Raw genomic sequence first — 72089 nt, forward strand, 5'->3', positions numbered from 1 at the left:
GATATTCACTATTCTGGATTAAATCTCACTTTGGCAGAGGAAGGGGTAAATTATGCTGCCACAAAAATCTTAGGTCATTTGCCAAATAGTATTAAAAAACTGACAGATAGTCAACCAACATTTAAAACCCAATTAAAATAATTTCTGAATGACAACTCCTTCTACTCAATAGATGAATTCTTAGACATGAAGTAGTAAATGTAAAAAATTAATTAGTTAATTAACTATTTTGTTTCAAGAAAGCTTATGTTTAAGTGACACGTTCCACATCATTACCAAATGTCGTATTGATGATCTATGGAACAAGGATTAATTTATGTATGTATGTATGTATGTAACTGGACATAATCTGGTACAGTATCCCTCAGGAGAATATCCAATAGTTCTGTCAATCACTGCCAAGCTGAATAGCTGGCTACATAAGCTTCACAGATGGACCAACGCGTTATTGACGTGGTCGGTTTGTGAAGCTCTGTCTCTCGTATAGCTTATCAATGGTTCTGAAATTCTAGTTATTTGCTTGTCTGTATATATTCATCACACCTACCCATGACTGATCCATTCGGATACTTCCTTCGGTTGAGTTGTTCTCTTTCCTTGGGCAGAGTCTACTGGAAAAGGAATAATTTTACAGATTCTTCACGATGATACAAAGGCAGTTTCATGCACCGCATCGATAACCGTTTCTTTTATTTTCTCAAACTAAGAACCCAGTCATTACAACTGAGATTCTAACACCGTTTCCCACAGATGATCTTGATGGTAGTAGATGTTTCTCAACTCGAGGATTGCATTTGTCTATTGTCTAGTGGGTAACCGTTGAAGATGCATATGTAAATGGGTAAACTCGTTGTGGCTGTTCGCAGATGATGTTGTACAGGAAGGGTTCGATGTTAGAAAACAATAGCTGAATGCGGAAAGACGTGTGGGGGAATCTATGATGGGAGAAGGGACTAGCACTTGACGATAAATGTCAATTAGTGTCACGTATTACGCATCAGTAGGCGAGCAGATTGGTTACTGTTGGATTACGGCATTGGTGAAAAATCACTAAACACATGTAAAACATCTTCTGGTAACTGCCCGGAGCGATCGGAAGAGGTATAAACGAAGAAAAAATTAGCTTCAGTGGGAAACAATTCGTCTTTTCTGTTGCATGACTAGTTCCGAAAGCATAAATCTCCAGAATCAAGTACCATTAACGTCGAACAACAGGATCAGCAGCTAGCTCGTAAGAACTATGAGACTGACATTTGAAAAATTTAAGGTAATCCGTGAAAAAAAGATATTACTCACATAAGTAACAAATCAGGAATGTGTGGCGGTCGAGCCACTCAGTCAGGAGGGATCAGACGCCGCACCAAATAACGCTAGAACTGAAACAAAGACGCTAACATAGAGGGAGGTGGTTCCTACTTTAGTCGGTCCCGCTTTTACATTCGGTTAGCATGCTGGCAGGCTAAACTATTCATTTCCTTGTCGACCGTTCCTACGCATGCGTGTTGGTACTAATTCATTATAATTTTTTATTTATTTTGGTCTCTCCCTGTATATAATCGTCTTAGTCCCATTTTCTACTTTGGAATATCAAAACCACAGTTCTTTTCAGCTAGCTGCTTTTCCACCTGTCCACAGTTGGTGGCACCAGATGATCGAGTTTTAAGCCTTAACCTATCGTGCAGTAAAAAAGACAAGTCACTTACAACTGAGACGGATTCTTATTCTACCAATATATCTTCTATAAATATGTTCCTCAGTTGCGGGTGTTCTTCTGATCAAGTATTTTGATCTAAAGAGGATGGTCACAAGAAAATTTTTGTAGGGGAAGCTGTTACGCAGCTGACAATCGTACGAAGAATATTAAGGAAACGCAATTCATCTTCGAAAGAAGGGGCTTACTAAATCGTGTGACCGATTCTTGAGAATAGCAGGGACCATTGTAATGTGGGATTAACAGAAAGATATAGAAAAACCAATAAAGAGTTGCACGCTTTACAAGGGGACATCAGGCTATCGAATCTGAAAGTATGCTAATTGTCCCTGTTATCTGAGACCCTCCAGAACAATCAATTAGGAGTTCAATGGCCCTCATTTAATTCTCTTTATTAGGTTAATGTGACTAATAAATCGTTCTGTAAACGATACCAATTTTAAAATAAAATTTTGCCAGGTACGCAGCTCGTGGTCGTGCGGTAGCGTTCTCGCTTCCTGCACCCGGCTTCCCGCGTTCGATTCCCGTGCGCGGTCAGGGATTTTCTCTGCCTCGTGATGACTTGGTGTTGTGTGATGTCCTTAGGTTAGTTAGGTTTAAGTAGTTCTAAGTTCAAGGGGACTCATGGCCATAGATGTTAAGTCCCATAGTGCTCAGAGCCATTTGAACCATAAAATCTTGCCACGTCTGACTGAACGAAGTGGAACCTCGGCAGCACATTCGCGTTTGCCTCTCTGACATGCAGTTTATTTACATTAACCAGTCCTGCCAGTTTTTATGTTGCATAAACATTTAGTTTTCGTGGACGCCGGCCCACGCTTACAAAGAGGTCCCAGGCTGCGGACGTATACAACATTTCTGTATGTTATCTATGGCATCTTGCGTATCCCTAAGAGACAAGGTTTCTATACTTTGTTCTGAGTATTGCGTTTCCTGGACCTTGCTAAAAATAGCATTTCGTCACTTTCCACCATCGAGTTGTAAATACAGTCGCTGCTGGAGGCCTGACGTCATCGGATATCTCATTTATGTTCCCTTTGGTATGCCCGGCACCCAGTCGAGTTGCGGCGACTCAAAAGGAAAACCTGGTGTGTCACTGACCGGCGGTCTGTGTGGTGGCGTGCTCTTCCGAGAACTGTACCGGAAGGGGGAGGGAGGGGTGGCGGAGGACGGCTTCTGTGCTGCATCTTGCCCGAGGGCTGGAGGCTCGTCCAAGTGTGCTTCCAGATGGCTTCATACATCTACACACAATGAAAATTCGAATGAAAAAGTAAATTAGGATAATTAACTGCTAACAATCACTAGTGATAGTATGCATTTCACTTCTCAGGGCTGATTAATTACTCATCCCTCACCGGTCTTTACATTCTGATTTTATATTAGGTACGTTAAAGTTTTGGGGGAAAATGGTAGCGTAACAGTTTTGGCAGGAGTTCGTTTAGAATGCGCTAGAATGTTACACAGACCCACCAAAAAATACGTGGTGGATCGTAGATGTTTGCTACTGAAAAACTGAGAGCATTCCAAGAGGTGTCACGCACCATTTTCATTCTTGTCGCTAACCTCTCACGATATTACCACAGTGAGAGGATCAGAGATATTTGAGCTCACTTTGACGTTTACCAACATTTATTCTTCCTTGTAAGAGCGAGGACAGTATTTAGTGCGTAGCAATATCAGTTGTAATAGTTCCACTGGAGCTGATGACACGTTGTCATATAACTCTTATGCTTACGAAACTGAAACAAGGAACCGAAACTAAGCAGGTAAGTAGGATATAGTACATGTAAAAACTGACTGAAGCAAAGAGATAGTATTAACATGAGTCTAGGAGCGCTATCTCTCGTACGACGGGAAAGCCTAATATCATCTTGAGCTCAGTAAAAAGCTGCTTATGAATAAATAAAGGGAGGACGAGTTTCAGCATGTGTTCACGTCAGGAGATGGTGTGTTAGCATGTGAGTGAATTCTAACGGACTATTATTGCTTTTCCCTAGAAAACTGGTTCGTCAGTGACATGACTGTCCATCTTGTCTGAATGTATAATGTAGTTCAGCTACAATTTTTGCTTAAGACTTTTGCTAACGACGGAACACTGCACCATGCCTGGCCGTTCAGACGTCGATTGTTTGCTACCATCTTGATTTCTGCCTGTCGCGAAACTTTCTGATTGTTCCCCTGAGTTGATCAAACGATAACAGACGCATATCCTACTACTTTTAAAAATCTGTATACAGGAACACTAGCGAAATACAGAGATTGAAATATTCATAAATGATAATAGAAAACCTTGGGTGTAGGTGCTATTCTGATCAGAAAGTTCACACAGGAGAGGAAGCTGTGGCGGGCAGCACACTGCCGAAAAAAGAGGAAATAAATGGTGCTGGTAACCCAGACAGTACAGTATAGCATGTCTGCCTTGTGAAGTGATGGTTCCATAATATTGGATACAATTTGAATAGCTCTCAGCTATTGGGTAAGGTGCCAGACCAGAAATGAGGTGTTTCACATCACAGAGTGCATGCAGGAAACGTTAGAAAAGTTTCGACGTGATACTGTGTCGAAATTTATGAAGTGAATTGCAAGTGTGTCTTGTAACTTGGGGCCACTTGACAATAAATATCTGTCGTCGCATCCTTCATGTTGTTGTAAGTTTCATATTCACTGTAGAGCTTACTTGGTGGAAAAGATTAAATTTGTATTTTGATGTTAATATTTAATAGTTAACACTGTCATATATTGGCTGGTGATTACGCAATGAACCAGATCCAGTGTTTTTCGCTTTGTTATATACGCGGCATTGTATTATTTGTGTACGATCAGCTGTTAATCTCTGCATCAAACTTTAATCTATGAATACTCTCTTCATCTTTACTACTCCATAACGACGCGAGTTCTCTGTACAGAAATGGGAAATGTGTCAACACTTTGAGAGCTATTGACGTTGTCTATGAGTTCATTTGCGGATACAGTGAACAGTTATGACCTATTAAACTTCCTTGAGGTACTCTCTGCGCTATTCTCCTCCCCACAATGCCACTCCATTGTCTTTCCAGCAAATACTAGAGAACACCCAGGACCGAAGTTTCTGTTGAAGTCCCTATGGTAGTAACGTCCTTGTGTCAATGTAACCTCGTGTACTCTGTCTAAACACGCCATTTCTCTCAGTACATCTCTCCTGCTAAGAACTTTATCTCTCCCATATTCTCAACAATATCAAGTGCATCCAAGGAAGAAAAAATTTAAAAAAGGTTTGAAATTATATTTAACGTCTCTTAAACATAATCACTCTATCGAACACTGGATGAGTATAGTATGTGTAATTTCTGCTCCGTTTTACGATAAAGCTGTTTTGTCACGCTCCTTTATGAAGTCGTATCTCCTGAAGAAAGTGAGAATATAGATTTGCACGTGAATTCAGTGGCATATGTAAACACTGTCTGCAAAATACAGCCGGCCTGTGTGGACGAGCGGTTCTAGGCGCTTCAGTCTGGAACCGCGCGACCGTTACGGTCGCAGGTTTGAATCCTGCCTCGGGCATGGATGTGTGTGATGTCGTTAGGTTAGTTAGGATTAAGTAGTTCTAAGTTCTAGGGGACTGATTGACCGTACATGTTAAGTCCCATAGTGCTCAGAGCCATTTTTTTTTTTTTTGTAAAATACATTTCGAATATAGTTAGTAGGAGAGAAGTAACAAATTAAAATGTCATGCCAGAAGTGGCAGTTTTACTGCATGAAGAACCTAAATTTAGTAAGCGGTAAACTTTTTCTTTCCTTCCAGCATTTTTCGGGAAGGTGTCTGCGAGAAAAAGTGTCGTAATAGTTTAAAAGTATGTGTTAAGTCAGTTTCAAGCCGCTGACACTGGATGAATAAAATCTGGATATTGGCGCTCGGTCAGTTACGCGATCTCAAGACTAGTATTCACTGATCAGCCAGAACTACCTACCCAAGAGTCGGTATGTCTACCTTTGGCACGGATAACAGTGGGGACGCGTCGTGGCATGGGAACAATGAGGTCTTGATAGGGCGCAGAAAAGAGTTGGCATCACATCTGCACACAAAAGTCAACTAATTACCGTAAATGTCGGGGACTGGGGCGACGACCTCTGACACCACGTTTAGTCATATCACAGACGTGTTCCGTCGGATATGGATCTGGCGAGTTGGGATCCAGCACGTCAATAGCAACCAGCCACTTCATTCTTCGAACCACTGCTTTACACTCCTGACCTTGTGAAAAATGCCACTGCCATCGGGGAAACATTATCGTCACGAAGGGGCGCGCGTGCTCTGCAGCCAGTGTACGATGCTCCTTGGCTGTAATGGTGCCTTGCAAGAGCTCCACTGCGCCCATGGGTGCCCACCTGAATGCCTCCCAGAGCATAATGAGGCCACCGTCAGCCTATCCCCGTTCCGCTGTACAGGTGTCAAGAAGCTCTTACCCTGGAAGATTACTGATAAGCGTCCTCCCATCGGCAAGATGAAGGTGGTATCGGGATTCATCAGACCATGAAACGCTCTGCTACAGCGCCAACATCCACTGCCGATAGTGACTTGCACATTTCAGAAACAGTTGCCGACGTCATAGTGTCAATATTGGCACATCGGTGGGTCGTTGACTGGACGGCTGCGGAGGTCCATCGCTTGGAGTGTTCGGTTCACTGTGTGTTCAGACACACTTGTACTCTGCCAACTATTAAAGTTTGATGTTAGTTCCGTCATAGTTCTCCGCATGTCCCATTTTACCAGACTACCCAGCCTAAGACGTCCGGCATCTGTGATGAGAGGTGAACGTCCAACGCCACGACATCTGGACGTGGTGTCACCTCGGTTTCGCTACGTATTAAAGGCGCTCACCACCGCACTCCTTGTAAACCACACAATTCTTGCAGTTTATGAAATACTCGTACGAGCCTCCGGGCCATCACAATCTGCCCTCGGCGATACTCAGACAGATCGACCAATTCCCCACTTCTACATACGTACAGCACGCTTACGGACACTATATGCGCGGTGTGTGTGTCTGACTAGCAGCCATTCCTAGGCAGCTGACTGCTTTCGCCTGGATGGTTTTATATGGAGTATAGGTCATAATTTTTTGGGTGATATAGACCACGAAGAATTATATGAAAGATTCAAAATTAAATTTTTGTATGCTTCTGCACCTTTGAGCTCTCCCTGACTGCGAATCAATATATGCGATCTCATGATGCTTGTCCTTCCTGAACAATCCGTTACATTATTACGATTTCCTCCGCGTATTGCTAAGACGGATGTATTTCTGGCTATTGCATTCCTTGTTTGCTCCAAATGTTTATTTTCAGGAGATTGTAGTCTTAACTGTGTTCCTATACGGAAAGTTTCAAGGCGTCTTTTATCTTTTGTAAGTGCGGCGTTGGGTGTTGTGTACATATTGCCGATATCATCAATATTTTATTTGTTGCTTGACCATAAACTTTTCAGAAAATACAAAATCAAACGACAGATGACGTATTTGCAATTCTTGTATAAATTCTAAGTGCTTCCTGTGAATAATAATGAAATATCTGTAACATTGTTTTGGTTGTTTCCTTCGTTAATTTAGGCTCTTTTCGTGACGCACAAATATCGCATCATCTGTTTCTTGTTTCTTTTAGATACGACAAAAGGGTCTCATTGTAAGTTAGTTGAAATTTAAGTGCCACCGCAATAACTCTCAATATTGGGTAATAATTGTAAGACGAGCTTGGAACAGCTTTACACAAGTACATTTTCAGAAACTATGCGAATACCATTGACCAAAACCTCACAGACCTCACAGTGTCTACTATAAATATACGATTATATTTTCTGCGGTGAAGAGAAGGTCTCCACTTTCGTTAACAAAATAAAATATTTTTAAATTTCAAATGTTATGAAACTCGTTGCTACGAATTTCATTATGATTATATCAAATATATGAGCAAATTATAAAAATTCAGATAAACCATTATATTCAGATTAAGTTCATAACATATTGTGTACGGGATAAAAAATCTTAAATTTGTGAAACTTGCTTTACCTGTAGTAGACTAACCACTGTCATCTCCCTTCAGTGTTAATTTCTGTGGTAATATATTTGTGACAGAAAGTGTGCAAATTGTGAGCAAAGGAAAAGTAATCTGGAACAGGAAAGAGTGATCTAGGTCCTTTTTAATTTTCTGTTTTCAATAGTAATACAAATGAAGATGCAGTAGAAGATGGTATCCAGTAGCTATCAATTACTCAATTACGTATCATGAAACACATTTTACCAGCATCAGCTAGTGTTTAAAAAAAAGTGAGAATGAGAGAGAGGGAGAGAGAGAGAGAGAGAGAGAGAGAGAGAGAGAGAGAGAGAGAGAGAGAAATACCGGCTGACTGCCTATTAATTTTCTGCATTGCAGTGTCATTGGGTGTAGTGTAGGGGATTCTTGAGGCCAACTCATCGCTCTTCCGGACCTTGGAGACGCAGCCTCGAAGTTATTGGCTGTCAAATGGCCTCATAATGCTCAGTCCACCCAACTTACGTGGCCAAAACAGGGAAGCGATAATTCTCTGCATGAGAGTAAGGTACGCTGTCCATACAGCTGCTTTCTTCGAATTAAAACTCTTCCTCAAAAAACTAAATCTCTTCGTACAAAGAATTAAAATCTTCCTTCGGGAAAGGTAATGCTTTTTTGGAAGAATAAAAGACTTTAACTTTTTACAGAACTTAAATCTCTCCTTTGTAGAGATCTAATAGCTTTTCCTTTACAAACAAAATAAAAAAATTATAATTTATTTCTTTGGCTACACTAAGACTCTAGTCGTCCACAATACATGAAGATCTTTCCTATAGTTGAGCTTGTCCTGTTGCACACTATCCAGTGTGCATGTATGAGCTATTTTTTCCATACACTAAGGATAGCAGGTCTGGCTTGTAAAGTGTCGTCCTAACCGCCGTCTGCTTCACGTCTGCTGTGCTGCGAGCTACCTTAATTTAAGTATTTACTGTATTTTTCTAACTTGTCACTTCTTCTTCCTTGTGTTTTTGCTTTTAGGAAGCTTTAATTGTCGAGTGCTATTAATAGTGTCCCATAGATTTCGTGTATGTTTTTAATACAGTCAGAGAGAATCCCTTTAGTCAGCATAGTGCCAGTACTGCTACTGTTTGTTTTCAATAGAGTTCAGAGACAGGTAAGCCTATTATCATAGTTTTCTACAAGAAGTGGCTAGCAACCACAGTTTAGTCAATAAACAGCCGCCTTTAGTGAATTAGCAGTCTACTTAAAAGTTGATTTACTCTCTTCAGTAAATTGATTCCTTAGGATGGATGGGATGTGTGACTGCTGTGTACAGACGCAGGAGGAGCTGGCAACTGTTCGCGAACAGCTGAACGTGTTGATGACCGCGGTGAACCGTCTTCAGGCTGCTGCCTCGGAGTGTAGCGACAGTGGGGGGTCTGGTGTGTCGCAAGGTACACCCCATGTGTTAGATGCTTCACCCACTGTCCCTGCTGTCGAGACATCTTCGCGGGTACCGGGCGCGGTTGGGCCACCCTCTCCCCAAGGCGGAGGGTCAATGTAGACGCTGGCCGTGTGGCATCGCCCGCTCTGCCTGTGAGTGGACATGTGGCTGTTCCTTCAGCAAGGTCTGAGCAGCCACATAGAGGGAGGGGTTTATTAGTTATTGGGAGATCCAACGTTAGGCGGGTGATGGAGCCCCTTAGGGAAAGGTCGGGGAAGAAGGCCAGTGTTCACTCTGTCTGCGTGCTGGGGGGTCTCATCCAAGATGTGGAGGAAGCCCTGCCGGCGGCGACAGGAGTACTGGGTGCACCCGACTGCAAATTTTTACTCATGTCGGCACCAATGACTCCTGCCGTCTGGGTTCAGAGGTCATCCTCAGTTCGTACAGGCGGTTGGCGGAATTGGTGAAGGCGGAAGGCCTCGGTCGCGGGGTGGAATCAGAGCTAACTATTTGTAGTATCGTTCCCAAAACCGATCGCGTTCCTCTGGCATGGAGCCGAGTAGAAGGCTTAAACCAGAGGCTCAGACGATTCTGATGAGTTCTAGGCTGCAAATTTCTCGACCTTCGCTATCAGGTGGAGAAATGTAGTGTCCCCCTGAATACGTCAGGCGTGCACTACATGACGGAAGCGGCTACAAGGGTAGCGGAGTACGTGTGGAGTGCACATGGGACATTTTTTAGGTTAGAGAATTCCCTCCCTAGGCCCGACAAGACGCCTCCTGAGACGCGGCAAGGTAGGAGTAGGCAAAATGCAACAGGGAATAACAATATTAATGTGCTAATAGTAAACTGCAGCCCCCATCTCGTGGTCGTGCGGTAGCGTTCTCGCTTCCCGCGCCCGGGTTCCCGGGTTCGATTCTGCCTCGTGATGGCTGGGTGTTGTGTGTTGTCCTTAGGTTAGTTAGGTTTAAGTAGTCCTAAGTTCTAGGGGACTGATGACCATAGATGTTAAGTCCCACAGTGCTCAGATCCATCCAGTAAACTGCAGGAGCGTCCATAGAAAGGTCCCAGAACTGCTCTCATTAATAAACGGTCACAACGCCCATATAGTACTAGAGGCAGAAAGTTGGCTGAATCCAGAGGCAAACAGTAATGAAATCCTAAGCTCACATTGGAATGTATACCGCAGAGACAGGCTGGACAGTGAAGGGGGAGGCGTATTTATAGCGATAAGAAGTGCAATAGTATCGAAGGAAATTGACGGAGATCCGAAATGTGAAATGATTTGGGTGAAGGTCAGGGTTAAAGCAGGCTCAGACATGGTAATTGGATGTCTCTATAGACCCCCCGGCTCAGCAGCTGTTGTGGCTGAACACCTGAAGGATAATTTGAAAAATATTTCGAGTAGATTTCCCCACCATGTTATAGTTCTGGATGGAGATGTTAATTTGCCGGATATAGACTGGGAGACTCAAACGTTCATAACGGGTGGCAGGGACAAAGAACCCAGTGAATTTTTTTTAAGGGCTTCATCTGAAAACTACCTTGAGCAGTTAAACAGAGAACCGACTCGTGGCGATAACATATTAGATCTTCTGGTGACAAACAGACCCGAACTATTTGAAACAGTTAACGCAGAACAGGGAATAAGCAATCATAAAGCGGTTACTGCATCGACGACTTCAGCCGTAAATACAATTATTAAAAAAGCTAGGAAGATTTTTCTGTTTAGCAAAAGTGACAAAAAGCTGATTTCAGAGTACCTGATGGCTCTACGCAAAAGTTTTGTCTGAAGTACAGATAGTGTTGAGGATCAGTGGACTAAGTTCAAAACCATCGTACATTATGCGTTAGATAACTGCTGCGGAAGCAAAGGGAACTTCACAGCAAACATGAACATAACCAAAGCCTTGCAGACAAACCAAAATTACGCGAAGCGAAATGTAGTGTGAGGGGGGCTATGCGAGAGGCGTTCAATGAATTCGAAAGTAATGTTCTATGTACTGACTTGGCAGAAATTCCTAAGAAATTTACGTCTTACGTCAAAGCGGTAGGTGGATCAAAACAAAATGTCCAGACACTCTGTGACCAAAATGGCACTAAAACAGAGGATGACAGACTAAAGGCCGAAATTCTGAATGTCTTTTTCCAAAATTGTTTCACAGAGGAAGACTGCACTGTAGTACATTCTCTAGACTGTCGCACAGATGACAAAATGGTACATATCGAAATGGACGGCAGAGGGATATAGAAACAATTAAAATAGCCCAAAAGAGGAAAGGCCGCTGGACCTGATGAGATACAGGTTCTATTTTACATAGAGTACGTGAAGGAACTTGCCCTCTTCTTGCAGCGGTGTACCGTAGGTCTCTAGAAGAGCGTAGCGTTCCAAACGATTGGAAAAGGGCACAGGTCATCCCCGTTTCCAAGAAGGGACGTCGAACAGATGTGCAGAACTATATAACTATATCTGTAACGTCGATCAGTTGTAGAATTTTGGAACACGTATTATGTTCGAGTATAATGACTTTTCTGGAGACTAGAACTCTACTCTGTAGGAATCAGCATGGATTTCGAAAAAGACGGTCATGTGAAACCCAGCTCGCGCTATTCCTCCACGAGACTCAGAAGGCCATAGACACGGGTTCACAGGTTGATGCCGTGTTTCATGACTTCCGCAAGGCGTTCGATACAGTTCCCCACATTCGTTTAATGAACAAAGAATGAGCATATTGACTATCAGACCAATTGTATGATTGGATTGAGGAGTTCCTAGATGAAAGAACGCAGCATGTCATTCTAAATGGAAAGAAGTCTTCCGAAGTAAGAGTGATTTCAGATGTGCCGCAGGGGAGTGTCATAGGACCGTTGCTATTCACTATATACATAAATGACCTGGTGGATGACATCGGACGTTCACTGAGGCTTTTTGCAGATGATGCTGTGGTGTATCGAGAGGTTGTAAGATTGGAAAATTGTACTGAAATGCAGGAGGATCTGCAGCGAATTGACGCATGGTGCAGGGAATGGCAATTGAATCTCAATGTATACAAGTGTAATGTGCTGCGAATACTTGGAAAGATAGATCGCTTATCATTTAGCTACAAAATAGCAGGTCAGCAACTGGAAGCAGTTAATTCTACAAATTATCTGGGAGTACGCATTAGGAGTGATTTAAAATGGAATGATCCTATAAAATTGATCGTCGGTAAAGCAGATGCCAGACTGAGATTCATTGAAAAAATCCTAAGGAAATGCAATCCGACAACAAATGAAGTAGGATACAGTACGCTTGTTCACCCACTGCTTGAATACTGCTCAGCAGTGTGGGATCCGTACCAGATACGGTTGATAGAAGAGATAGAGAAGATCCAAAGGAGAGCAGCGCGCTTCGTTACAGGATCATTTAGTAATCGCGAAAGCGTTACGGAGATGATAGATAAACTCCAGTGGAAGACTGCAGGAGAGACGCTCAGTAGCTCGGTACGGGCTTTTGTTAAAGTTTAGAGAACATACCTTCACCGAAGAGTCACGCAGTATATTCCTCCCTCCTACGTATATCTCGCGGAGAGGCCATGAGGATAAAATCAGAGAGATTAGAGCCCACACAGAGGCATACCGACAATCCTTCTTTCCACGAACAATACGAGACTGGAATAGAAGGGAGAACCGATAGAGGTACTCAGGGCACCCTCCGCCACACACCGTCAGGTGACTTGCGGAGTATTGTTGTATATGTAGATGTAGATGTTAAGTGTACGCTACGACGTATCCCAGAATCCAAACGTATTCATTAGTTTTTGCCAGTGGGAAGAATTTCAAATCTGCGATCATAAAGGTTTTGAGAGTTATATATACCCAGCTCATCAGGTTGAAAGAGCAAATACTTTCATCGAGCCATTCTAATTGTGCCCTAAACCACAGACAAATAATTTATTCCTCCATGCTGTGACACCATAGACATTATGGAGCAAAAGACTACCAGATGCTAAGAAAAAAATCATTAATTCCGACAATGTCGATGTGACAAATTATATCGGACTCAGAAACTTTTTCAGTCACAGTATATATGAAAGTGGCTAACTTGTGTTTCATTCACTAATCGAATTCTCTCAGCATGACCTGATTTAGCTCAACTACCCTGCCCTTGTGGTGGTCGATATTACTTTTTACCTTACTGTCTCTCTTCAAGACGCTATCCATTCCTTTCTAAACATCTTCCATAATCTCCGCCGTCTGCGACAGAATTATAATATCTTCTGAAAAAGTCTGAATTATTCTCTTGTTTTTGAACATGAATTCCTTTTCCGAAATCCTCCTTTCATTTCTTTGCTGACTACCCAATTTGTATACTGAATAATATGGTATATACGCTGCAAACCTGCCTCACACTTTTCTCATCTGCGACATCGTTTTTAGGCTTCTAACCGATGTAACTGCGTCCTGACATCTACGAAAGTCTTGGATATCTTCTTGCCGTTTGTTTAGTACACCTGATAACTACAAAATACCACAAAGTGTATTTCACTCAACGTCTATAATGCCTTTTCTATTACTAATTGACTTTTCGCAGTGTTATACTTGACCCAATTTTGAGCCTCAAAACAGCATTAGATAACACTAGAGAAGGAATTTGCGTTGCTATACTAGCCAAAGGTTTGTTCACATCCCCCTGTCAGCTCATTAATTTCATATGAAAATCTTACACAACGCTGTAATCTCAGGTGATGGAGTAGGTGGTGTCACAATAGGGATAATAAAATTACCTCCTATCCTCTGCATTTACAGCTAGTTTTCCTCCTAGCAGCAACTCATACTGGAACGTGAAGGCATATCTCCGGAGGAGCAAACTCCATTTCAGAACCTGTGAAGAGATTAAAGCCGTTCAGCTAAGGGATTAATGGGGATCTCCAGATGCGGCGGGCAGGACTTTAAGTTTAGTTCCTAATTCCTGTACCAGGAAAGTTCGTAAGACCGCGGTGATGGCTTAGCTGCACTCAGAAAGTAATTAAATATACATTTATACCTGACGCAGCGCTGCGAGTGCTCACAATACGGTGCGAGGAAATGAAAGTGCGTCGTGGGCCGGAATTAATGGCCATCTCCCAGTTTCGTAAAACTTTCAGCCAATAGCCATACCCGGCACAATTCTGCCGCATTACGCCACTCTGATTACACAGCTCTCGTATTTGACAAACTGTTTTCAGTCTCAAAACTGAACTACTCTTTCTGAGTCACATTTTGCTGACTTGTTTCATGCGGCCAGCTATAATTTCCTGTGTTGTGCCAACCCCATCATATTACATCAGCACGTGAATCCACATTTTAAGCCCTTACCACTCTCTCTTGTGCCATTTAAGTTAATCCCTGATGTCGACCAATTTCTTTTATCCTGTCACTTCTTCATGTCACAGTTTTCCATTCAATACTTTCACTGCCGGCATTAGTCCACCAAATTTTCAACGTGTTTCTGTGCCACCACATCTGAATCGAGAAGATTCTCTTAGCCTACGATTATTTCACAATCCACCATTCACAACCATACAATACAGTAATTCTAACGTACATTATAGGAATTGCTGCCTCGTATTAGGGCCCATGTTCTATGTTAGCATAATTCTTTTGGCTAAGAACACCAGCTTGGTAGTTTGCTTTTTACGTCCTCCTTCTGTCGGCTGTCATGTGTTGTTTTGCTGCCAAGGTAGCAGAATTAATTAACTACATGGTCATCAATTATGATGTAAAATTTATCGATAATATCATTTATGCAACACAATCCCTTCGTCTTTCCTTGGTTTACTCTCAATCCATACCCCGTATTCAATCTACTGGTCATTCCATTCAAAAATACTGCAATTCTTCTTCACTTCCACTGTCTACAGCAATGTCATCAGTGAATCTCACCATTAACAGTCTTCCACCCGGAATTTTTACGCTATTGAACTTACCCTTTATTGCCGTAATTTCTTCAGTGATGTAGACTGCACCCTTCTCTTACAATTTTGTTAATCCGAGCACTTCGTTTTGGGTCGTCATGGTTCTTGTACAAATTCTGTATTGCTCCTCTTTTCCTACAACTGCTGTTTTTCTCAGAATATCAGGCATCTAAGACCATCTTACATTTTCGAGGTTGACAAACCCCAAGAACGAGTCCTAATTTTTCTTAAATCTTACTTCTTTTATCAAGGGTATAGTCAGAACTACCTCTCTGGTACCTTTACGTTTCCTAACGTCAAAATGATTCTTATCTAACAGCCCTTCAGGTTCTTTTCTATTCTTCTGTACGTTACTCGTGGCAGCAACTTGGTTGGCTGAACTGTTAAGCTGTTTGCGTGATAGTTTTTTTTATTTTTGAAATTGTGTGGAGGATATTTTTCCGAAATCTCATGATATTTCTCTGCTTCACACTTATACTGCACCCATTTGGCCTTGACTAAGTCACTTACGCTGCTGCAATTCCGCCTTTAATTGAACATTTTTGTACTTTCTTCCAACTGAAATATTTCTTCTGTTACCCAAGGTTTCCTTGCAGTTCTCTTCCTTCTACCCACGTTCTTCTGTCTAACTTCTGTTCCGTTTCCTGTGACTGTGTCGTCTGCTTCTTTGCCTACTAAGGTACTTCAACTGCCCACGATTATTGGTATAATCTCGCTGTACCGACAGAATTATCAGTTACGTATCACACTTTCTCTCTTTCTTCTTCTTCTACTTGTGACGTCGGCAGGTACACTTGAGCTGTTGCTGATGGCATTGGTTTGCTGTCGTTTCTAATAAATACTACCGTGGCATTGAATTGTTTGCACTGAGTGAACATGTGTCCTGTATTTCTACGTATAAAAAATCGTTTTCATTCTATACCATTTTCTGTTGCTGCCGACATTGCCCTTAAGGGGGGCTCCAGATGGAATGACCCATATTCAGGGATATGACGGGAACGGACATTTGAAACTAGAATGTCATGTGGATTCCGAATGGTTTACGAGATAAAACACATTTAAAGTCATTTGTCTTTGAGCTAGTATGTGTCTTACCCATACAATCTGTATGACGTTTTATTGTGGCCCAATCTACATCGTTGCTTTCATTATTTTTGCTCGCGATGCTTTCCTGTAATTAAACTAACCCGTTGAACGCGCATTCTCCGTAGTGTGTTGTGAGTTATGAAGTGCGAAAGTGCGATTGACTGAGACTACAACAGAGAGAATCATCTGTTAACAGTACACTGGCTAGATAAAAGGCCACACATCTACATTAAGGAAAAATATCGTGTATTTTACAAGGCCAAAAACCCTGCCATGATATTAGTATCGCCAAATTCAGCATCCGAGGCCCATAAACACTGCTCTCAAACTTCTCTGGCCTCAAGAATACAAGAATATGAACCACAGTGATGCGCTACTGCTAGGGAGATGTTAACCACAGCACTGCTGAGCCCTACTCCTTACCCGTCACAGAGGACGAGTTGACATTTGCGCTCCAACCACACCTTTTCCACTGCTCCAGGCTACCTCCATGCCTGCGGGACTTCCCCATATTTCTTAATTTCAACCTTATGTCTCCCAACTTTGGTTCACGTCATTTACACTACATTACATAACAGTCACTCCAACAGTTATTTAAATGACAAAAAGTTCATATAACCGAAATATAAATTCATAGTCAAAGGAATTCCACGACATATACGAGGGTCGGTCGAAAAGTAATGCCTCCCATTTTTTTTCTACTTAAAAAATTAAGTTAAGTGAAAAATTTGAATTTGGCGCCATTCCTCAAACCTTCTTCTGCAATCCACTGCAGTAGTAACTTTCTGTGTCAACAGGTGGCAGCACAGCAGAAGTTTGTAAGATGGCCGACATCGATGTTCGTTTGAGACAGCGTTGTGTGATTGAATTCTTGAATGCAGAAGGTGAAACGCCCATACGCATTCATGAAAGACTGTTGTGACAGTGGACGTCAGCACTGTTAGACGATGGGTTCGTCGTTGTAAGGAAGCTGAAGGGCAAACACCGTTGACTGACGAAAAGCGGAGCGGCAGGCCGGTGAGTGCAGTGACTCCACACAACATTCAGCAAGTTGATGACATCATTCGTGGTGACTGTCGGGTGACTGCAGATGAAGTGTGTCGCATTATTTCTCTTAGTAAAGGCAGTGTGATCACGATTATTAAACAATTGGGGTACTCAAAAGTTTGTGCACGGTGGGTTCCAAGAATGTTAACCGATCAGAATAAAGAGGCAAGGAAAACAATAGCCTCCCAACACTTGCAGCGCTTCCGTTTGGAGGGAGATGAGTTTCTGAAAAAAATTGTGACCAGGGACGAAACATGGGTGCATTTTTTTGAAGCCGAATCAAAGAGGCAGTCAATGGAGTGGCGTCACACAAGCTCGCCGAGGAAGAAAAAATTCAAAACTGTGCGATCGGAAGGGAAAGTTATGGCAACAGTTTTCTGGGATACAGAGGGTGTGATTCTGGTTGATTTTTTGGAGCAGGGATGCACAATAAATTCTGTTCAATACGTCACAACCCTCAAAAAACTTAAAGCACGTCTTCAGCGAGTTCGCCCAACAAAATCAATGGTAGATGTTCTTCTTTTGCATGACAATGCAAGACCACACACCAGTCGTCACACCTCTGACGATATTGTCAAAATTGGATGGGAAGTTTTGCCTCATCCCCCATACAGCCCTGACCTGGCACCATCAGACTTCCATCTGTTCGGGCCACTAAAAGAAGCTCATCGTGGGATTCATTTTGAAGATGAGGAGGCCGTCAAAACATCCGTGCGTCAGTGGCTTAGGAAGCAGAGCTGTGATTTTTACCGTGCTGGGATACATGCCCTTGTTCAAAGATGGACCAAAACTGTAGAGATGGGCGGAGATTACATTGAAAAATGACAAAATGATCCTCAATGTTGTGGTTTTCAACCTATGTAATTGCATTTAAATTTCCTGACAATTAAACGTAGAAAAAAAATAGGAGGCATTACTTTTTGACTGACCCTCGTACAACACTCTACATAAGGAACACTACAAATTGAAATAGAAATATAGGTAAAGATACAAAATAGGTCGAAAATAGGTGTTACAATGTTCGATGTGGATTACCGCACCGTTGTTGAATCTAAGTTTCAGGAAATAAGCTCTCTCCATTATGTCGCTTGAGTGCATCACTTTACACTGAGGTAACAAAAGTTATGGAATACCTCCGAACATCGAGTCGGACCTGCTTTGACCCCGAGTAGTGCCAAAAATGCACCTGGCATGGACTCAAATAGTCGTCGGAAGTCCCCTGCAGAAATATTCAACCATTCTGCCTCTAAACCCGTCCACAATTGCGAAAGTGTTGCTGGTGCAGGCTCCAACTATCTGTTATCTTCCATAAATATTCGATACGATTCACGTCAGGCTAGCTGCGTGGCCTAATCAAACGCTCGCATTGTCCACAAAGTTCTTCGAACCCATTGCGAGCAGTTGCGGTCCTCCCACACCCCATAATGTCACCCATAAAAATCCCATCGTTGTTTGCGAACATCAAATCCACAAATGCCTGTAAACGCTCTCCGAGTAGACTAACACATGATTTATAGTCAACTATCGGTTCAACTGGGCCAGGAGACCCAGTTTATTCCATCGATACACAGCCCGTACCATTATGGAGCAAGCACCTGCTTGCTCAGTGCCTTGTTGACAACATGGGCCCATGGCCTCGTCGGGTGTGCTCCATACTCGACCCCTACCATCAGCTCTTACCAACTGAAATCGAGACTCATCTGACCAGGTCACGGTTTTCCAGTCGCGTAGGCTCCGGCCGATATAGTCACAAGCCCCTCAATGGCGCTACAGGCGATGTGGTGCTGTTGGTAAAGGCACTCACGCCGTCGTTTGCCGCCATAGTACATTAACGACAAATATCGCCGCACTGTCGTTGAACGTCCCTCTTTAATTTCTGGGGTTACTTAAAGCAGTGTTGTTTGTCTGTGAGCACTGACAAGTCCACGCAAACGCCATTGCTGTTGGTAGTAAAGAAAAAGCCGTCGGCCATTGCTTATCCGAGGTGAGAGGTTATGCCTGAAATTTCATATTATCGGGACACTCTTGACACTGTGAATCTCGGAATATTGATTTCTCTGTCGATTTCGGAATGGAATGTCGCATGTGTCTACCTTCAAATTTCATTCTGCGCTCAGTCTCTGTTACTTCCCGGCCTTTCGGACATAATAAAGTCATCAGGAACGTTTCGTAGTGAATCGCCTGCGTACAAATGACAGTTCCGCACTCCCACTGCCCTTTATAGCTTGTGTACGCCATACTACCGCCATCAGCGTATGTTGATGTCACTATCCCATGACTCGACGCTTCAGTTCATTGTAGCCTCTCCAACGACTGATTAGACATTGTGGTGCTGTACCAAGATTGCATTCATGTAGTGGAAATTATAGTACCTTGGTACAGTTTTAGGACTTCTTGCTGTAGCCAGCCCTGTAATAGAAGTTTACTATAAGCTCTTATTCCGTTTTGAAACGATGGTCTCCACTTCATATGTGCTGCCGACCTTTCCTGAAATGGCAAATATTACTCCGGAAAATTACAGGTAAAACACCGTCATCTACTTAAGATCAAATATTCTAATGAAATTTAAGAGATTTACGATCGATAGATCTACATTTCCATCTACATGCATACTCTGCAAATCACATTTAAGTGCCAGGCAGAGGGTTCATCGAACCACCTTCACAATTCTCTCTTATTCCAATCTCGTATAGCGCACGGAAAGAATGAACACCTATATCTTCCTGTGTGAGCTCTGATTTCCCTCATTTTATCGTGGTAAGTCTTCCTTCCTATAAAGGTCGGTGTCAAAAAAATATTTTCGCACTCGGAGGAGAAAGTTAGTGATTGGAATTCGTGTGAAGATTCCGTCTTTTAATAATGTGCAGCCCAAATCCTGCATCATTTCTGTGATTCAATCTCCCATATTTCGCGATAATACAAAACGTGCTGATTTTCTTTGAACTTTTTCTATGTACTCCGTCAGTCGTATCTGGTAAGGATCCCACACCACGCAGCAATATTCTAAAAGAGAACGGACAAGCGTACTGTAGGCAGTCTCTTTAGTAGGTCTGTTACATTTTCTAAGTGTCCTGCCAATAAAACGCAGCCTTATGTTAGCCTTCCCCACAACACATTCTAAGTCTTACTTCCAGTTTAAGTTATTCGTAATTGTAATACCTAGGTATTTAGTTGACTTTACGGCTTTAGAATGGTTTATTGTGTAAATGAAGTTTAACGAGTTCCTTTTTAGCACTCATGTTGATGACCTCACACTTTTCGTTATTCAGGGTCAACTGCCACTTTTCGCACCATGCAGATATTTCTTCTAAATCGTTTTGCAATTTGTTCTGATCTTCTGATGACTTTATTAGACAATAAACGTCAGCGTCTTCTGCAAACAACCGAAGTCGGCTGCTTACATTGTCTCCCAAATCGTTTGTATAGAAAAGGGACAGCAAAGGGCCTATAACACTACCTTGTGGAACGCCAGAAACCACTTCTGTTTTACCTCGATGACTTTCCGTCAGTTACTACGAAATGTGACTTCTCTGACAGTAAATCACAAATCCAGTCACATAACTGAGACGATATTCCGTAAGCACGCTATTTCATTACAAGCCGCTTGTGTGATACAGTGTCAAAAACATTCCGGAAATCCAGAAATACGGAATCGATCTGAAATCCCTTGTCAATACCACTGAACACTTCATGTGAATAAAGAGATAGTTGTGTTTCACAGGAACGATGTTATCTAAACCCATGTTGATTGTATGTCAATAGACCGATTTTTTCGAGGTAATTCATAATGCTCGAATACAATATACGTTCTAAAATCCTGCTGCATATCGACGTTAACGATATGGGCCTGTAATTTAAAGGATTGCTCCTACTACCTTTCCTGAATATAGGGGTGACTTGTGCAACTTTCTACTCTTTGGGTACGGATCTTTTGTCTAGCAAATGTTTGTATATGATTGTTGAGTATGGAGCTAATGCATCAGCATACTCCGGAAGGAACCTAATTGGTATACAGTCTGTATAAGAAGACTTGCTTTTATTAAGTGATATAAGTTGCTTCAATAATACGAGGATATTTCGTTCTACGTTACCTATGTTGGCAGCTGTTCTTGATTCGAGTTCTGGAATATTTAATTCGTCTTTTTTTGTGAAGGCATTTCGGAAGGCTGTGTTTAGCAACTCTGCATTGGCAGCACTGCCTTCGATAGTACCTGCATTGCTATCTCGCATTGATTGTTTCTTGCCGCTAACATACTTCACACACGACCATAACCTTTCTGGATTTTCTGCCAGGTTTCAAGACAAAGTTTCATTTTGGAAACTGTTGTAAGCATCTCGCATTGAAGTCCGCGCTAAATTTCGAGATTCTGTAAAGGACTTCCAAACTTGGGGATTTGCGTCTGTTAAAATTTGGCATGTTTGTTTCTGCAACAGTGTTCTAACCCGTTCTGTGTACCAAGGAGAATCAGCCCCGTCGTTTGTTAATTTATTTGGTATATATCTCTCAATTGTTGCCGATATTATTTCTTTGTATTCAAGCCACATGTGGTCTACAGTTATATTATTAATTAGGAATGAGTGGAGATTGTCTCTCAGGAAGGCGTCAAGTGAATTTTTATCTCCTTTTTTTAGTAGGTATATTTTTCGCTTATTATTCCAGTATTTGGGGATTACTATATCCAGTTTCACTACGACATCCCTGTGTTCACTAACACCTGAATCGGTTTTGGTGCTCGTTTTTAACTCAGGATCATTTGATGCTAAGAGGTCAAGTGTGTTTTCACAACCGTTTACTATTCGCGTGGGTTCATCAACTAACTGCTCGAAATAATTTTCAAAGAATGCGTTTAGCACAGTTTCGGATGATATTTTATGCGTACGTCCGGAATTAGACATGTATTTTCACCAACGAATTGAGGGCAAATTAAAGTTACAACCAACTATTATCGTTTGAGTCGGTTTGTTGTTGTTGTGGTTATCAGTCCTGAGACTGGTGTGATGCAGCTCTCCATGCTACTCTATCCTGTGCAAGCTTTTTCATCTCTCAGTACCTACTGTAGCCTACATCCTTCTGAATCTGCTTAGTGTATTCATCTCTTGGTCTCCCTCTACGATTTTTACCCTGCCGTCCAATACTAAATTGGTGATCCCTCGATGTCTCAGAACATGTCCGACCAACGGATCTCTTCTTCTAGTCAAGTTGTGCCACAAGCTCCTCCTTTCCCCAATTCTATTCAGTACCTCCTCATTAGTTATGTGATCAACCCTTCTAATCTTCAGCATTCTTCTGCAGCACCACTTTCGAAAGCTTCTATTCTCTTCTTGTCTAAGCTATTTATCGTCCACGTTTCGCTTCCATACATGGCTACACCCCATACAAATACTTTCAGGAACGACTTCCTGACATTTAAATCTATACTTGATGTTAACAATTTTCTCTTCTTCAGAAACGCTTCCTTGCCATTGCCAGTCTACTTTTTATATCCTCTCTACTTCGACCATCATCAGTTAATTTGCTCCCCGAATGGCAAAACTCCTTTACTGTTTTAAGTGTCTCATTTCCTAATCTAATTCCCTCAGCATCACCCGACTTAATTCGGCTACATTCCATTATCCTCGTTTTACTTTTGTTGATGTTCATCTTATACCCTCCTTTCAAGATACTGTCCATTCCGTTCAACTGCTCTTCCAAGTCCTTTGCTGTCTCTGACAGAATTATAATGTCATCGGCGAACATCAAAGTTTTTATTTCCTCTCCATGGATCTTAAAACCTACTCCGAACTTTTCTTTTGTTTCCTTTATTGCTTGGTCAATATACAGATTGAATAACATCGGGGAGAGGCTACAACCCTGTGTCACTCCCTTCCCAACCACTGCTTCCCTTTCATGTCCCTCCACTCTTATAACTGCCATCTGGTTCTGTAAAAATTGTAAATAGTCTTTCGCTCCTAGTATTTTACCCCTGCCACATTCAGAATTTGAAAGAGAGTATTCCAATCAACATTGTCAAACGCTTTCTGTGAGTCTACAAATGCTTGAAACGTAGGTTTGCCTTTCCTTAATCTGTCTTCCAAGATGAGTCGTAAGGTCAGTATTGTCTCACGTGTTCCAATATTTCTACGGAATCCAAACTGATCGTCCCCGAGATCGGCTTCTATCAGTTTTTCCATTCGTTTGTAAAGAATTCGCATTAGTATTTTGCAGCTGTGACTTATTAAACTGATAGTTCGGAAATTTTCATATCTGTCAATACCTGCTTTCTTTAGGATTGGAATTATTATATTCTTCTTGCATTCAGGGTATTTCGCCTGTCTCATACATCTTGCTCACCAGATGGTAGAGTTTAGTCAGGACTGGCTCTCCCAAGGTTGTCAGTAGTTTTAATGGAATGTTGTCTACTCTGGGGGCCTTGTTTCGACTCAGGTCTTTCAGTGCACACACATCCATGCCCGAGGCAGGATTCGAACCTGCGACCTTAGCGCTCGCGCGGTTCCAAACTATAGTGCCTAGAACCGTTTGGGCACACCGACGAGCTTACATGGAATGGGTACGTCAGTATCACACTTTCTCTCTTTCTTCATCTTCTACTTGTGACGTCGGCAGGTACACTTGAGCTGTTGCTGTTGGCATTGGTTTGCTGTCGTTTCTAATGAATACTACTGTGTCATTGAATTGTTCACACGGCCACAATGGCCGGCAATCTATCTTGTCTAGGTTGAACAGGTGCATCTATGCCCTTCTAACATTGTTGCACGAGTTGATGCAGTTTTGGTTCAAAGAACGGGCTGTGTATCAGTAAAACAATAATTTCAACAGCGAAACTTTTCTTAACAACACGTTTCATAAATATACTCTATGTTACGAGAGGTTTGGTCAGTAATCAGGGGTAAGACAGGAACGATTATTTGAAGAAAAGGTGTTGCAAAGCAAACGTAACAACCCACGAGTACATCTTCATCTTCGACCTGTGAAGCAAATCTCTTCTACTGCTAGCTCTTTGCTTTTTTTTTGGAGGAATATACGAAAGCAAGAAAAAAATGTATAGTAAACATGGGCTCTTAAGTGCATACCTTAAGTACTATGAATACTTCTGTCTTCGCTACTGTGAAACCCATCTATTCTACTGAACCAGTGCTCATATCTCTTAAGATACGCCTTTTACAGCCCATATTTAGTGCTCAGTTTTATGTTTTCTTGGTCCATACTACCACCTCTCAAAACATGCAAAGCCTAGCGTTTTCAGTAGAATAGATTTGTATCACAGTATCGACAATGTAGAAGTGCTCACAGGTCTTACAGTATGCATTTTAGAGCCTCTGATAGATAGACTCGTTTGCTTCGAATAATCATTCTTGTCGTATTCCAGAACATTTACCGTTCCTCCTGAGACATCCTCTATTGTATTTTACTCACAAAAAAACCTGTAACTCAAGAATTAACAATGTAATCCAAATAGCTATAGTATATTACACGGAACTTAAATGTGTTGAACGCGAAGTACAGGCTGAGTCGGAAAGAAAACTAGTCTTCTTTTGTCAATTTTGATTGCAGGTGGGCGCGTAGGTAGTCAGTGTCACACTAGCAGCATTGCAGGGGAGCAGGGAATTCAGTTACGATGGGGAAGTGCAGTGTGCAACACCATGTCCGTATGACAGAGCTTCACATTGAAACGAAGTCAGTTGTAGTGGCCTATCGAGGTTTCCGCTGATTAAACTATCCTGCGATGGCTGTATCATGCAGCGTTGGATAGGTAAGTGGTGCAGGGATAGGTTATTGCCTGGTAGCAAGTCTTCTAGACGCTCGTGAAGTATGAGGCAAGGGGAAATATCGACCTTGTACGGACATCATTTCACTCGATCCAATACCTCCACATTTTTTCCTCTCTGGTATCTTAAGACCTGACTGGTGGAAAATCGTGCTGGAAACCTACAGGCGCTGCAGGACAACATCTGAAGACAAGTCGCCGATGTTCCTGTCCCTTTACGGGGTAACACTTTGTGTAGCAGATTCAGTGCTCCAATAAAGGTGGTACTCGTCTGAGTGATGTGGTCTTCAACAGATGAGTTCTATACACCGCATGAAACATGGTTTACATCTGTAAATCGCGAAGAACTTCGTTAATAAAGTTTTTGTCAACAGTTGGAAGAGGGGAGTTCGTTCAGGATTAAAATGTGTTTCCAAATACTGCCAAAAAAACAACAAGAACTATAGAAAATTATTATGGGGGTCTCTAGTGTGAATTACTTTACGTGATTCTAAAATCAGACGTTTGACTGACGTACCGACCAAAAAGCCTCATGTACTACTAGGTACAGTATTCTCTAGGTGCAGCACTGCGCAGTACTTCCAAAAGATTTATTAGTAAACTTGTTCTGGTGATAATTGAAACCTGATGAGCGCTGTGCCGGAGATCTACATAAAAGGAATTGGCAATCATTCGGGCACCTAAGGCACGATTGCAATGTACATGGTCCCCGCACGACCGGACACCAGACCACCGGTGCCAGCACTGGCAGAGGCCGCCACTCCCTAGGGAACGACCTATTCACGTTCGCACGACAAGTGACAAGAAAGTGCTATCACTCGTATTCCGCAACATTAAGGGACGGCACGTGGACTACACGAGCCAGTTCTACCGGCTTCGAGAATCTCTTCTTGCCTCCGGGCGGGTGCTGGTCAACTAATCGTTTCAGGATGCCCTCGAAACCCATTGTAGGAACCAACACTGTTATGCACACCTTTCGTTGTTGTTTGCTTTGTGGACTTGGACAACATTAGGGATAAAACGCTTTGCGCCTGTGCTGGATCTTATCAGAACTACATCTCAGAACTTGTATTATTTCCCTGCGAGTGAATTTTCCTCCGAAGCTTCTGGTAGTGTCACTACGTACTAGCCAGCAGGAGTGACCGAGTTGTTCTAGGGGCTTCAGTCAGGAACCGTCCGACCGCTGCGTCGCAGGTTCGAATCCTGCCTCGGGCATGGATGTGTGTGATCCCTTTAGGTTAGTTAGGTTTGAGTAGGTCTAAGTTCTAGGGGACTGATGACTCAGAAGTTATGTCCCATAGTGCTCAGAGCCATTTGAACTATCCGAACTACGTACTAGGAAAGTCAGCAGATAGCAGCCCTGTCAAGCCTCTGCACCGATACCTATTAAAACGCTGTATTTTTTTCTTACTGTTCTTATCGTCGAATCAGGCGTAGTTTTTGTTGATATTTAACTTATTGTAACCTGATCACTGTTTTCCCTTTGTCTCCGCGAGAGACACCTCAATTATTCTTTGGATTCAGTCGTTCGTCATCTCAAGTTGTATCCTTTATCCTTCTCTATCTATCTGAAATGCGTGTAACACAGTCAGGTAAATATGCTCGATAATACCAGGAAGATCCTACAACTCTGCCAGCAGAGCACGTAAACATTAAGGCAATCGGCGCAGTGGGGACAGGTCCAGCCAGGTGAGTGGTGGCGCACAGTACTTTTAGTATGATGGAGGGCGGACTGGGCGCCATTACTCGGCACAGCTGTCCAGCTTAGACGGTCGGGACCGTCCATTCCCATGCGGCAACAGAGGTTTCCCCCACCATTTGTCTTACGAGGTCCTCGACGCCTGCATAAAAGATGGCGTCGCGGCGCGTCTGCGGCAGTGCGGCTGGGCGCGTGCATAATGCAGCGCAGCCTACACAACTCTGCTGGCCGGGTCCGGTGCCAGCAGGGCGTAGGGCGCAGGGCATAGGGCGCGCCGCCACACTTGTCCGCGCCGCTGGCTGGGGGTCCCGCGAGGCAGCTGTCACTGTGGGCGGCCGGCGGGAGTCGCAGTCCCGAGGGGTATTGCAAGCAAGTGGGCGACGAAGGGTACAGCCTGCATCTCGTTTGAGCCGAGGTGAGCGTGTTCACAGACGAGAATTGCACAAAGGTGAACTTCAAGCAACACACGAGCGCCGAAATGGCGCATACTGATATAAGTGATAATGGAATAGAAAATCAGCGGCAGTCACTCAATAGTGGAAAAGCACTTGTACCAGGTGGGACACCTGTGCGATTCTAGAGTGGTTATGCCTAAAAACATGCTCCGCTTCTTGCAGTAGTGCGTCGATCTAATAGTCACTGGAACAACGAAGATACAAGCAATTAAAAAAATAAAAATAAAAAAATGCAAAAATCAAAAAAGAAACGAAATCGCAGGTCAATAACATTTGGAAGAACTGGTGCTCATAATTATAGACTTGCATCGCTCATGTGTTTTTGTACTATATCTGCACCTGGGTACGCCTTGCAATCCAATATCTATCTGACTATGACGCAATCCAGCTGCAATCTTGCCATAAGCCATCCCTTTGTGATTTTAGAACTGTACTCGCTAGTACCGTCTGAAACTTATTGCAGAACTCAATTAATCTCTTTCAGTTCTACTGCCATGATCATATTCTCCCGTCACCCTTTCTTAAACCTCGATTTACGTACTGAATCACCCGTTCAGTAGCCTCATATACTTATAAATGTCTTCTGCTAGCGACATTGGTATATATACCTAAACTATCGCTGTCATTATTGGTTTGCTATCGAATCTGATGAGAACAAACCTGTCACTGATTTCTTCACTGTTGATCACTATCATTCTTGCCTTGCTATTCATAACGAATCCTACTCCTCTTATACCATTTTCACTGACCTGCACTATACGTAGGTTGACCTTTTGCATTTTCGTTTTCTAGTAGTTTCATCTTTCATACTCCGTTCAGACTTCTGACATTCGATGCTGTAACTCGTAGATTGTTATCCCATCGTGAGTTACTCCATATTTTTGTCATGGTCATCTACCCCTTGACAGTTCCCTCCCGGAGATGCGAATTGGGGAATAATAAGTTGTGTTTTGCTGACGGAGAGATACCCATCACACTTTCTTCAGTTACGCATCACATTTCCGCTCTACACACATTATGTCTCTTTAATTCAGTGGTTTCCATTGACTTCTGCAACCTCATGCTACTGATCATTGCTGATTCTTTCTCCTAGCTGCTTCTGAAGCGTTTTCGATGGGAATAATTTGGTGTCCATCCACGTAGACAGGACTTGGGTGCTCTGATTCTCATCTCTCTGCTCACAAAAATGGCTGGTTGCGAGGAGAGCATTTCGATACAGATAATGGGGTGCTGACCAGCGTACAAAATTTGTGGAAAGCAGAGGTCACTGCTTTCTACGGCGAGGATATCAACAAGTTGATGCTACGATACTACACATCTCTAAGTCGAACTGACGACTATGTAGAAAAGTTACTGGAAGGTTTAGCTGAATGTTGCAAATAAAACATTTTTCATTTTCTCTATGCTTTCCATTTCATGACCGATAAGGCCTTAAAAACTGATCCTTCTATTACGAAAATCCTGGAAAACCTGAACTCACAGATGCTTTGAGAGAGGCGTAAATCCTGTAAGTAAAATTTATTTAAATCCTATCACATACCCCTATTAACACAGGACCACAGGGATTTACTATAGATACAATACGTATCGCTCGTACAGGCATCATGAAGACTAAATTAGACTAATAAGAGTAGGCACACAGGCTTTTGAGTCGTCATTCTTCCCTCCGTACTTAGGCGACTGAAACTAGAAGAAATTGTGATATTTGTCCCTATGGAAAGTTCCCTTCATTATGCGCTTCACAGTTGTTAGCAGAGTACATATGGGCACTAGATGTTGGCCACTACTGCGTGCTTCTGCAGTATGTGCTTAGGAAATAACCTATGTGGTATGCAACTTTTAATTGATGCGCAGTAATCGAGAAACGTTTCAGTATAATAAGTAGAAATATACAAGGGTTGTTAAGGGCCCCTCTATTATGTCGTGTGGACGCGTTGCATCATCGTAATCGCAGCCAATACACAGCGAAGCCCGTGCTAAACATTACCAAAATCAACCGACAGATTGCGACCAGCACCTGAAACATACAGTCTGATGTTGGCAGTGTTACAAGATGAATCCCTCCACCCACCCTATTCAGCAGACCTCAGTCGAAGCGACTTGGACCTCAATCCACAACTGAGGAAACCATTGGGTGGGAGGCACTTTGCAAACGGGGCAAATCTTCCTACCCCACTTCGATGTCAGGTGACACACACTCATAACAATGCCAATGGATGCAATGACTTTCCCCACGTTGTCAACGCTGTGTGTATGCATTTGGGGACTATTTTGAAGGACAGTGCTTGATTTAGACTCATATTTACTCCTTTTGTACTCCTGCACAATACATTTTAATACGAGTGTATCATTTTAACCTTTATCTTCTCCTCTTGTATTGGAATTCTATTTTATGTTGCCGTTCAGATACACACTGACATACCAGTTCACTGCACATCTTGGAATTCCCGTGGTGTCACAGCAGTACCACAAGAAATACCATAGTTGCTCTGACTTATGGAAGGACCCTCGTATTTTTGAGAAAGATCTCTGTTCTTGGAATTACTGCTAAATTTAAAATAGACGATAGCCAAAAGGCAGTTTAAGAGTGGAAGAGTTTTACGTTTTTCCCTTTCCGCTCTTTTGCTGTCGTCAAAAGTACAGTGACAGCATGTCTTTTGAGAGGCAGAGAGTGAGTGAAACAATGGCTTAGCTGCGGTGCACTGGGAATGGCGGTTTGGACGTGAGGTGGCAATACTTTCGCGGAATATCCGTGCTGTCCTGTGAAGTGTCTGTGGCAACACTCGGAAGTGTGACTAAGAGCTGCGACGGGCGTGGAGAGTGTGTTACCGGAATTAAATTGCTCTGTCCGCGAAGGAGGGTGGTGGCGGCACACTTTTTTAATTTTCTGCAGTGCTCTCCGGAAGAGTCGTAAAAATGTTGGAGATGCCGCGAGGGGTGCGGTCGGCCCGGGGTGGGGACTGTAGTGGGTTTGTGTATATTGAAATGGATCCCCCGCAGGATGCCGGGGGCCCGCGGCGTTTATTAATGCTCAAGCTCGGCGCCGCTCGCTGCTCGCAGCCGTGGAGGCGCCCCGCGCTGGTCGATATAGCGGCTAGGTGCCGGAGCTGGAGCCGCGGCTGCTGCCGCAGCCGGCCCCTGAGAGCGCGGCATCCCTTCTGGCGGCTCAGGAAGGCGGGCTAGCGCGCCCAGCGCACGTAGGGGCAGCCGTGCTCCTCGCCGCTCGCTCTCTCCGTGATTAAAGCCCCGTCCGACTGCTGGCAGCGCGGCGCCTTCTGCTCTGATTACAGTTCAGCAATTACGCCGCCTGCGTCCGTGTGCTTCCATTTCAACAGCGGATCCCCGTGTGATACGGCAGCGAAAAAACAGCTTCACTTTGTAAGCAGACTTGTTGCAGTAATTTAATATAACTTCATCCTGTGTTGAAAGGTTGCGAATACAATTTAATGTTGTTCATCTTTTATACCATTTTATACATTCCAGGTAACAGAATCAATACCGAGTGATAATAATTAATGTGCAACTATGCACGGAAGTCAGTGTGTGTTGTAACTTTCGTACGCCAGCGAATAATGCGTTAATGCTGAACCGATTTACGCTGGCAAACAAATTAGTTTCCTTTGAGGCCACTGGGTTCAAATCTGATGCTATAAAGTGCATGTATGACGAAATGACGTCCACATATTTGAGAAGTCATAAAGTGAGTGAACAGAGGTGCTATAGAAGAAAGACGCGGTGCACTGGCAGTGAAATTGTTTTATGTGAACGGCAGAAATTAAAGTGCGGCATTAAGTGCGTATCGCTGAATGATATCTCTGAGGAGAGGCCCAATGTCATAAAAACATGTACACATGGATGGGCTCGGTGTAGCTCCTAGGAAAGAAAGGTATCCTATGCCGTTGGAAGTTGTTCACAAGCTTTCTGTTGCTGTAACTGACATACAGCACGTGTCCCGGATAGTGATAGTGCACTTGAAGTATGAGGATATTTGTCCATCCTGTGGTTTTGCGGTCTGTCTTTATAGCGTACAAGTCCCAGATGGTGCAGCAACTGAAAACTCATGATCCGCAGCAACGTTGTGAATTTTCTTTCCGGTTTCTGTAATAGATCGAAGTTGATGACACGTGGGCGAGTAATATCCTATGGAGTGACGAGACACATTTTACACCACAGGATGCAGTGGACATATAAAACCGCCGAATCTAGGTTAGTGTTAAACAGCGTGTTGTGCACGAAGAGCAACTCGACTCGCTGTATATGACCGTGTAATGTGGATTCAGAAGCACGTTTATTTTCCGTCCGTTCATCTTCCCAGATGGCCTGTATGGTTTATCATGACGTCTCACTTCTCATTGTACAGGGCGTGATTCCTGTTTTGGAAGAGAGCAGCTGTTTAGAAACCACTCTTTTCATGCAAAAGGGTCATGTCGCTCGCTGAGTGAATGATCTGCTTAATGCAACCTTCCATGAACGTGTCATTTGCAGGAGTATTCCAGATGCATGGTCTACACGATAACCTGATCCGAATCTGTGTGACTCTTAGCTCTTGGGATGTCTAAAGGAACGGATTTACCAGGGACACGCTTGGTCTCTACCTGATCTGCTGGCTAGTGTACAGGAATATGTTGCTCAAGTTCTACCCGAACTGCTGCGAGAAACTGTTGATTGCGAGCTTCTGATTGGCGTCTCTGGTGCCCATTCTGAATAAGCCGTGTAAGCAGCAGTTAATAATGAAGTCAGTACTATGCCATTCCTACTACTTTGGCCTTTCCTACTGTAATCCATTAAACATGGAAATGTTTCTACACGTCTTTTTTGCGTTCACAGTACCAGATTTGCACGTGGTTGCCTAAATTGTGACAATATTTTTCAGCGTAAATAGATTCCGCAATGCCGCATTAGAATATCTACCAAGTTTCACTGCTATAAGATAATTAAGTCCCACATCTGACCTCTGTGAGTAATTGCACTTTAGTCATAATCACCAAGTATCTCCAATCATTTTGCACCTGCAAATAATGCGCATATCTTTTTTATTTTCAAATTCAAGAAAAGGATCGTACAGTATAGTTCACACAGAAAGCATCTACTGATTAATTATACAACAGGTACAACTCGATATTGTTGCTTATCCACTTGTTGGGGATGATGTAATAACATCCAAGTCTTAAACTAATCCACGAAATAGCTTACAAGCAGACTGAAGAAACTAAAACCTATCTGTATTTTAATTATTGCCTTTTCATTCCACAATGAAGATTATCTTTTAGTTCGTTTCCTTCTCTCTTTGAATCTAAGCTCACATCAGATGCCAGACGCGATGATAATATGAACCTTTCTTTGAGAGGTTTATAATGATAAAATGGCTCTGAGCACTATGGGACTTAACATCTATTGTCATCAGTCCCCTAGAACTTAGAACTACTTACACCCAGTCATCACGAGGCAGGGTAAATCCCTGACCCCGCCGGGAATCGAACCCGGGAACCCGGGAGCGGAAAGCGAGAACGCTACCGCACGACCACGAGTTGCTGACGTTTATAATGATAGTTGGATAATTATGGAAGTCAGTTCTTATTGTATTAATTTCTACAGACATTCCGTTCTCTGACTGTCTAGTGAACATGACAGTTCTGAAAATGTTATTAATCTGAAAACATGAGATTAAATAACGTATAATGTATTATGAAAAATTCTTAAATTTGTTAGTAACAGAAGCCGCTCTTATAAGTTCCATTAATCCTTGGAAATGTATTTCACCTCTCCGAATATCGGAGTAAGTAAATGGAGGATTAAAGCAACAGTGCCAATATACGTTTTATCGAAATTGTTTTCTGTTTAAAAGTCTGAGGTAAGTAGATGTCATGTGGATTCTGCACATAAACTACCTTCACATTAATATTCTGGTGAAGTTGAATTAAAAGCACACTTAATCTCGAGATTATATGAGTGTTAATTCAGATTATTGTTGCGCATGTTGACAAAACGGGCGCATGTGAGAACTCCGGACCATATTCCATCCAGTTTCAAAAAATGCTTGTTTTTACATTTATCATAATTTTGCCCTTGAATCCTGACTGATACTCCACTTCTTCCTATTGTCGTAACAATAATTTCAATGAAAATAATTTATATTAGTCTTAGATTTATTTGATGTATAGGCTTTTATCAATAACTCTCTGTCGTATTGCTTTCATACGTTACAAAACCGATCATTCAACAACGAGTATATTGCCTGTACAGTGACGAACGAAATTATCTGCCTTGGTGTATATGGTGCTGCGCGTTAAATGTGCAATAGCTTGAAGAAATAACGCAACAATCAAGTTGGCATGAAATGTAGTACGCACTTCGATCTTATTTTAAAGAACTGTGTCTAACATATTAATGCAGGAGTCCACCAGGATTCAGGTCTTGGTCCAACGTTTTACTAGCTAAACTCGATTATGTTTGATTTATGCCACAATCTGATAAGTGAAAGTATTTATAGATAACAATCTACAGGTGTGTCTAATCGCCTCCTTCAAGAACATTCATTTTTCTTGGGTCCAGTCAAGTGTGTTAACACAGCAACGTTATGTAAAGAAGGAATTATCTGAAACTTCATTAATTAAATTGGCATTACTATACTGTTCATATTAACATAAGGAATGTAACTGTTAATCATTGTTGGCGGATTACACAACTGGCCACAAATATTTTAAAAAGGTTTTTTTTATTTCAGAGCAGTAACTGGTTTCGGTCGTTCATGTCCTTCTTCAGATGTTTCTGATTACATAAAAAGGCCGCACCGGATTAGCCGAGCGGTCTAAGGTGCTGCAGTCATGGACTGTGCGGCTGGTCCCGGCGGAGGTTCGAGTTCCCCCTCGGGCATGGGTGTATGTGTTTGTCCTTAGGATAATTTACGTTAAGTAGTGCGTAAGCTTAGGGACTGATGACCTTAGCAGTTAAGTCCATACGATTTCACATACATTTGAACATAAAAGGTTTTATCGGCAGCATTTCGTCACCTCCATCACGGCACAAGGCTATCTTAGTGCCAATTTTAAGTTGTAAAAATATGTCAATATGGCGGCATTTGATAGACCTAAGGCTAACAGTTGTACTTGTATATAATTACACACCATAAGATGCTGTTAATTTAGTATAGTTTTGACAAATTTTTCAACATGTATCACAATTCGTTAGAAACATCTGCTTTTTTTTCAAATTAAATCTTGTGCCTTCTTCGAGTTATTTAGCTGCAGCTACTAACTTGATGTGTAATATATAAATACTGAAATAATTTTCTGTTTGTAGTAATGTTTCTCCATAAAGTGTGGCTAAATTAGCACTAGTTCAAAACGCTCTGAAAATCGTAGCCACCATCCAACATTTTATTCCCATCCCATCAAGATATGTTTGTTAAGAGCTTAGACTACTAGATCAACTGTCAACAAAAAACTATGATTTCAACACTTTTTTTGAATGCTTAATTGCAACACAATTAATGAACAATTCAAAATTTTTATTGAGTCCATTTGTTTATTTTCTTTTGGAGGACAGCGCTTTGTCTTCCTGTAATTATTATACTTCTCCAGGACAACGTATAAGTTGCTGCATTATAAACAGCACACATACCAGTACTCTAAATGAATCATTGTGACACACAAAACACACTTCATAACACTCTCCATGTCAGTTTAAACTTTACACATGTGATTTACATTCAATGCATTGTTTACAAAGCAATAAGCACCCAGTAATCAAAGATATTGTAGATTGTATTTTGAGAAAAGATTTAAACTAAGGAAAAAACTACAATATGATAATACCTCAAAAGGTCTATTACTCAGAGAATAAACTTTCTGTAAATATTTGTGTACTATACCCCAGATTGCTTTCAGGATTTCAGGATAGTTCTTCTAGGATGTCCATTCTATTGTCTCTGTTGGCGGTGTGCAATATCTGTAATACATGCTATCCTTAATGTTAGAAACAGTGTGTCCATAATGGACCATGTGGTTGGTGGTTGGAAAATTAGTTTTTGTTTATAACAGCTGGCAGCGGAAATGTTTAACGAAACTCTATAAATTATGTAGGGGCAGCGGCTGAAACCCATCTGTTGTGAAGATACAAGATCCTGGGGTGTGATGGAGCAGACAGTTCGTCACGCTGCGCTCTAATGATACAACATTAGCAGAACAAAAATTTTAACATTGAAATTTACAGTCATGTTTGTTATTGTCTGTGGTGAGCCTAAGGCCAGAGCATCCAGACTACAGAAAATACATTTTACATTAATAAAAAAACATAGATTATCATAATATGGTCAAATAATTTTTGTATAAAAAATGTGAGCGTTTCATGAAGCAAGATTGTCACCCAAATGCGACGGCCGAGCGCCGTGTTGCCTCCTACCCTCTAAAGATGAAAGGCAAGAGAAACTATTAAGTGAAACGTATTGAAATGAAATAATGCAATAAAACTAACGATTAATTCAAATTATAGAGAAAAGTACTAATGCAATACAAATAAAACATACACTCCTGGAAATGGAAAAAAGAACACATTGACACCGGTGTGTCAGACCCACCATACTTGCTCCGGACACTGCGAGAGGGCTGTACAAGCAATGATCACACGCACGGCACAGCGGACACACCAGGAACCGCGGTGTTGGCCGTCGAATGGCGCTAGCTGCACAGCATTTGTGCACCGCCGCCGTCAATGTCAGCCAGTTTGCCGTGGCATACGGAGCTCTATCGCAGTCTTTAACACTGGTAGCATGCCGCGACAGCGTGGACGTGAACCGTATGTGCAGTTGGCGGACTTTGAGCGAGGGCGTATAGTGGGCATGCGGGAGGCCGGGTGGACGTACCGCCGAATTGCTCAACACGTGGGGCGTGAGGTCTCCACAGTACATCGATGTTGTCGCCAGTGGTCGGCGGAAGGTGCACGGCCCGTCGACCTGGGACCGGACCGCAGCGACGCACGGATGCACGCCAAGACCGTAGGATCCTACGCAGTGCCGTACGGGACCGCACCGCCACTTCCCAGCAAATTAGGGACACTGTTGCTCCTGGGGTATCGGCGAGGACCATTCGCAACCGTCTACATGAAGCTGGGCTACGGTCTCGCACATCGTTAGGCCGTCTTCTGCTCACGCCCCAACATCGTGCAGCCCGCCTCCAGTGGTGTCGCGTCAGGCGTGAATGGAGGGACGAATACAGACGTGTCGTCTCCAGCGATGAGAGTCGCTTCTGCCTTGGTGCCAATGATGGTCGTATGCGTGTTTGGCGCCGTGCAGGTGAGCCCCACAACCAGGACTGCTTACGACCGAGGCACACAGAGCCAACACCCGGCATCATGGTGTGGGAAGCGATTTCCTACACTGGCCGTACACCTGTGGTGATCGTTGAGGGGACACTGGATAGTGCACGGTACATCCAAACCGTCATCGAACCCATCGTTCTACCATTCCTAGACCGGCAAGGGAACTTGTTGTTCCAACAGGACAATGCACGTCCGCATGTATCCCGTGCCACCCAACGTGCTCTAGAAGGCGTAAGTCAACTACCCTGGCCAGCAAGATCTTCGGATCTGTCCCCCATTGAGCATGTTTGGGACTGGATGAAGCGTCGTCTCACGCGGTCTGCACGTCCAGCACGAACGCAGGTCCAACTGAGGCGCCAGGTGGAAATGGCATGGCAAGCCGTTCCACAGGACTACATCCAGCATCTGTACGATCGTCTCCATGGGAGAATAGCAGCCTGCATTGCTGCGAAAGGTGGATATACACTGTACTAGTGCCAACATTGTGCATGCTCTGTTGCCTGTCTCTATGTGCCTGTGGTTCTGTCAGTGTGATCATGTGATTTATCTGACCCCAGGAATGTGTCAATAAAGTTTCCCCTTCCTGGGACAATGAATTCACGGTGTTCTTATTTCAATTTCCAGGAGTGTACATAACGTGTACTCTTTCTAGTGTTTATGGAAAACATGAGCCTGATGTGTCCCCGCTATTTCTTCAATGTTTTGAGATATATTTTAAAGACAAACTCTCATTTTCTAGTCAATACATTGAAGAGTTCTTCTCTTTTTACATTTAATTGTGGTGATGGCAGAATATCCTAATTCACATAAATATAACGTCGAGAATTGAAGTAAAACGTGCAAAGTCTTTTTAGATATCGACAAATATTCTTCTTTATTCACAAGTCTTCAAGAGACAGTTCCTTATGCTTAATCATAAGTACACGATGAGTAGATATAGCTGCCAGTTCTTCTTCTGTTATGTTAAGCCAAATCACCCGCAGTTTCCTTGAATCGGTTGCGAATCCAGTCGTACTGTTTAGTATTGAGGGATGGAAAATATGAGCTCAATATCTGTTCTAAACTTATTAAAAGACCTACTACTATTGGAAGTGTTTCAATTATGCACGTTTTCCTTGCCAACAGGAACATTTACAGTTTACCTTGAACACCTTTTCTTTGCCACATTTGTAATTTTCTGTGAATCGCATTAATTTTGTCGGTAGATGTGGGGATATTTTCTTCCTTCCCTTGCATGATAGTGTTCAAAATATTGAACTGCTGAAATATATCAGCCAATTACAGCAATCTTCTAAACTTATTAAATGATCTACTACTATTGGAAGTATTTTATTCATGCACGTTCTCCTTACCAATGGGAACATTTCCTATTAACCTTGAAAAGCTTTTCTTTTCCACATTTGTCATTTTCAGTGAAACGCTTTAATTTTGTCGGTACATGTGAGGATATTTTCTTCTTTCCTTTGCATGCTGGTGTTCAAAATATTGATCTGCTGAAATGTATCAGCCAAATACATCAATCTCACTATCCAAAATTCACTCCGAAGGACGTTGCAAAAATGCAGATGTTTCGTTTCTCCGTAAAACATGAAAAGTTCGTGTCGTAGCTCATGCACAGTGGTAAGTACATCCCCCCCGACAACCACCTGACTTCTATGTGTAAATGCAACCGTCTGTGTTGTGACTCCACATCGCTACAACGTTTATCGAATGAGTGGGTTTTGACATGTCTTGTTTTAATAAAATCTACCATCTGAGCAACTTGCTCTACGACTTCTTTCAATTTTTTACCCAATGTTTTTGCTATTAATGCCTCCCTAAGAAGAAAGCAGTGAATTACGATAAAATGTGCATTTCGGTGTCCTACAAATGAAATGAGGCTCTTAACACCGCCCGCCACTGAAAGGGCGTCATCTGTGCAAATGCCTGCACACGACATCCATGTTAACTGCCTCTTATTGAGATAATCATTTAAAATGTTGAAAACTTCCTCAGCCTTAGTACACACACTTAATTCCCTGCAAAAAGGAAAGTGATTTACTATTGGTCTTCATTAATGAAACCGACAAATGCTAAGATTTGCGATTGGTAGATATTGTCTGTTGATTCATCAACTCCGAATACAAATTTTGAGTGCCTGAGTTTACTGCAGCATACATTTTTCTCAATATCAGGAGACATTTCTATAATACGCCTGTGAACTGTATAATTCGACATAGGACTCTTGCCTATTTTCATAGTTGCTTCACTTCCTAACATCGCCATGACCATTTTGTTCCCAGCAGGCAAAATAAGTGACTCACCTATAGTATGAGCTTTCATACTTTTTCTTTTGGTTCAGAGACTTGGTAGGAAGCGATCACAGCTTTATCAGAAACAGACATTACACTTTTAAAATAATTTGCTGCCATTACATGCCGTTCACATGATCTCTTGAAATGGCTTACAGGTTTACCTTGCAAATGTGAATTCATTGTTTTAAAATGTTTGGTCAGTTAACTATGAAGCAAAGATTCATTTGCCACTCTATGCCCACATACTAAGCGTAGTGGGAAAGCATAATCGTCAGTCCCAGTCCAGGTGAAATCATAGCATAAGTGGCTTTCATTGTACTGACGAGTAGGCCGTTGCTTTGATTTTTTACTTACACTTGGTGTTTGCTTACTTCCAGACCCGGATTTTTCGACGGAATGCTTGTTTTTTAGAAATCTGACCATTTTATTCGATTGTATTTTGCATATAAGATTCTCTTCTGCCGCTTTGAAAATAAGCAGTACGCCGTACAAAAAGCAGGAGCCCCGCTTACGCTAACAACACCTCACTGACATATCACCTGAAAGCTCTGCGATAAGTCAAGCGCACAACAATGGAAACGCGTTTTCCTTCTGGACCTGGTTTCTTGTGCCTCCATGGGTTAGCAGTGCTGCCAATGATAATTTTCAAGTTCCTTTAACCTTGCTGAAATTTTCTGTCATGAATCAGCTGAATCACTAAAGTGCAGTGGAAATGACGCTCAGAAGTATCAAGGCCTTATGAACAATGACGATCATGTTGATATGAGCTACTCATCTGTAGCAAAGAGCATGAAATGAAATTCTTCTAGTTACGGACAGCTTGAGGTCAAACAATAAGCGGCTCTCACAGATAATTTCCTCTACCAGTTTCTCTTTTCAGTAATATTTTATTGACAACAGAAAGGTATGCATTTTCAGTTACATATTATTAAAAAGTGATGAGTTGCGGATGTTATTTATAATTTTTTGGTACACTGTCTCGGCTCCTAAATACGTAAAAATGGCCAATAGTAATAATATGCAATTCACTTCCTACTCGCAGTTGCATCGCCACTCGGAGTTAAGTGGAATAGGTTCGCATCATTGTTAACGACACGAAACCTTCCGAATTCTATGTACAAGCTGTGACGACATACATAGCGCACAAGGCTCAATTTCAGCATGGCTACCATCATAAAAGAAAACTCCCATAGGCAAGTCAACTGCGAAACCAAAGCACGATACGTTCGGATAATGTCCATAAGAGTTTCCGTCGGAAAAATCCATCAGTCGTCAAACTTTTTGTTATCGTTTTCTCTTCATTTTGAACGTTTGGTTTTGACCAAAAATCCATTAACGCTTGACAACACTGTGGATTAACTCAATGTTTATTTACAAACTTTAAGAGCGACAGAAGTGTCGTACCGCTTAGTTACGGAAAGAAGGCACGGAATGAGGTGTGTGAAAATAATTTGCACGGCTCCTACAAGGGTTGTGAGAAGGGGTATGATTCGGAAACTTTCACAACCAGTGTTAGTCATTCACGGATGCCTGTACGCCAGGTACCGACCAGCGATTAAAAGAGTTATGTTTTAGACACTAATCTAAATAGAGTTCCCTAAAAGTGGATTATTTCTATTAAAAATTGTGAAATTAAGGTAAAGTAGTTGCAATGCAGCTCTAATCCAAGGAGTTGAAAAAATTGTACTTGAGGCAGTTATTAATTATGAATGACCATGAAGCATTGTGTTGAAAGATACTTGCAGTCATTCTTACAGTCTTGGACTGCACGTTTTTTACAACATACCAAATAAGGTGCTGAGTTGTCCACACAAAATTTTACCATGGATACAATGTTACATTTATAAATATAGTTAAATTCATTATTTAGTGGATTAATCACTCCCACAACTGCATATTGTTGTGATTGTAGCAATGTGACAATTATCTGTCCATTCTGTTTCTCGAGACTGCAACATTCTGCCATCCGAATAGTTATTTTTATCGCCCCACTGCGAATTACACTTTACCTAGAATTCCTTACACTTCTCGGTGGTGTAAGGGATGACCTCGGTGGGCCAGCAATGGCTTTATTATCAGGCATGATTTTGAAATTCCTTTGCACAGTTCCCAAACAGCTGCTACTTTAGATAGCCACGATTAGATCCAATGGGAGAGGGAAGACAGTCGGCAAGAAACGTTCTGAATACTGTCGACACTACAAGGAAAATAAGCCGCCTTACTTCCTCAACCGAACTCAACTATTCGCCAAAACGTATATCTGTCGTGAAATGGATAAAATTGAGTAGCTTTTACATTGGCCACATGTTTTCCTAAAATATTGCAGGGCGCACCCGTGAATGTTCTAGGGTGCATCAGTGCCCCCTGGCGCACTTTTTGAGAACCACTGGTCTAAAGCAATGACGTTACGGCTGGCAGATGAGGACCGAATGTGGCCTGTGTGGTGTCACCACCAGACACCACACTTGCTAGGTGGTAGCCCTTAAATAGGCCGCGGTCCGTTAGTATACGTCGGACCCGCGTGTCGCCACTATCAGTGATTGCAGACCGAGCGCCGCCACACAGCCGACTTTGCTAGCGATGGTTCACTGTCTACATGCGCTCTCATTTGGAGAGACGAAAGTTTAGCACAGCCTTCAGCTATGTCATGTGCTACGACCTAGCGAGGCGTCATATTCAGTTACTATAATTACTATCTTCGAGACTGTATTCTGAACAGATAATATTGCGAATCATGTACCGTCAACAGCGACGTTCATGACTAATGGATTAAAGTTAAGTATCAAACTAATTACGTCCGCTTTGTGAATTCTCATTCCTTGTCATGTTCCAGATCTCACGTCAGTATAATTCTTCACTCCTCACGCCAGCCTGCGTGGGCTAAAACGCGTGCATTCTGGTCTCCGCTCGTAACACAGTGTTGGCTCTTCTGCTAACACAAAAGCCTGCTTTTCTCGATCCATCATATGTCTTCATCACCTGTCAGATTCGCTAGAATGGCTTTCAGAGCTTCAGCTGGTTGCTTGTCCACCATATGAGTAAGCTAATAAGTGTTCCAGTGAAACATTAATTCTGCGAAAGCAAGCTGTGCTGTCAGAATGACGTTACGTTTTCTCCTCACTGAGGTCATGTTCCCGTAGTTACGTATCAGGTCCGTTGCGCATGCAAGGTGAAGCGTCATCTATGAAGTTTGCTCCGCAATTCACTATTCAGCTTTCTGCTGGTCACCGTGATTGTGATATGGGGCATTGGCCTCACTTATCTTGGCTTGGTGTAGTCTGGAAAGAACTTAGAGAAAATTTCCCATTTGCCAATAGTATATTTCTGCAGTGCAACAAGTCATTACACATGTATCTACTCTTATGTATTTTTTTACGTGTACAGAGCTTTTCATTTTCTATATATATATATATATATATATATATATATATATATATATATATATATATATATATATATAATGTGTGTGTGTGTGTGTGTGTGTGTGTGTGTGTGCAACCTATACTTATAGCATGATTTAGGAAATATAAAAAATTAAAAACCTTTGTTATTGGCCTAGTCAGAGTGTCTATTTATGGTATTAGTCACGGTCTCTCCTCATTTTCTACATCAGTAGTTGTTATTGTGCTATTTCATGCAAGTGTTTTTCTACTGGAGTAAGGATATTTATGTTTAGGTTTATGACTGTAGGCTGTTCGTGTTAGTTTTAATTAGAGTGAACAGACCAAGGAAACTATGTAGAAATTGCTTGTTAGCTACCTCCTGTTGCTCATATAGAATGGATTAAGGGTGTGAATTTATATATCTAGCTCTTCAAGAAAATCCGTTTCCTTGCTGTTATTCGGGCCATGAAATAGGTGTATGAGTGCGACTGCAGATTTCCTTAATTTTTTTCGTCTAAATGCATCCATGCGTTCGCGATATTTATATTAAAAAGCTTCTGCCACCTGGTGGAGATAAAATCTGGGACAGTTGTCACAAACAATCTTGTAAATTACAGAGTTTTCAAGCCCTACGCTGGTGGCTTTGGTGCAGTGTACAGTGATATGTTACAAAGTGCAATTGCTGGGGGGGACTTATTAGAACTCCTCTCCCTTGCCACTTGGTATGAAATTCGGAAGGAATTGAATGCATTATTTTCTTATCTGCTTGTGGTTGTAAATGTACTGAATGTGTTTTCATATATTTAGTTTTATTATAAAAGTGGTCAGTTAATTGTGACTTATACACATTAATTTTGGCTACTGTTTTGAGAATCTTTATTTCTTTTTCTCAGATGTACGAAGAGAAGGTTTAAGTATGAATATGAAATACGCAATTTTGTGATGTATTGAGTGACATAAAGTACTTCTAACAATTACGTCTTTGGTTGTGGGTTTGCTATGAATTTCCAAAGCATACTGTTGATTCAGCATTTTTATTGCAAGGTCAAGATACCTACACCTTCAGCCATATGATGTTCAACGGTGAATTTGATACTGGGGCGCACATTATTCACAGAATTTAGAAATGAGTCAGCTTCAGCCACTATACAACTGCACAGCATGATTATGTCACTAACACGCCATTTGTAGCAAAGCAGTTTATCTTTTAAATGTGTATTGGCACTGAAAAATCTATTTTCCCAACGTTTCATAAAAATGTCGCCTAAAAGATCTGCAAGAACGCTTCTCATTGCTAAACCATCAGGCTGCATATGGATTTTCTTGTCAAATGAGACAACAGAACACACACCGCTCAAATATATACATTCTAGTAAGAGCGCGACACCTCCTTGACATTTGTTTCAGTGTGGATTCACTATTATTCTCCGAACTCCTATGGATAATTCGCCAGTATGGAATTAATGATTTGGAAATTTGAGTTACTGAGGGACTGTGTCCGGCTGCAGAAGCAGATAAAGCAACTGGTCGTGAGAACCGTTAACTTTGGGTTTGAGTCCCAGTCTTGCACGAATTTCCAACTTCCGCGAGTGCATTGCCACAAAACCCAGTGTTTCTGGAAGTCACTAATTCCCACCTGCCCCATTTCAATAATATAATGGGCAGATATATTTGTGCGTATGCTGACACTGATCAGTGATGCCAACCTAGTATTCTCTGGTATGTGCAAAGTTGTTGGCGAATCCTGCTGGTAAAGTTTTTCTAAAATAGATATTAATCACGAGGTTTCTGGCTGAAATCCTAATGGGGCTCGTGGACATCACAATTGATAAAAGGTACTTAGAATTCTCGATTAATTTTCTATGCTGAGCTTGATATTTAGCTGTAAGGTCAGTCTTGAATTGTTTTATGTCATTTGGAAGGAATTATTCTAAAGTTTTGTTGATTTAGTCATCTTTATACATGACTACTTAGTTGCTACCTTTACTGTCCTTGTAAAAAGAGCTTCGTTTTGATAATAGCAGTGAGTATCTATGAATCTGTTTTTCAATCGTTGTGACCCACTTTTGCAATAATTTTGCAGGCTCTTGAAATTGAAATATTTTCTTCACGAGAGCTTATTTTGGCTATGCCATATGAAGTACATCATATTTTTCCAATAAATGAAGTTCTACTACATCAAATAAAATTAATCAAGAATTTAGTACTCTTTAATAGAATTCAATTCTTTATGTTGGAGTGCCGGGACAATGAGTTAAATTTGAAATATGCAATCGACATTCCTTTTTACCCCTTCTGGAGGTGATTTACTTTTCTTTGCTCACTTGTCTGTTAATGTTATCTAAGATATGGAAGAATGTGTGGGAGGCATCTGATCACGTATTTGATTCCATATTACTTCCCACGTAGACTTGACGGTAGGGTTTACTTCAGCCCTTAATGCTCACCTTAATCTAGCTATGGGTCACATTAAAAGTTAGACAGATGCTGTTATACTTTATAGCTTGAACTATCTTCGTAACCTTTAATTTATAGTTCTTGAACGTGTAATAAATTTCAAATTGAAGCATCATTAGCTGATTTGGAGGGACACATGATACATTTTCCGTGTTATATAAAAGTAGCACTAAGCAATAATCTCAGAATTTTAATAATTTATATTTCTACACTGACAATTTCTTTAAATGTTTTAATTTGTAATTTTTTAGAGAACAAGGTTTTTGGGGCACTGGAGCCGTGAGGAAAACTGTATCTACGAAAACAGCTTCCATCAAAAGAAGAAGGAAAAAGAAATATGAGAGAAACGCTGGCCATTATGCAATTGAAGAAACATCGTCCGCTGCTGTGTAAATGGCATGAAAACTCAATTGTTTCTGCAGTGTGCAATATGAATGAAGTGAAGCGAGTAACTAATGTTAAAAGATATTCTAAACTCTGAAAGAAAGACATCAATGTTAGTCAACCACCCTCCGTGACGACATGCAACACGTACATAGATGAATATGTGATCGAATGGGTCATATTGTGACTCTGTATCATTCTACATAACTCCGCGATATTCTGTCGGAAAAATGGAGTTACAGTCTCTGACATAAGTTTTCAAAGTCATATTACGCATATGTACTAGAGGACATATGCAACAAACTCCGCACTCCAGTACTGTAGCAGATGGGCTCCAGAATGATGAAATTAACCATTTGGTTGTGAAAATACGGCAGCTCAAAAGAATAAACTGCATGACATCAAAACGTAGAAGTATTTTAATGTGAGACGATATAATGAATGTTTTGATGATTATTATACTACATACTTATTTTGTTCTTGATTGGTTATGCGTAACAGTATTTAATTCATTTCACTGAGTACAAAAACCTGTAACTTTTTCCTGTAAATTTGTCTTTTGCTCTCAGTATAGCGTAGCGAAATATAAAGGGTGATCCTTATTAAAGCCAGGATGACGCTGAGACAAATAACTTAATGTAAGTCGCAGGGGTTCGCAAACGCCTGGAAATAAACCAAATGAGGATGATAAATGTTGAACATGAGACGTCACCTCCAAACTATGGAAGGATATTTTCGAACGTTTCCATGAAGGGATGATTGAGTGATGCGATGCTTGCATTCAATAAAACTGATCAAATTTAGAACTTCTTTTATAAATGTTACCTGTCGTAAAAGTATCAGCTGCAAAATTATTGTCATCGCTATAACCAAGCAAATTATGTTGTTATCTTGTCTCTCTTTCCTTTTTCCTCTCTCTTTTTGTTTACATACGTTATTTAGTAAAGGAAACTTACATAATGTACTGTCAACGGTGGAATTCGGAAGGTTTTACTCATTTACTTGTGACGCAGAGCAGTAGGTTTCTGTGGTGACGTGCTATACCAACGGAGACCGCAAGATTGGCTAATAAATTGATAAACCGTTGAAAGGGCCCTGTAGCCACCTTGTTTCTCTTTTCTCATAATTATCATAGTGGTGTAATTGAATGAATGTGGTTGTGTGTCACGTTGCTAGACGGTGGCGTACTCTGCTGCAGAAAGTCTGCGATAGTCGTACAGATTCAGCAGCAGTTGTACAGAATAGCAACCGTCGTAGTGGTCAAGTGGGCAAAGAGGTTTCGCTACTTGTCCTGCATGAGGTTGGTGGCGGAAATGACATCTTTGGGTTTTCTGGGCCACGCGGATCATGGAAGAGGCTGGAGAAGAAGCGGGAGTCAGTCTGCCACCGGTACGGGAAGCGTCCACAGTTGTGCTCCAGTCGAAGAAGGGTGAGTTAGACTGACCGCGTGGCGCGTTGTTACTTGGCGAGGGGAGAGCTGTTAGCTTTTGGTCTCGCTTTTCTACTCTGAAAGATTGCGTTGCCTTGTCGCAGCGAGGAATGCATAACTTTGGCAGACTTTTCTTTTAGTAAATTTCTATAGCAGACTTGGATCCACCGGAAGAGCGCCACACAAAGGTGTCGATAAGAAGTGAGCACTCGCTTCTGTATGAGTGTCTGTTTGCCTTCATCTGTGCCTGTATAAGCTTTCATTTTTCTAAATATTAATACCTTTGCCTTCTCGTAAATTTTCCTTGCTTTATGTATCTTTCGTCCGTGGGGAGCCGACTACGTGGTTGAACATTAAAGCTTTGTTGAGCTACCGTCATCACTAACTGTCCGGTCTCATGTTTGTTTTAAAGAACGTTAACTGTTCATGATTGTGTGATGTGATATTGTTGCAACTTGGCCACGATACATAGAAATTGCTTCTCCACAAACCACGTGGGCATGGGGGGTGTACTGCGAAACGTGTAGCGTTTCACGAGTTATTGCGATCAGTTATCAGGCAGCAGCAGTTGTATGAATGATTCACACCAAAGATTTTAGTTGTAGGTTATAGCGGTGAACGTATCGACGCTTTACTTTAATGTTTTAGGAATTAATGTTATCAGGAATGGTGTACATGCCTCACATCCTTATCTTAGGAATAAATGATTTTATCTAAAATTTTCTCTTGTGTTCCGAGATTACGTTTTTGCACCTAAGCCACTCACCTCGTAGCTTTCCCGTTAGCACATCCGACGCGTTTCCTTACGCTCAGGTCCAGTGATTAGTCTCCCCTTGTATTTTATAATAAATGCTTTAGATTAAGTCTTATTTTCAGATGTGTTGCTGGGAGCTGATCTTATGCAGTGTTCATGCATTTTCTATTTTATTTTCAATGTTTGATTGTCGTGAACAGTGCACGGGCAATACTATTAATTACATCGTATCCGCTATGGGCGACATCACAACGTATGCATTTTTGTGAGTTTTTGGCCTGTGATCAAATTAATTTATTTTCCGACTCGACCAAACCTTCGATTAGTTATATGGGTAGAGTCGGTGGCTACCCTAATCTTCTCATGTTAACTTCACAAGCAATAAGTATTTACATTTCCAATAATAACGTAATAATCCGTAGGAACAGGTTAGTTACAACGTTACTTAGATGTAAACTCGTGATCGTTTCACACAGTGAAAAAAATACTGCCTGCGAGATGCAAGACTCGAACCCTGAGGCCCAAGCGGTAAAGTAGTGCACGTAGGCCGGGAGTCACGCCGACGCAAATACTTAACTTTGATTGAGACGACCAGGTGCGACAACAGATAACCTCAACTGCGCGTGCTGCGACGTAAGTCATCCGATGGCGTCCGACGTTCAACGTACATCATCCACTTTTAGGAAGTGATCCAGATTTCTAGCCTCATGTGCCTTGTATCAAATTACATGTCTCTAGATCATCCACGTCGCTTCGGACGTTTTTAAACTTTAATACGAATCAGCCTCTATATGGTACCATGCATACATTACAGTAAAAGTAGGAAGGTTATTATTGCTTTATCACTTTAAATGCCTATTTTTAATATAACAAGCAATGCAAAAGTAATAAACGTAAAATAATTTACAAGAAATTAATGGGGGCTCTGATGGGCTGGTTAAAAACAAATCACTGAAAGCTCAAATTTTACATGTGGAGGCAGACATGTACTTTTCGACAGGGTTTACTCGTCAGTGTAACTATGTCTCCTCTTTAAGAGACCAGAAGTATGACCAACACATCTAGGACAGTGAAATGACGCGGCAAACGACTCAAAAGTTTCTTTTTGCAATTTTAGAATAGTTTAGCTATGGGTGGGAAACGACTCAGAGCGAGCCACAAGCACAGGAACAGCTTCCCGACTGGCAGCGGGAAGGCGGCAGCTTGAGGTGAGCCACAGGTTCGACACGGCGGATAGGGAGCGGTCTGTCGGCGTGGCAGTGAGGGCGGACTTTGGTCGCGGCTTGTGGTAGGACTGGGGGAGTGGTGGGCTTATGGGGGGGGGGGGGGGGACGGAGGACTAGTGGGGATGGTGTCCCCAACTTTCCTCTTAGCCGGGGCGTCGCCGCTACTTTCCCAGGGACCGGAATGGCCTGCAGGGCTGACCAAACATACGGCTCCTCCTCTGGTAGGCCTCTGGTGGCTTTTACAGGTGAACTCATGTTTCAGGCTCCCGGAGGTGAAAACAAAACACATAAGGACTCGTATGGTAACATTCATTTTGATTAATATGTTCACTGATACATGGAAGAAAACTTTGTATCTTATATTCACATCATAGTTTTGCAATTCACTCTAAGTCAGTGGTTAGTAAAGTGAAATTGTATTAACCTTGAATGGAAAAATGTTAAATTACGGTAGCCAAATTACATCGACGGAATGGATAATGTTACAAATTGTCACTCCAGTCCTATATTTAATAATTTTAACCAACGTCGCAAGGAGGTAACAATGATCTGTCCCTAATAGTCAATTTAGTAAAAGCCATCAAGTCCGCTGAATATCTCATTTACTAAAATAACCCGTTTCGGCAAATTTAATCGGCCATCTTCAGAGCACTGTAAATACGTGAAAGTGCGTGTTGATCAGGCTTTACACATCATAAACAAAAGATCAGCGTGGAGTCTACCCATCTGACTGCAGCTGGCGGCGTGGTGAACAGCCACATGTGATCACAACCGTAACTGCTGCTAGTGCTCATTCTACCATGAGTTAACAGTGTACGAAGGTGGGAGCATTTGCTGAATCATGTAAGCTGAAAAAAAAAGGGAACTTAAGGCACCTAAATGTAATTATAACTTATGAAGAAAACATTAAAGTAATAGGACCATTGTATGTACAGCATTATACAAATAAGCAGTGAAGTAATAAAAGTGTTTTATAAACGTGCTATAAATTTATATAAGACTTCAAAACAGATATGCCGAAAGCAACAGTTGTAGGACCGTTGATCGCCAGTTGGTGATACTCTTGGTACTTCTAGCGACGCCGTTTCCTTGTACATATTGATAGGATGGCTAATGATTACCCCAAATTGTGCTGGAAGACGCCATTTACATACAGACACTGTATAACGGCCGCAGGTGACCAAAGATGTATGTAGAGAAAGCTGTTACCATAAAGACGACGTTAAGCAGGCCGTCAAAGGTTACAGATGCATTTATCGGTCACCGTTTCCATAGTGATGCTGTTTTAGCAATAGCCACTGGCCACTGTAGACGTATGTGCAAAACGATATGAGAGTTACCACTGATGGTGTATGTTGACGTTAGGTCATGTGTTGTTTGAAATTATCTTGAAAGAACATTGAAGTAATAATTGGGTGACAGGAAAACAGAAAGAAGTTTATATCATACAAATTACGGTGTAAGAGAAGTTCTGTATAGCATGAGGATTTTTTATTGAATGTTAAAGTTCAATAAAATAAATACAAAATATGAATTCTTAATGCTGGAAATCTTATAAAGCAGTGTGTGAGAACTACAAGATTTTTCGAATGAATAAATAACAACAAAAATATTTACAATTTCTTCTGGTTCTTTCTAAAAATCCTTAAATTCCTTTTAAACAAATATTTAAAATACTGTCTAAGAAAATAAATAACAAAGAAAGAGAAGTGCTTTCCTATACTACATCTTTAAAAAGATGAAAGAAACATTTTTTCATGAAAATCTATTTGTTTTCTCGGAAGAGTGAAAGGATAATTCTTTTGATCAACGAAAATATCCGGCTTTGCAGTGGTTCCATATTAATTCTTTCGGGATTCTATCCAAAATTTCTATGCTGTTGGTAGTAGCTGCAACTGGACGGTTATCATTTGTGAGATGTTGTCCAAACATTGACTTGTTTCTTGAGGCTGCTAACATGTGTTCCCTAAAACACTTTGAAAGCTACGTCCAATTTTTTGTCTAATATATACCTTTTCCCAATCGCTACATGTTAACTGATACACTCCTGAGCGAGAATAACGGTCAAAGCATTTCCAGTCGAATTTTTCAATCCATTTAGAAGGATGTTCGCGGCTGAAAATATACTGAAGAGGTGAGTATTTTTTTTAAAGTCTATTAATCCTACTGTATATTGTTTCCATTTAACTCAATTTGAAAAATATTTGTTTTGATGGTAATTTGGTATTTGTTGATTGTACATTTGAAGCAGAATACCTACAATTTTTGGATCACAGTCATTGCCAATAGCCACTTGCGTCACAATCACATCTTTTTTATCTGACAGTCGGGCGTAAGTGGTAATTTTAACATGGGTTAGCATTGTTAGAAAAAAAGCCTTTTTTGGTATTAATGATGGCGTCACTCATAATTGGTTTTCTGAAAATAACAAAAAGATGTTTACCATTATTGTTAGAGACAGTCGAGACCAGAATCTTTATTGTTGCTTGATTTTCAAGTTGGACTGTGAATGATTTGTATTAAAGATTTATCAAACTTTATGGAGATATTCGTCTTATAACACGTGTTCAATAATTAAGTGTTTATGTAATTCGTAACTGATGTCCACCCATGAATGCACTCCCGCGTTCATTACGGAGAAAAAAGCAGTCAGTCTTCGAACGTGATTCTGAAGAAATTCTCACGGAACCTGAATCCCTTATTATGTTAGTTCATGGATGCTGCTGGCTGAGAGCTGTGTTGAAATTATACTTCCCTTTAAATCCCATATGCGCTCTGTGGGTGACGAACCAAGGGACCGGGCAGGAGATCTACAATGCTTACAATGCTGAAAGCCAGAATGAATTTCACTCTGCAGCGGAGTGTGCGCTGATTTTCCGCAGTATCCTTTGTTCCAGGAGTGCTTGTTCTGCAAGAGCTTCTGTGAACTTTGGAACGTAGGAGACGAAGTAATGGCAGAATTGAAGCTGTGAGGACGGGTCTTGAGTAGTGCTTGACTTGCTCAGTGGCAAAACACTTGGCCGCGAAAGGCAAATTTCCCGAGTTCGAGTTTCGGTCCAGCACACAGTTTTAATCTGCCAGGAAGTTTCAATCCTGAAAGCGTTCGTGGTGTGGACATAAAATTGGCAGAATGTACAATTTTTTGCGTTATTCATGAAGGGTCTGTCAATAGAGTTTACCATTCGTCCCACGTATTGTCGAATATACAGCTTCACTTGAAAAATTACCAAGTCATTTCTCATGACGTGTGCAACAGATCGCCACACCATGACACCATGATGGCAGGAGATGGAGGGATGCTGGTCTTGGGAATTGCTGCTACAAGTGCCCTCTGACCAACCGTCTCGTCAACGGACACGTTGCCGACGATGTAACCGCTATAAACTGAAGAGAGACACACCGTTGAACACCGCGGGATTCCTTTTAGTGTCCTAGTTGCTGCAATTCTGCACCATCCAGGTCTCAGTCAACATTTAAAATTCATTGTTTTGATAGCGTCCGGTCAAAATGTTTATGGTGTAACACCTCCCGTTTCCAAAATGTATTTAAAAAATAACCTTTGTCACCACTTGTCTGTTAACCTTTAATGTTTATTATATCGTCTTCATCGTCATCGTCGGTGACTGTTGGATGAACGCCTTCTACAGATTTCCCAGTGGGAAGCGGTATGCGTTCATGTTGTTACTGCAAATTTCGTTTTGTTATATGACCCTTACCAGTACCTCCCATCTCTTTGCATGTAGTAGAGGACTTCTACAGGCCTTGTCACTTGTAAAGCTCACACGCTCATCATGCATCTGTCTACACCTCGAAGCAAAATCCTCAGTTTCAGAATAAATCCGCAATTACTGCCAATGTCTCAAAAATGTCGAAAGTGTTAATGTACACTGCCTGAAAACAATGGGATTTACAAAAACCAGGAACTAAATATTTTAAATTCTGTTTTAGTTTACACAAATCACTTAGGTTCATCTTAAGTCTTCTGTTGATGTATTTTGTTCTCTGTATATTTTCATTACTGAAGCCAACACGAATTGAAAATTTAAGGTTTTTGAAAAACTGTAGATATTAACGGATTTCTTGTTGTGGTCATTTACTGTGACAACTGTATTTAAATGTTCGATTACTTTCATTTTGTGAGAAACCATAGTCATGAAAACTGGTCTATATGAATTGATTCCGCAATCTGACTGTTACCTTTCTCCCTTGGGGACACAATTGAAATTTCCTTTTGGACAATGTTGTAATTTCACCTCTATCATAATTTTCAAGAAATGCCTTCTTTTATTTTTGTAATTAGTTATGTTGTGTACCATAGAACGTTTCTTGAACATGGATAGTAGGGAAATCGCCATGTCAACGATATTCCAAACCTTCAAATTCAACATTAATCCAATTTTTAAACATCTTCACTTATACACTGGTCTGTAAGACCAAATGATGAATATGATGACGCTAAAATGAATTAAAACAACAATAAAATGGCGAAGCATCTGTTAGACAATATAGATATTCATATATAAACTCTTTATCACGCTGGAAGAAATAAGCATTTAGTTTATCAATGAATTCAGGAAATAGTATTTTTTTCTATTTTACCTGATTTTAGCTTAAATTAATTAGAGTAAGTTACAATATTTAACCCCAAATTCAAAGCTTCATTATTTGTTTATCCAAATACGCTTCTGACGAATATGATATTTTTAAATTAAATACGACCGATATAGGCTTTATTTACCTATATGTTGAGACAACAGAAGCATCATATATTCATTTCTCACTTCTATTACTAAGAATTTGGAGAGTTGAATCGTTTGACAGCTACTCTGGAAAACGATTCTCTGTCTAAGACAAAGCAATTAACGTCCTGTGGCAGATATTCTAAACAATTACTGCGAATGATTTTACATCAAGATTTTTGCCGTCTGCCTAGCGCAACTAGGCGTTACATACGAGGAGGTGCTCTGATTTAGTCTGGATAGGCCAGCTGTAGAGAGAGAAGCACTACATAAATTTCACAGCCAGCAATTTTAAGGACCAAACGGCACAAAATAACATTTGCAACAGAAATTTGCACATGGATGGAAGTTAGGTAACGCCTCGGATAACGAAAATATTTTGAGAAATGGTGTTCCAAAGCCGGAATGGTATGGTTGGAGGCATTCGCGCTGAGGGGTAGCTAGCATCTGTTGGAGAGAGTTGAACTTACCGCCTTGTACAGTGGTCTTGAAACACTACGGCTAAGGTTCAAATGGTTCAAATGGGTCTGAGCACTGTGGGACTTAGCTTTAAGGTCATCAGTCCCCTTGAACTTAGAACTACTTAAACCTAACGACATCACACACATCCATGCCCGAGGCAAGATTCGAACATGCGACCGTAGTGGTCTCGCGGTCCCAGACTGCAGCCCCTAGAACCGCTCGGCCACCACGGCCGGCTACGTCTAAGGCTGTTCCTTAGTCTGTGTCTCATGATTGTGATAATACCACGTCTATACTAAAAGCCTCTATGTATCATTTCTATTAAGACGAACAGATTTACTTAAGTGAACTACGCGGTCAGTCACTTCCAGCAGCGTGTAAAAGTTTTGATTTGCCGACTACTCGGTAAATGGGTGAAATACTGTAAACACCCAAAAGAAGTTGGTGCCACTGAGGATTTGAAGGGCTCTATCTCCTGATTTGTGTACTAGAGCAGCACTCCAGTCTTCTGAAACCACAAATGAATTCCCGAAGTGGTAAAACATTTCTCCTTCAACTGCAACTGTTTATTTTCGAATGTTGGCTGTTATTCCATTTTCAAGCGCCAGGTGGCGTCCATGAGGATAAGCCTCGTAGATGTCCAGCTACTACCATCTGTTTACCCGTGTACGAAAACCTATATAGAACTTGTGCGAATTTAATCTGCCCTTCTTTTTCTCTGCCAGTCCGCATCATCACCTTATTACGAGAAAGGTGTGGTTCCGGCGCCCTCTGGTTTTGCGCGCCTGAATTAATCTGACCGAGCAAAGCTGCGGGGCGAGTCACAAGTGTGTGCGCTGATCCGTATCGTGTACAAAAGTGAGCAAGTCTTTTGAGAACGTCAATATTTGTGGAGTAATATCAGCTCCATATTAACTGGGACAAGACAGAATAGCCGGCCGCTGTTTCCTAGTGGTTCTAGGCGCTTCAATCCGGAATCGCGCCGCTACTACGCTCGCAGGTTCGAATCCTGCCTAGGACATGGATGTGTGTGATGTTAGGTTTAAGTAGTTCTAAGACTAGGGGACTGATAACCTCAGATGTTAATGCCCATAGTGCTCAGGGCTATTTGAACCATTTTTTTAAGACAACATATTCAGAGCTTGACAGGCCTCTGTCAGCTTACCGAGTGGAACGGACGAGAGTGTAAAGAGCAGAAGGTCATGCGCTGTTGTAATTCTTGTGGATGAACAATCATTGTACATTTTGCTAAAGAATATTCAATATACTATATAGTATCGAACCCAAGTGGAATGGCTGTGAAACTGTATGACTGGAACATTAGAATGAATGCTGATTTTGCAATGTACGGATATATCTCTCTGAGCTTAAATGAAAATGAATTCAGTGTTCCTTCCATTGTTGGTGACTGGAGAGTTACTCAAAAATACTTGTAGGGGCCGGCATCATATAGCCACCCTTCGCCAGGCGCCTTGTTAGTTCAGAATAGCCGTCTCCAGATGGCAATCGCTGATGTGAACTGTCTTCTGCTTCCATCAGCGCATCGTGTTCGTTTTACGAGACGCCAGAGAGAGTGCTGTCAACACTGGACTTCTTTTCCGCCTAATACTGACACGGATACAGACCCTGCCGCCAATAGGCACTAATATCGTTCTGCCATGATCAGACTCAGTTGTTGCAGCTTAGTCTCCACATTTCTTGCGCCTTAGCTGTTCAGTATAGTTCCAGAGTTTCCGACAGTTACGCTACACAGCACAGTTCAGGGAGTTCTGTTCAGAAGACTGCAGTTGCAAATTAGTCGTCATTGTTTACAGAGTAATAAGAACGGTCAAGTATGAGTGTTTGCAAGGTACTTTCTGCCATAGTGACAACACCATAGATTGCCAAGAAACAGCAAACCTATTTAGATTTCGCTGTATTACACACAGAATATGAAATGCCATGCGCTGTTAGTGGAATTAAGTACAATTTTGTATCATAGCTATTTATAGTATTATTGATTATTAATTATATCTCACTGTGCTGGCACAATTCTGCTGTAGTGCCGTCCTGTCAAGCAAATGTTAAGTAGATTTTAACTAGGGTGCATACCTCTACATTTCTAGAGTACTATGGTAGACATACGTTTTCCGCTACGTGAATTTTTGAGCTTAATTGACAGTAACATTCAACAACAATATCTACCACTTTTAAACTATGCATCTTCTTCATCATTTTTATTGTTGTTTTGGGGAATGGCATATCAGGAATAATAGGTGTTCCTATAGAACTCGCATCACTAGGCACACCGTAACGAACATTAAAGATGACACATATAAAATGAGCGTAAGTCTATCCTCGGGCGTAAGTCTGTTCTCCAGTGATCTCATTAACAGCATGATGTGCCAGGTAAATAATTTCAGCGTCAACTAATCAGAACAAACTTTTTATAACCAATACTGGATGCGGCTTACACCCATTATATGTTAGTGGCTTGTCCTCATGCATGCCGACTATGGCTTGAAAATGGTATAACCCCCGAAATTGTAAAATAATCATTTACAGGCGAAGAAATTCTGTGCAGCAGTGATACTAGCCCGAGGAAAAGTAATCTTAAATTAAGTACTCTTCAAAACTAATTTCAAATCCCAAATTATTCACAATAAAGTCAGGATAGCTGCAACAAGAAATGATCAGCATATACAGTGAAAAGATCAAACCAATGAAAATCTGGAGGACATAAGAACTTTTGCTGACATTTTTCAGATTATCAGAAATTGTTGTTGGTGCTTCACGTTCAGTACAATATGGATGGTATCGGGCAACAAGAACGTCTAACAGTCTGATGGAGATTTTTAGGACTCAAAACATCCCGCTCTTTCCTTTCCCCCCACTCCTACCATTACACGTTTACTCTGAAACTCTTTCCATTGGCTCCAACTCTCTCTGACTAAGAGGTCACACACATTTAAGGGATATTGCTCTGCTCCTCGCTGTGTAACTAGTTCCCAATTTATTCCTTGTGCTAACCGGATAATTTCATTGTATTTCTAGATTTCTAGAGCGCTTTTGACACCGTGCCTCACAAACGATTTGTAATCAGATTGAGTGCTTGTGGAATATCGTCTCAGTTATGCGACTGTATCCGTATTTCTTGGCAGAGAGGTCACAGGCCGTAGTAGCTGGCGGAACGTCATGGAGTAAAACAGGAATAATTTCTGGTGCACCCCAAGATACTGTTATAGGTCCTCTGTTATTCCACATCAATATAAACGATTTAGGAGACAATCGATGCCACCATCTCAGTTGTTAGTAAATGATGCTGTCGTTTATCGTCCAGTTAAGTCGCCAGAAGTTCGAAACGATTTAGGTGGCATACCTGTACGGTGCAGAAGTTGGCAATTAACCCTGAGTAAATTCTACTAAACACCCAGGAATTACAATTACGAACATCTTAAATTGGTAAGAACACATGGAAAACGTTGCGGAGAAAGCGAACCAAAGACTGCGTTTTGTTGGCAAAGCACTTAGAAGATAGTGAAATCTTCCTGGGTTATCAGCCGAATGGTGCCATCATCTTGTCGCAACGTTTCGATGAGTTTCGTACCTATCGTCTTGTGGTGAAGTGCCGGGATGCTGTGTTCTGCATATCTATGTAGCTGCCTGGCCGTCGTCCGCTGCTCTAGGTCGGCCAATCACCGTTCCTCCGGAAGGGGGTGGGGACAGCGGCACGGCCCGACTTCGAGACCCGGTGGCTAACCAATCCGTCCGGGGGCGCCGCTTCCTTCAGATCGGGGCGTTCCTGACGTATTTTGTCAGTTGCGGAATTCCACGCTGCACTGAGCTGAAAATCGCTACCCCTGTTTAATAAATTGTTGTGCAGACGTGTCTCCACTGCGTCTTTGAAGATCGAGTCCCAGAAACCGTTTGTGCTACACAACATCTTAGTTTTTTTTTTCGAATTCGAAGGTCTAGCCCTCGTAATTCTATGATCTGCTACCGCGGACTTGTCGGTCTGTCCTAGTTGTACGTTCCTGACTTGTTCAGTACAGCGCTGGGAGATACGTCACTGTGAGTGCCCGATATATGCCATCCCACATTCGCACTCAATACTGTAAATGCCCGGCGTCTGCAACCCCAGCTGGTCTTTTGTTGAGCCAAGCATATCTTTAACTTGTTGCGGTGCGCGAAAAATTATCGTGATTTCACGTTTGTTTAATATTCTTGCGATCTAGGCTGTCGGCGTTCCAGTAAACGGCATAAACGCCACACGTTTTGCTTCGTCTCCTTATGATTTCTTCTCCCTCCTCTTGTCTGCACGCAAGGCACGCAGGTGAATTTGATGCTGTCATGTGTGCCACTGAGTTGGCGTAGCAACTCCTGTTGTTTTTCCTTGCCATGGGGCCACACTACACAACGTACTTCAAATGTGGTAGGAAATTCTATGATCAAAGAGATGGTGTTGTCATGAGTTCCTCCCTGGCCCCAGGTGCTGGCAACTTTTACATGGAACACTTTGAAGATGCGACACTGAACAGCGCCCACCATAAACCAAACATGTTCTACAGATACGTACACGACTGATACGGCCGGTATTGGAATACGCATGTCCTGTCTGGGGATACGCGGCGAAGCAGCACCTGGACAAACTCCAGAGGCAGTAGAACCGCGACCTCACGAGAGCACTGCGTCTACCCCTCGGATTCCCTCTTGACGATCTGCACGCCACAGCTGAGATCCCACTCCTAAAAGAGCGTTTTCAAGATGTGGCAAGGGCCTTCTATGAAGGCTCTTCCAGGTCAGAAAACGTCCTCATCCACTCCCTAGTGTCCCGTGACAAGCACAAACGCCCAATGACGTTCTTCAACGACTAAGTCGAGGAGAAAGTCCCTATATCGAATTTCTAATCCTCTTCCCTCCCCCATAATATCAATCATCTCTGCAACCCCAGGCAAGTACCAGACACATACAGAACAAACATCACATCACACAGAAAACCAAAAAATCACAGAAATAAAAAAAATGGCTATGAGCACTATGGGACTCAACATCTTAGGTCATAAGTCCCCTAGAACTTAGAACTACTTAAACCTAACTAACCTAAGGACATCACACACACCCATGCCCGAGGCAGGATTCGAACCTGCGGCCGTAGGAGCCCCGCGGTTCCGGACTGCAGCGCCAGAACCGCACGGCCACCGCGGTCGGCCAACACAGAAATAAACACACATACAATTACAAAGTGGAGAAAAAGCCGCAAGGTTACAATCTCTCCCACACATTTTCCAAAAGAGGGGAAAGTATTAGATGAGAGTAAGAGTGCAGCAACTTGACTCTTCGCTAGAAGATGATGGGTACGAAGCTGATCGAAACGTTGCGACACGACGAGGTCACCCCTCGGCTGATAACCCGAGAAGAATTCATCACTGGAATACGACGAGAAAGACAGCATACGCTTAGAAGATGCAAGGGTCTACCACGGAAATCACCAACACAACGGCTGTCCGTCCTCTTTTGGAGTACTGTTGCATGGTGTGAGATTCTTACCACATAATATTAACGGAGTACATCGGGAAAGTTCAACGAAGAGCAGCACGTTTTGAATGATAGAGAAATAGAGAAAAGAGTGTCACTAACATGACACAAGAGTTGAGATGGACATCATTAAAACAAATTTCAATTAGCAGCATTCTCCTCAGAAGGCGAAAATATGTTGTTGACGCCGACATATATAGGGAGAAACGATCTATATAGTAAATTAATTGAAATCAGAGCTGGCACGGAACATGTAGGTCCCCGTTTTTTCCACGCGTTGTGCGAGAGTGGAACAACAGAGAGTTACTGAGAATGTGTTTCGATGCACTCTCTGCCAGCATTTAATCGTGATATGGAGAGTAGCCATGTGGCTACAGACGTAGGTCCTCCAGATGAGTTGCAGTTTCAGTCTATCCACAAGTTGGCCACTTTTAACTGTTCATCAGGAGATCATTTATTACTTCTGTCTGACACTGGTGATACGCCTGGCAATCCGCTTTCTTTTTCTTCTGGACAGTTGTTGGCAGTAGTGCCCATACATCGTCCCTGTTGAGGTGGGAGACCTGTGTACACACGCGCAGTGTGAGTCAGGCGCCAGACAGGGAGAGTGGGATGGCTCGAGTGTAAGTAGTTTCTATGCCATATAATAGTGGCCACTAGCCGAAGGACACCACTGGATACGTCGTTAATTTATTTATGGTAATTTACTGTTCTGATTCAGTGACAAATTTTAATTGGTTCCTTATACATGCGGGGGATTGAGCAGCTTTGACGCTGCTTCCCCACTGGTTGTGATGTGTCTCTGCCAATCAGAAATTGGCCTATTCGAGCCTTTTTTGGGATCTAGAAGCTCCTTTTATGTAGAGAGGAGAGTAAAGGCGGGGCTAGGATCACACAGTGATCAGACATATTGATATGTGCTTGGCTGAAAATTATTAATATTGTGATATTTCGGTAATAAAATGTTTGAGTGGTGCCGTATAGAGTGGAAGAGAATCCGAGTTAATGCATGGGGTGAAATTTCACAACTCTTAGTGACATTTTAGTCATTAATTACGACGTATCGTGTTGCTTACTCGCGAATTTGAACATTTCGTTCCGTGAGACTAATACTAGCAGCATTTGTGCGGTCTCCTCTAAAGGAAACAATCCGTTTGTAAACATTCGTTGAAGAGTTACGAAATCTCACAAATACTTTCATCAACTCTTTCCTTCCACCGACGAAGCAATTTTAGTGCGGCTTGGGATTATGGTGTGTACAGCTGTTTTTCCCATACCTTTTTCTGGCTGAAAAATGTATGCTAGATTCTATAACAAGTACAGCGGGTGCTTGGAATTTGGAAAATTGAGATGCGCATCCGCAAATAGACACACAATAATTTTGCATAGTCCTTTCGCTATATCCTAGCTGGATGTCGTCGTTGCTATATCCCAGATTTATTGGTCCACGATATCAGTAATTTTGAAAATATCAGCATCTTATTTACTCGTTTCTTTCTGTTTACCACATTCTTGGTGCTTTCTGTATTAAGTTATTCGACAAGTGGTGTAAGTAGGCTGTTTAGGTTTTTATGTTGGTAACGCGACGTAGCGCTCTGTATGAAAAGCACTGACTGTGCTGTGTGCACTCTGTGGCTGGTTTGCATTGTTGGAATATTTGCTATTGTAGTGTTGGGCAGCTGGACGTGAACAGCGCGTAGCATTGCGCAGTTGCAGGTGAGCCGCCAGCAGTGGTGGATGGCAGTGTTTTGAGAGCGGACGATTTGGGCGTGTGTCCGTCAGAAAAAGAAAATTTGTAAGACTGGATGTCATGAACTGATATATTATGACTTTTGAACACAATTAAGGTAAATACATTGTTTGTTCTCCATCAAAATCTTTCATTTGCTAATTATGCCTACCAGTATTTAGTGCGTTGAATAGTTGGAATCTTTTATTTAGCTGGCAGTATTGGCGTTCGCTGTATTGCAGTAGTTTGAGTAACGAAGATTTTTGTCAGGTAAGAGATTCATGAAAGGTATAGGATATTGTTGGTCAGGGATTGTAGGGATTATTGAAAGTCAGATTGCGTTGCGCTAAGAAAATTGTGTGTCAGTTTAGTGTTGATCAGAATAAGTAAGGAGAGAAATGTCTGAGTGCGTTCAGTTTTGTTCAGCTGTTCGAAAATCAAATAACGTAGAGGTTTACCAGCACAGACATTTACAAATTTTTCTAAGGCGATGTTTCAATGGTGATGTAGTAGCAGATATATTTCTTCAGTGTCACATTCTCGTGTAAGGCTAAGTTTTCATCCAAAGCGCGGAAAATTTCAATTTCTCTTTTCTTACCATCTGATTTCTTTAGGAATTTCTGTGCTAGTAATGTTTTATTAATTGTATGAAGATGCTGTTCAGGTATGAATATTAATTACAATCAGAAAAGTATGAGCATAATAATTTAGTTTAAAATTTGTTATATTTGACATTAATAATCTATTTACGTGAGATGATACGTTGCTTTCGCCTCATGTGCACGCTGGGGTAGTTGCTGAAGAATCGTTAGGGTGGGAAGCATAATTTCTGAGAACTCATTTCGTAGTGAACTGTGATTCGAGTATTACTGCAAGAAAACAAAAATGTTGTTTTTATCACGGATGAGAACGACACAAGAGTAGCTTTGGAAACGTTTTATAGTGTCACATGTCAAATAGGGTCACATTTTGCCCAGCCAGAACTTATCTACCTGCGTAAATTGCAGAACTCAAAAAACACTAAGAAACCGGTGATCACTAGGACATTTAATTAAGAAAGGACACATAAAACGCTGGCTTGTGAAATTTGGTGCCAATACATAAAGCAGAGAATTAATGGAATGGTGTAGTGATAGTTGTGCTAATTTAAGATCGATAATTCTCAAAGACAGTATGGTAGCAAGCGTGGCTAATGTGTCTTCGCCTGTAACAGGCTGTGTGCAGCTAGTTTTCCTGCGTCAGTTTGCAGTTAACTAGTTGCACCTGAATCGAGACACAAAAGCAACACTACAAGAAGGAAGTAATTCACCTGCACAAAAAAATGTGCAAGCCCTACTTATACTGCCTCACACACCAAAGAGTCAAAAACGTCAACATTATCATATTGATGTCTGATACTCGACAGAGATTAATCCCAGTACTCTGCCATGATTTGAATGAAGTTCCTTAGTTATGCATGTGCCATGTGGCTTACAATGCATTTTATTATTCAGGTTTCTTTATGAAGGAGTTCTGTACCTTACGTCTTTAACATATTAATTACAAAATATATGGTTCTATGCAGATATTGTGTGCTCTCAAAATAAGTTCAAAACTAGCGTTAAGTTATCTATAGTGTGCAGCTCTGGCGATCAAAATATAAGGATAGGAATACCACTTGGGAGCAGAAAAAACCCCTTGAAAGCATTAAATTGCACAAATTTATCATTTCGCTGTCACAGAGGTACCATCGAAATAAAATTTTACTCAAACAGAACAATACTTTTCAACCAAATTATACATAATTCACCCTAATAATCAAAACATTTAACTTCATTAAAATCACAGATTAATTAATTATGCAGAGGAACTCTTGATCAATTCAACCATGCATAATTTTTTTAGTGTGATACATCTACACGTGGTTAATGAGATATTAAGCGATACATGAGAGAGAGGGGGGTGGGGGAGACAGAGAGAGAAATGTTATGTTCTTTCTTGAGCTAAAAGGTTTCATTATGACATCCCTCAGGCGATGAAAACAGCTGCATGGAATGTAAAAGCACCCAAAAACGACATGGCTAGCCATGTCTCCGCAATATCCTTTCTTTCAGGAGTGCTAGTTCTGCAATGTTCGCAGGAGAGCTTCTGTAAAGTTTGGAAGGTAGGAGACGAGGTACTGGTAGAAGTAAAGCTGTGGGTACCGGCCGTGAGTCGTGCTTCGGTAGCTCAGATGGTAGAGCACTTGCCCGCGAAAGGCAAAGGTCCCGAGATCGAGTGTCGGTCGGGTACACAGTTTTAATCTGCCAGGAAGTTTCATATCAGCTCACACTCCGCTGCAGAGTGAAAATCTCATTCTGGAAACATCCCCCAGGCTGTGGCTAAGCCATGTCTCCGCAATATCCTTTCTTTCAGGAGTGCTAGTTTTGCAAGGTTCGCAGGAGAGCTTCTGTAAAGTTTGGAAGGTAGGAGACGGATACTGGCAGAAGTAAAGCTGTCAGTACCGGGCGTGAGTCGTGCTTCGGTGGCTCAGATGGTAGAGCACTTGCCCCCGAAAGGCAAAGGTCCCGAGTTCGAGTCTCGGTTGGGCACACAGTTTTAATCTGCCAGGAAGTTTCAATGACACACAAGCTCTGTTAATTAAAATGGAAACGTTGCCGTACTTTCGAATTTATCTCAGATTGGCGTGACATGTGTACCCTTAAAAATGCATCGCACTTTTGTTCCTAGGCAATAACTGAAGAACGTGCCTAAATTTTTCTAATGCTATTTTTAGGTGATGTACATCAAGATATTTAGAAGTTAGGTGAATTAGTGAAGTTTAACAACCTTAATTAATCGATGAAACACCTACACTCTCTTCCTTTATTATTATTTAATTTTTGATGAAACACTCTCAGCTTTGCTTCAATTGAATTGGAGTATCGTGAAAAGAAAGAAATTATGTTAGGACAGAAATAGTGTAAAGAATGACTTTAAATGCACATCACGAATTATTACAATATTAACACATATGTTACATTATGGCGCCTGAACTAACTGCGTGGTTACGGTAGATTTGAAAACAATAAACAAACTAGATGTACCTACCTATGCTTTGTTGTCACTCAGTCGGCTTAAATGGAAAAGAAAGAAAGCACAAGATTACAATATACAAAGGAATTGGTCATACGTGCTAATCGTTCTTTCTTTGTTCCTCCTCCTTCCCTCTCTCTCTGTTCATCGTCTCCTTCCCTCTTTCTCTGTCTATATTTTTCTCCCCGTCTTTCTCCATCTCCTCCTATGCCCTCTCTCTGTCCATCTCCTCCTCCCAGTTTTCTGTGTCCTTTTCCTCTCACCTTCTGACAATCTCCCTCTCTGTGAGGTTGAATCTTGTTTACTGTTACAGCAAATTCAGATGCTGCAGTCTTAGCATAATCATAAAGCAGTAAGCTGTTAACATAATTTCCGTTTGCTAACAACATTTCACCGTTTTCTAAATATACATGTTAATAAGTGTATAATCTCTATGTTGTAAGAGGTCCATGATTAAGGAATTGGTTGTTAGTGCCCTCCAGGAGATGTCATTTCAACGGATTGCTCACGCACTGCCTGCGATATGTAAGCTATAAGAGAATCTGAGACGAAAGAGCACTGTTGACTGCAGTAGGAACTGTGTAGCAATAGGAGTAAGTTGCTAGGTAGCAGTCTGGAGTGTGAAGTTGGCTGGGCCGGTCGTGCGGAGCGATGGCAGAGCCTGAGCGTTGTAGGATAAGGTAAAAGCAGTCTCGCGCATATGAAGTATTGTTATATCAAGTCCCATGTAAATGTTTTTAAACAAATCGCTTACTAACAATCTTTCTTATAAAAAGTAACTTTTGACAATAATTCATTTCAATTTAAAGAATTTACTAATTTCTCCAATTGTTGGTCATTCCGATTATTGAAAAGAAAAATCAGTTGTTTCCTTTTGTATAAGACAAATCTATCGGCCAGCATACCACGCGCTGCGGCAAAAAATTTTCATATAGGAGCAGATATATACGCGTTATCCGGCGACCTTATTGAGGTAAAAATTTTCAGTTTTTTCAGAATGATCTTTCAGGGCCATGACGCACCACTGCTGACGTCCAAAATTTCCCAGTTTAAATTCACAGTCAATTGTTGAAAGGTTATAAGTGAGCCACAATTTTTTATTGAGAGATTAGTCAGTTTTTTATTATTGATAGGTTACGCAATTTAATTGAGAGGTTAGTCACATTGTATTATTGGTAGGTTACGAAATTTTACCGTTGGGAAGTTTTGGAGTGTATCTGTTGGAAGGTTACACTGAATGTGAATGAAATAAATAATTCTATTGTTTTTACTGTTGGGAGCTTAGGGATTTTTTGTGTGGGGAGGTTACACTTGGTGACCCTGCCAACCTCCAAACAGTAAAAACAATATAATTATTTATTTCATTCACATTCAGCATAACCTTCCAACAGGTACACTCCATAACCTCCCAACTGTAAAATTTTGTAACCTACCAACAATACAATGTGAGTAACCTCTCAATTACATTGAGTAACCTATCAATAATAAAGAAAGTGACTAATCTCTCAATAAAAAATTGTGGCTCACCTTTCAATAACTGACTGTGAATTTAAACTGGTAAATTTTGGATGTCAGCAGTGCTGCATCATGGCCCTGAAAGATCATTCTGAAGAAATTGAAAATTCTTACCTGAATAAGGTCGCCGGATAACATGTATATATCTGCTCCTATAAGAAAATTTTCTGGCTCAGCTCGTGGAATGCTGGCCGATAGATTTGTCTTATATAAAAGGAAACAACTGATTTTTCTTTTCAATAATCGGGATGACCAACAATTGGAGAAATTAGTAAATTCCTTAAATTGAAATGAATGATTGTCAAAAGTTACTTTTTATAAGAAAGATTGTTATTAAGCTATTTTTTTTAAAAACATTTACATGCGAATTGATATAACAATACTTCACATGCGCGAGGCTGCTTTTACCTTATCATACAACGCTCAGGCTCTGCCATCGCTCCGTACGACCGGCCCAGCCAACTTCTTACTTCAGACTGCTAGCTAGCAACATACTCCTATTGCTACACAGTTCCTACTGCAGTCAACACTGCTCTTTGGTCTCAAATTCTCTTATAGCTTACATATCGCAGGCAGCGAGTGAGCAATCCATCGAAATTACATCTGCTCATGTGCACTAACAACAAATTCCTTTATCATGGACCTCTTATAATGTGTCCAAACGTTTATTTCGGTAATGTGTATAATTAGAAGTATATGGGAAATGTACGTTTTGAGATTTTTGGTAGTAATGTTTTCCCTTCATACATCACACATTTATTGATATATTATATTATTATAAATATCAAATATTAAAGAACTGGGTACCTAAAAACACGCCATTGTTACAATTCAATGCTGTGTCAAAATTTCAAAGCAATCAGTCAAGAACTTTCGGAGATTACATGTTTTTAATGAATTATAGTTTACATTTCTTATAACGTTCCCACTTTCATTAAATGTATTTATACATATACGGTATAAGAGATGGCGTGTCATTTGCTATGAAATCGCAACACTATGTTAAAATTTCAAAGCATTTCATAAAGAGATTTCAGAGATCCAAATTTTGAAGAAACGACCTCCACATTTGTACTTATACAGAGAATGTAGATTTTTATAACAGCAGATCACTGAAAGTTGTCGACCATATACTTTGGAATTTTGACACGATGTTCCACTGCTATAAGTGCGTTTTTTATTAACCTATGTTTAATTATATGTAATACATAAATTCATATAAATTTAATAATAGGGAAACTTTGTTACAACAAATTTCAGAAAGTTATTAATAAATATACTATAAATCGCATATAAAAATAGGTACCTAGAAACACTCTAATATTAGAATGCAATGTCTGTCAGAATTTCAAAGCAATCGGTCAAAATCTGTCGGAGTTTAATTATTTTATGCAAACAAACATTTACTTTATGATTATATAAACTAATACCAATCTCATTATAAAAATTATGGAATTATAATAACCGGCTAATGAACATAATACATGGTGAAGCCACATGCTCGCACAATGGATGAGACGAGTATGAAATTAAGATGGGATATCACTCTATGTTACCTTGATACTTCGCTTTGTCTTATTATTTTGAAACCTTTTTTTAAAAAATTAGTATATTGGTGTCCCAACCTTTAATGTTTGTCTCCACTTTTCGTGGATGTGAAGCTGGTTATTCTGCAACTGAAACTAATTGTCTAACCACTTTCTCATTATGTCATAAAAACAAATAAAATCCTACAGAACTATTACGGATCGCGTATATTCTTAGCTAACACTAGCGTATATTCTTAACTGACACTCTGAGTTCTTATAAAGGCTGAATTTTCTTCCATTTGAAACACACAATCAATATTCGCTCAACTGAGAGCAGTGTTTGTAATCCGTCCTCTAGCTGTCTATGTCATATCAGTATTTCTGTTCATATTTGAATATAGTAACTTCATGTATGTCTAAGGCCTTCTTCGACACAGGGTTGTACTCATACAGCATCGTGCAGGTCATCCGATGACGGGCTAAGCCCGAAAGGCATTGAGGAAATAAGAGCTCCTTTACCATCAAGTTAGTACTTCATTAAAAATGGCCACATGTCTCAGAAACGATTTTAAGTTGTACCTACAACAATGGTTCAGTTATATATGTCGACGTCGCAAGCATAAAATGAAAGACATAAAAAATATACGAGGATATGAAATGGGCATTTAGTACGTGAAGGAAGATGAACACCTAATAGCCATGGTGGATTAGACTGCGGTTGCTGGAAAAGGAGTAGAAGAAAGAGTTACGAGAGAATATGGGTTTGGAAGTAGGAATTGAAGAGATCAAAGAATAAGGGAGTCCCACAACAAATCTCAGCTAGTAATAGCGAATAATCTGCTAAGGAATCAGAAGAGAAAGATGTCTTCTGGGGAAAGGTCGGGAAATACGCGAAGACTACATTTAGATTGCAACCTGCTCAAGTAGACGTTCCGAAATTAGATAGTGGATGTAAGGTTCTAACAATACCACCACTTGCAAGGTAGGTTAGAAATCAGATTAATAATGTTGTTCGCTTTATTGGGCAACAAAAACGTTATTGACTGTGGATGGTATCGTCAGAATGGAAATAATGAAGTCACTGTATAAAAGTCATTAATTTTGGCACTTATCTTGAATGGATTCCCACGTAGATTTCATCGAAGTTATTATGGCTCATCTTGTTGATTCCACTTTGACTGTTAGAAGGTCAAGATCTGTATTTTAGCAATATTTGAAGACCTAATAAATGCGTTTTTCAGGAAATTCTTAATGATCAAACAATCCCAGATCAGAACAATGGTATGGTAGAAATAATTTTTGACTTGTGTTCACTATCCATATTTTTTATTAAACGTCTTGTAAATTCACATTTAATTCTTCTTCATTGAGACATCATCAAGAATTCAGTTTTCTATCAATCTTCATATATTTAAATTCCACTTTAACCAAACACTAGACATGACTGTTCTTTTACAGAGCGAAATAACAACTTAACTTCTGCAACGTGAAACAAAGATTGCTCTGTGTGCATTCGTTCCAAAACGGTTACAAGTAAAACAAGGATTATGACAGTCTCACAGAGATGAATACACACATGTACCATATCACTGTAATATATCGATACATCGGAGTACCTATACATTAATAAAACCAAATGTGAATATTGTCACAAAAATATGTCTGTTGCTTCGCACAAAAGTAGTACGATATTACTGGTATCGAGAACTGGGGTTGGAGTGCCATAATGGTCACGTAAATAAAAAACCATTACAAGGTGTACCCAGGAACAAATATAAAATCAGATGGCAATTTAATAATGACAAAGAGTACATTGAACCTCAAGAGCCTCATTAGGAAGAATCAGAGAACTAAGAAGAGGTATACTGAAGTACTACAGAGTGAAGAGATGCGTTAGAAGTTCTCTGAGGATATAGATACTATGATAATGAGTAGCTCAGTAGGAAGTTCAGTTGCAGAGGAATGGCAGTCTCTAAAAATGTCAGTCACAGAAGGTCGAAAGGAAATCTATAGGTAAGTAAGTTAAGTGCAGCAAAACCAGGGGTAATTAGAAACACTTAAGCTGATCGACGACTAAAGGAATATAAAAAAACGTTAAAGGAATCTCCGGAATACAGCAATACAAGTCAGTGAAATAAATAGGAAGCGTAGGAAAGCTAGGGCACAGTGGCTGCATGAAAAAGTGAAGAGATCGAGAAAGAGGCGATTGGCGGATGGGCTGACTCAGCATACACAAAAGCCAAAATAACCTTCGATGAAATGTAAACCAAGGACGACAATAATTCCATTGTTAAATACAGAGGAGAGAGCAGATGGGTGTAAAAAGTAGAATGAAGGCCCCTATGAGCGGTAAAACTTGTCCCATGACTTGGCAGAAGAAGGAACAGGAGTCACTGGAAAGAGATGGGAGCTCCAGTAATAGAATCACAATTTAATAAATGTTTGGATGACTTAAGACAAAACAAGGTGAAAGGGATGGTAAATCCCTTCTGAATTTGTAAATGAATATGATAGTGTGTACAATGTATGAGACTGGCGATATAGTACCAGACTTTCTGAAAACATCATCCATGTGATTCCAACGATAGGAAGAGTTGATAAGGGCGAGAATTATCCCATAATGAGCTTAAATTCATTGCATCCAAGCTGATGACAAGAATAACATGTGGAAAAAAACTAAATATCTGTTACATGACGATCAGTTCCGCTTTAACGAAGGTAAAAATACCAGAGAGGCACTTCATGTGTTACGCTTGGTAACAGAAGAAAGGCTGAAAAAAAGTCAGGACACGTTCATAGGATTATTTGACAAGTGTTCGACATTGTTAAATGATTCAAAGTATTCAAATTCATTAAAAAAACTAGGGGTAAGGTGTAGGGAAATACGAGTACTATAGAACATGTAGTAGAAGAAAGGCTGAAAAAAAATCAGGACACGTTCATAGGATTATTTGACAAGTGTTCGACATTTTTAAATGATTCAAAGTATTCAAATTCATTTTAAAAAAATAGGGGTAAGGTGTAGGGAAATACGAGTACTATAGAACATGTAGTAGAACGAAGAGGGAACAATAAGACTTAAAGACCAAGAACGAAGTGTTGTTATGTTTGTGCCTAACAATCCATGGACTATTAGTGGGAAAAGTAAGTTAGCTGCTGGGGAGTAGTTTGCGAGACTAGTTGTGTATAGCCGTATGTGTTCAAAATTGGGCACATGTTGTCTGCTGTGTCTGAATAATAATGGTCAAAAGTATCTATCAGTAATTTTGAACCTCAAAAAAGTGTTACTTAATTTTTTTTAAATAATTTCCAGAATATATAAAAAAATTAAAACTGAAACAAGTTCATTGCTTTGATTAGAACTGACTAGACTAAATCAAAACTGTAAACTGTTGCAAATCCAGATGTTTTGAAAATATTGTGAAGGAGGAAGATCCCTAGACCTGAACAACGAGAAACTACGCATAAGAATTTAACCAGTTATGTACCAATTATTTGATGAAGGACAAAGTATTTGTCCTGAAAACCATCAGTGACATAATTTTAATAATTAATTTTAACATTAGTTATAGGGTGACTTAGTCAGAATATTGGGATCCAGTCTGGGTTGAAGCGCAAATTATGTATCTGTGAATAAACAAGTAATACTTTTTGGGTTATGTGATCGTATATATTCTTTCCACATAGTACCACAAAAATGTATCTTATTCCAATTTGAAGGAGAATCTAATTTGGAGGGCGAAAATCAAGGAGCATGAATTGGAATTAACAATTGTGGGAGGGGGCAGTGGTGGACAGTGAGTTGCATAACCATGGAGACAGTGAAATGTTTAATAACAGGAGGGATCTAAGTACAACAGTGAAGGACGAAAATTCATCATTTGGGTAACCTGACTTGGTGGCCTGACTCTCTTGAGGAAGACTGTACCTGAGATATATAAACAGTTGGGACATTATGAAAGAGAGATAGCTGATTTAAAGCAATTACTGCTAGATACAAGCAGATCGTTAAAACTGGACAATCAAAAGGTGGACCATACTAATGAAGAACTGAATCAAGAGCTAGATCAGATATCTACTAAACTGGACACAGTTGAGCTAAGAGTGGATGCCTTTAACACACGATTGGATTAAGTTGGTAAGCGCCATATTTAAAATAAACTGAACAATTAACAGGAGAACTTGCTAGGAGAAAAATAAAAGTTTCTTTAATGAAGTTAATTTGAAAATCACTGTTGTCAATGAAGAGCTAGAAAAAGTATGACTGTCGGGCTAGTTACTATTACTAGTGGTCTAGAACGGAAAATGCAATATGCAGAGGAAAAAGCTGTATTTAAACAGGTAATCAGCCAAAATGATGTAAAGTAATTATATTGCGTTTAAGATTAGTTGAGACTTTTAACAGTTCAGCGTGGAACGAGTGGAGGGAAGCGTAGTTGCCAGCAAGAGCTGGGCATGTCAGCACCTGACTGCGTGAGCAGCAAGACAGGCAAACTGGCCGACCTGCTATCTTTCTCAGACGACTGTAAAGAAACTATCACCTGAAACATCTGATTCTCGCACATGTTCTACGTTAATTCATCACTTTCATGGTAAACTGCATATCATTTCGTTAATGCTCATAGTTATTGTGATATTTCTATATTACTGTAAGAATTTAATACAGTTTGCAGTGAAAAATATGGGTCACTATGAATTTGTGTTTCGTGCGTGTTAGGTTGTATGTTGCCTCATAGGAAACGTGCAAACATACTAATTTATTATTTAAACTTTGAGGGATCTGTCTTTAGTCTCGAGAAAATGAAACGGATGCAGACCACTCTTCCATGAAAGCACAAGCCAGCAAAAATGCCAGAAAGAAAGAGTTACTAATCCCACTTATCATATGAACCGTTCAAGGTATCGAAACAATATTTTGGAAATTGTAGAACACGAAAAGCAGAGTATTTTGGCATTTGATTAATATACGAAACTTTCATATCCCCGGCGACAATCGAGAAATTATAAATTTTTTTCAGTGAAATAATGTAATTTTTAAAGACTATCGATAGTTGGTGAAATGAGAACTACTGTGAGTTTTGCGACAATATATATGAAGCTACTCATTTTCTTTTCTGAGAATGGGCTGCTTCATAAACTACTAACCTGACTTTACTCT

This window comes from Schistocerca gregaria, chromosome 7 (assembly GCF_023897955.1).
Source record: "Schistocerca gregaria isolate iqSchGreg1 chromosome 7, iqSchGreg1.2, whole genome shotgun sequence".
NCBI lineage: Eukaryota > Metazoa > Arthropoda > Insecta > Orthoptera > Acrididae > Schistocerca > Schistocerca gregaria.